Source organism: Prosopis cineraria, unplaced genomic scaffold, assembly GCF_029017545.1.
Source record: "Prosopis cineraria cultivar Desert tree isolate PC_DT_omini unplaced genomic scaffold, ASM2901754v1 PC4, whole genome shotgun sequence".
NCBI classification, from domain to species: domain Eukaryota; kingdom Viridiplantae; phylum Streptophyta; class Magnoliopsida; order Fabales; family Fabaceae; genus Prosopis; species Prosopis cineraria.
The window spans coordinates 38,840,850-38,912,938 of NW_026555335.1; the positions used below are offsets into that span (position 1 = coordinate 38,840,850).

Consider the following 72,089-nt stretch of genomic DNA (forward strand, 5'->3'; position numbering starts at 1 on the left):
GCGCAATATCTAAAAGTTGAACAAAGTTATTACTTTGCTGCACTGCTTTTGCAAATGGAATCTGCTCAACGAGGAAGCTTCTCGCACTCGTGAATGAGGAATCAATTAGGTAGGGATTTAATTAATGGATTTGAGATTAAATTTTAAATTTTCTACTTTTTCTAGAATCCCCTCGTCATTCAAAAATATAAAATATTAAGACATATATATATATATATTAATTATAACTTTATTATATTTCACTTAATAATTAATAGAGTGTTTTGAGTAAGTTAAATATTATATTTATTTTAAGATTAATGAGCACTAGACTCTAAATTATTGCATAAATAGTATCCTAAATTTAAAATTTTTAAAATGTGTAAGAAAATTTTTCAACTTCTAAATTTTGAACACTTAAAGTCTTACCGTTAAATTAAAAAAAATAGTCATTACTTTTAAAGTTATGAGCCATAAGGCATTTATTTTAACCCTTAAAAAATGATAGTTTTCTCTAATATAAAGGTTGGGTTTATGATGCTCATTAATTCCTTATTTTATTCAAAGATATGCAAAATTTTTAGAAAATTAATTTATTAATCATCTTTATTTGAAAAATGTAAATTAATTAATAATTATTTATATTTTGGTTTGGAGAAAATATTTAAAGTTTCATGTTTAAAATTCATGCATTTAAGTTTTTTTAATAGTACTAAAAATTATAAAAGAAAACTAAAGAAAAGTCTAGATTAAAAATAAAAATAAAAGATAGGAAATAATGAGTTTAATTCAGTTTTTAAATTTGTAAAAGAATAGATTGAGAGTTAAGAAAAGAGATGAGAGTAATTAAAAAATAAAAAAATTAGAATAACTACAACGTTGAACAAAAAAATATATGCAAAATCTACAAAGTAGGACAAAGTGACTTTGTTGCTCTGCTTTTGCAAATGGAATCTGCTCGACGAGGAAGTTGCTCCGGCGGACACTCGTTAATCATAGATCAATTATATAAGTTAAGTTTGCCAATGGCAACAACAAATCTCATTTCATTAATTGGTAAGGCTATTGCACAACGCTAATATAGTAATCATAGATTTAAATTTGGATTTAAAATTTAAATTTAAAATCTATATATTTAGAATTATTTATTTGGATAGTTTAAAAATTTTAAATAAAGAAAAGAGAAGAACATATATTCAAAATGAAAATAAAAAAATTAAAAATGATGATTTTATTTTTATTTTTTAATTAATAAGAGATAAAAAAAATACGAAAGTTATAAAAGTATTAATAATAACAAAACGAAGAGATGAAAATATTAAAAGTAATTAAGATTTTAAATAATTAGGACGTGGAAAAAATTTAAAATTAAAAAAGAATTATAATTTAAAATGAATTAGAATTAAATTTAAATTTATAAAAAAATTTTTATGCAGATGAAACATTTGATTCAAATTCAAATATAAATTTAGATCCTCGTTAATCAAAATACGCCATTAAATTATACTATTCATATGCATGTGAAATTGGATAAAATTCTATGTTGCCGAGAACCCAACATCATCTTCTTTTTTGACTTGAGATTAGCTATGACATATAGACGGAGTTAATTATAGAAGTTATTCAACATGACAAATACTAATTTAATTTATATTAATTCGTTAAAAAAAAAAAAAGAGGGAAGACACGAAAGAGAGGGTGAAATTGTAATAGTAGTAATTTGTTAAGTAGTCATTATACCATTAAGCCGTTAACAATGCTGACTCTTCTTTTTCCACCGGCAACTGTGTTAACCTCCGTATCACTACACTTTCCAAATTCTTAATTATACGAAGCTGTCACGTTTTAGATGGCTAAGTTCAAGCCTCCTCTGCCTGAGGACTCTCGCAATGAACTCATCGGCCCTTTTGTTCAGTTCGTCAGAAGCTGCAACCACACTTTGCGCTTCACCTCCTTCCCTTTTCATCTTCTTCACCTTTTCTGCAACACATTTCTCTTCTTTCTTTGATCTCTTGAAATGAGAAGCTGGAGCCTGAGGCCATTGATTCTGGCTGCTATTGACGTATTCGTCACAGAAGTACACATGAGTGGTCGAAGAGGCATGATGCGGAGAGAAGATTCTGGAGTCTACCAGTAGGGCCAGAATGATGAGGTTGCTTATGATAAACAACATCTTTGAGCTTAACAAGATCGAAGCAAAACCAGGAATTAACACGAAGATGACGAGCTTCACAAGTGAAGAAAGATAAGGGAGGCAAGAAGTGATGCAATAGAAGACGCTGCAGGTTAAAATTGTCAAGAAATATAAATACAGATGATCCATGGTGTGAATCTTCTTCATTTGAATAAGATCCTTTGAGCTCAAGTCTTGGAGACCTCAGAGAATATGTGAGATGCTGAGTTCTGTGACTGTACGCAGAGCAAAAATGAATCTCATGGTAATTATATAGATCAAGGCAGGGGTTGATTGGTAAAATCACCGGCATGTTAGTTTATGCTTCTTTGTCAGGAATTAACGACTTTAGGTAAAGTAATGGGACACGGTGACGTGGCTTTTTGTTGGCAATTTTCCTTTTTGATATTATCTATATCTCTGATTGAGTCTGGAGTAGCTTTTTTCATCTCATCATTTCTGTCTGGTATGAAACATCGTGTACAATTAATTTCAGCTAAGTGCATGTGTTTGTGATAAATTAGCTTAGAACACATTATCATTATCTTTAAGGGTGGCTACTAAGTAAGTCCAAGATTATGAAAAATAATACGGCCAATCGGTTCTTCTCTGATTGAGAATCCACGTCAAAGTGATGAACTTGGGGATTATTGGGTGACAAACAACATTGTCCTTTTATCATCTGCAATTCTTTTAGACTTTTAGTACAGAAACTTTGTTGACAAATGAATATATTGTGTGGACGAATCCCAAGCACTTTACAAAGAATTTGTGGATCACTATCTTTTGATTGTCGGGCCTCGTTGCTGGATGAGAAGTGGGAAAGATTTTGTTTCAATATCTTCGAAGTTCCCTTCATTAATCTTGTTGAATGAAGATAACTTATCATTGAGAAAAAGCAAATATGGGGATGTTTACAGAAATATGTATTCCTCATGTGGGCATAAAATAACTAGCATTTTAAATAAAACCTAATAATTTAAGACATCCTTTATAATTGAGGTCTTAGACTAAGAATCAAAATCAACACTCAAGTTGAAGCACATTTAACGCAGTGAGGCTCCTCAATTATGAGAACGTTAAGTTCAAACCCATAGTTATTCATACATTTTAGGCACAATAATGGTTAAAGCAACGCATCTAAGAGATTGACACGTGTTTATTTGGATAAGCAACGTTGTGAGTTGTAAGTTGTAACGTTAAATGACAATTTGAGATGTGGTTTGCTTGGCAAAGAAATTATTACTAATTAGGCACAAGTATTTTTAATAATAAAAGTAAAAAATAGTTATTCATACATTTTAGGCACGGACAAGCATGTTGTAAAGGGGAGAGGAGTCTCTCCTTTTCCCTCCACTTTCCCAATCTTTATCATTCATTATTGGTTTATTAAATAATTTTTTAAAATTATAAAATGAATGAAAGGTAGAGATTAGAGAAATGGAGGAAAAATGGGAGAAAGAAGAGGAGAAACTCCTCTCCCATTGTAAAGTCTTCCATTTTATCGTCATTGCAGGGCAGGGTGTACTGTTCAGGTGTGTATATATGGGAGAATCCAATCACACAAACGCCTGCATTGGTGACTAGAGACAGCTCTGACGCATATTGGAAACAATAAATTAAGCGCATTGAGAGACTACGGCACAGTCTTCTTATTGGCCTCTTCCTTTCTTATTTCTTTGTACAACATCAAAATTCAAAAATTTATGTGAGTCCTGTTATAGGAGCTCACTAACAATTTCCACTACCAAAATTTTTATATTGACAGTAAAATTTAAACTCATAATCTTATAAATTATGATTAAATACTTACTAACTAGGCCAATTCATTGATCATTCTTACGGTGCACCCCATTCTTGGAGGAACAAAATAGAACTGGGCATGCTGCTCGCTACTGTCTTGTCTTTGAACTTGTCTTGGCATCCCCAATCCATTGATTACCACACAAAAAAAAGGGGGGGGGGCCTTTCTTGTTAGTACTTAGTACTATATTTTCATTCCCTTTTGTGGAAAAAACAAGGCTAAAAGACAAAAATACTTTGAAACTTTTTCTGCAAAAACATCTGATATTTTAAACTTTTTTTAAAGTATTTTTGTCTTAAAAGTTTTAAAAACAGAACATTTTCGCCCTACCGTTAAAAATAGCAAACATTGACTGTTAGACTAAAATTTGACCAAAGATATTTTTGTATTTTTCCCCTTATTCCTTCCATATTTAATCTCTAATTTTGTTCTCCAGTGAATTCTTTAAGTTTTCTTCTTCTAATAAACAAAAAGATCAAAAAATATAGACAAATGAGGGCAAAATCATAAAATATTGTAGTCAAACTTTAATTAACGGTCAACGTTTGTGATTTTTAACGATGGAAATACTTTGTTTTTGAAACTTTTAAAATAAAAATGTTCTAAAAAAAGTTTAAAATGCCAGACACCCTTAAAGAAAAAGTTTCAAAATATTTTTGCCATTTATTGAAGTTATGTGAGGGATATTTTTGTATTTGTCTTTATTTTACCTTCAGTTTTGTGTATAAATAGTGGCTGTGCAGAACTTTTTGGTTCAATGCAATCAGATTATTTGTTTTTGCATTCCTCATTCATTACTTAATGTCTGCGGGCTCATAGTCTCAACATGATATCAGAGCCAGGTCACCATCCGAAACTTCAAGAAGTGGACCGGGTAATCAAGAAACTCGATCCATTAAGGTGTCTCCACTGGCGCAGAACGCTGCGTTTCAGCACATTAGTTAGAGTGCTGAGTTTCGTCGATCTCACAGATACGCTTCTGTGCATTTCGTCCTTGCCCTAAATCCTCTCTGATCTCTCACCGACTCTCGATTCGCCCTGGGTAAACCTTAAGGATCTTGATAGTCGAAGATCCAGCCATGGCCGAAGAGCAGAGGAACACCGGCAACGTTATCGATTTCACCCACCATCTTTACCTGCACCCTTCAGACACACAAGCAGTGTCGCTCGTCCCATATATCCTCACCGAACCAGAAAATTACGCTATATGGAGTAGATCTATGGGGATCGCGTTGCTTGGGAAGAACAAAATAGGGTTTATTGACGGATCTTGCACAAAAGAGTCGCAGGATGCGTCACTTCGCCCACAATAGGAGAGATGTAATGCTGTGGTGTTATCTTGGTTGCTCAACTCTGTGTCAAAAGATCTGGGAAATGGGCTTGCATATACACAAAATGCATTTCATGTCTGGACAGATCTAAAAGAAAGATTCGACAAAGTCACTGGTTCAAGAATCTTTGTGATATATCGTGAAATTAATTCACTGGTTCAAGGTTCTTTGACAGTTTCAAGCTATTATACGAAGCTAAAAGAATTGTAGGAGGAGCAATCTGCGTTAATTGCCATCCCAACATGCAAATGTGAAGTCTCAAAGGTGTATGCTGACTTAATCCAGTAACAACATCTGCAACAATTCCTTATGGGGCTTAATGAATCGTATGGACAAGTAAGAAGTCAGATTCTCTTAATGTCACCTTTCCCCTCTATGAATCAAGCTTATAATATGATCATGGAGGATGAGACACAGAAGACTATTACTGGATCTAATAAACCATCTTCTATAGAAGAAAGTGCAATGGCAATAGGAAGAGGACAAGGATGTGGAAGAGGTCGTGGCTGTGGTAACTCATCTCTGGAGTGCTCTCACTGTCACAAACGAGGACACCTTAAGGAGAGCTACTATGAAATTATCGAATTTCCAGATAATTTCAAAGGAATAAGGAGTAAACGATCTTAAAAAGGCAAATCAACTCAAGAGAAAAGTGAAGCTACTAACAGTGTCAATGAGACAGAACAGACTGTGGCACCTATATTTACACAAGAGTAGTATGAGCAGATTCTACAATTGTTAAGGAAGGACTCTGAGACTACTGTGCATGCTCTTACGAGTACAGGTTTGCATAATTCTTTCAATTTTAAATCTAAAATTCGTTGGATTTTGGATTCTAGAGCCACCACTCATATGGTGAGCTATTTGAATTATTTAGATTCTTATAAAGAATATACTGGTCCTGTGAGAAATATTAAGATTACTAATGGTCAAAGAGTCCCAATTACTCACATAGAAACTACATCATTAGGAAGAATAAAATTAAAGGATGTATTATATGCTCCTGAATTATGTTTTAATTTGATATCTGTACCTAGGCTGACCAAAGAACAAAACTGTATGATAGCTTTTTATCCTGACATGTGTTTAGTGTAGGGCCTTCCGGATGGCAAGATGAAGGCGACTAGTAAATTGTTGGAAGGATTATACATTTTGACTGTTAACAATTTTGCTGTTAATGCTATTGAAAACAATATAGACAATGAATTCAGTGATGAATGGTTATGGCATTGTAGATTAGGCCATCTTTCTTTCCCTGTTATGAAACATTTACACTTGTTAAAGGATACTGTTTATGGGAATAGTAAAATTTATGAGACATGTATTCAGTCAAAGCAAACAAAGATGCCTTTTTCTTCTAGTTCTATTAAGACTCAGTGTTATTTTGAATTATTGCATATGGATGTATGGGGACCATATAGAGAGCCCACACATCAAGGTTATCAATATTTTCTTACTGTTGTTGATGATTTTTCTAGGGCTACTTGGATTTTCTTGATGAAATATAAAAGTGAGGTTGTTTCTCATATTAAGCATTTTGTGGCATATGTTCTAAACCAATTTTCTGTCTCTGTTAAGAAAATCAGGATAGATAACGGTAAGGAATTTTTGAATAATGAACTAAAAATTTTCTTAAAAAATAAAGGGATTTTACATGAGACAACTTATCCTTATACTCCAAAGCAAAATGAAGTGGTTGAGAGAAAACACAGAACAATTTTACAAGTGTCCAGATGCCTTGCCTCACAATCTAGAGTTCCTATTAGTTACTGGGGTGAATGTATTCAAACAGCTACATACTTGATAAATAAAACTCCATCAAGAATCCTGTAATTCAAAACACCATATGAACTGGTTTATAATAAGTTGCCTGACTTCAGTACACTAAAGATTTTTGGCTCACTTGCTTTTGCCACTGATTTAAATATTACTAATAAATTTAAATCTAGATCTTTTCCTTGTGTCTTTCTAGGGTATCCCAAGAATCAAAAGGGATTTATTCTACTTGATTTGAGAACTAACCATTTATTTGTATCTAGACATGTTAGATTTATTGAAACTAAGTTCTCTTTTAAGGATGTCAAGGATTCTAAACAAAATAAGGCTCAACAGTCTTTTGAGGAAATACTATGGTATGGTTCTGATTTTCTCCAGTTTGAAAATAAAGAAGATAACCGTGGTATCTCTGATCCTATACCTGAACTACGTGCAGAATTAAATGAATTAGGAGAGCCATATTTTGTTGAGAGTAATGACATAACTGAATCTAATAATTAAGAGGGACAAAGGATAAGACCCATTAGGGATAAAAGGCCCCCTGTTTGGTCCAAGGACTATGTTTGTTCTACTTATGATGCTCCCAATATTAAGTACCCTTTACAGAAGTAAATATCCTATAATGCTGTATCTAACTCCCATAAGTGCTTTCCTTCATCTATTGACTCTAACCCAGAACCTAAAAGCTACCAAAAAGCTATTAAAGATAAAAAGTGGGTAGAAGCAATGAATATAGAGTTACAAGCGCTAGAACAAAATAAGACCTGGAATATAGTGAAATTACCAAAAGGTAAGAAACTAATAGGATCAAAATGGGTATATAAGATCAAATATAGAGCAGATGGAAGCATTGAGCGCTATAAGGCTAGATTGGTAGCCAAGGGGTATAGTCAAAAGGAAGGGGTAGATTTTCAAGAGACATTTTCACCAGTGATAAAAATGGTTACTGTTAAAACTGTGCTCTCCTTAGCTGCCCAACATAACTGGATTTTGCATCAGATGGATGTCTATAATGCATTCTTACAAGGAGATCTTGATGAAGATGTTTATATGACTATCCCACAAGGACTTAATAGTAAGGGGGAGAATGTAGTCTGTAAACTGAATAAATCTGTATATGGATTAAAACAGGCATCGAGGCAATAGAATTTTAAACTAACACAAGAACTTAAATCTAGTGGTTTTAATCAAAGTTTGCATGATTATTCATTATTTGTGAAACATTTTAGTGATGGAATTGTATTAATCCTTGTATATGTGGATGATTTATTAATTACTGGAAGTTCTGAAATGGGTATTAAACAAACCAAAAACTTTTTGCACAGCAAATTTAGAATAAAAGACCTGGGTGTTTTGAAATATTTTTTTAGGAATAGAAGTAGCTCGTTCTAGAAAAGGAATAATGATGAATCAGAGAAAATATGTGTTAGATTTATTGTTTGAGACAGGTATGAGCAGATGTAAACCATTAAAAGTACCCATGGCTCCCAACTTGAGACTCACAGCATATGAAGAAGGAAGAAATAAAAGGGAAAAACTTTTAAAAGATCCTGGAGAATATAGAAGACTAATAGGTAAGCTGATATATTTGACTATGACTCGCCTTGATTTATCTTTTTCTGTGCAGAACCTGAGTCAGTTCATGCAAAATCCTACAAAGGCACACATGGCAGCAGCTAAAAATGTGCTGAGGTATCTGAAGCATAAATCGAGATTAGGAATACTGATTAGTTCCAAAACTAATTTGACACTGAGATGTTTCTGTGATTCTAATTGGGTTACGTGCCACACTACAAGAAGATCAGTTTTTGGCTATCTTTTGAAGTTAGGAGATTCCTCAATCTCCTGGAAGACAAAGAAGCAAGGAACTGTGTCAAAATTCTCAGCGAAGGCTAAGTACAAAGCATTGAGCGTGGCTGTATCAAAAATAGTGTGGGTGTTGGGATTAATGAAGGACTTAGATCTGCACAGCATTGAACCTGTTATGGTGTATTGTGATAGTAGGGTAGCCATACATATAGCAAACAATCCTGTATTTCATGAACGTACAAAACATATAGAGATTGATTGCCATTTTGTTAGAGAAAAGCTTCAGCAAAAATTAATCTCCCTACAGTATGTTCGTTCAGAGGATCAAGAGGCTGATGTATTTACCAAAGCCTTAGGACATAAGCTTCATGAAAAATTGCTCAGCAAGTTGCAAACTATAGATGTACATAGTTTGAACTTGAGGGGGAGTATTGAAGTTATGTGGGGGATATTTTTGTATTTGTCTTTATTTTACCTTCAGTTTTGTATATAAATAGTGGCTGTATAGAACTTTTTGGTTCAATGCAATCAGATTATTTGTTTTTGCATTCCTCATTCATTACTTGATGTCTGCGAGCCCATAGTCTCAACACCATTTTCAAAAAAATATAAGTATGATTCATTAATTTTAAAATTTTAAGAATACATCGAGAATATTATAGGGAAAAACTTATAGTACTCATACTTACATCTAATTTACAATTTGTTCTATGTGTTTCAATCTATATTAATTAGCATAATTACATCTAATTTACAATTTGGTCTATGTGTTTCAATCTATATTAATTAGGATTTTATGGAGTCATAACATCAAATAAATGGTTCACGTTCTTTGAACATTATATGCATACTGAATAAAATATCATCCAAAATGCAATATTCTTTTATTAACTATCACTCTTCATTTTGATTGTATCAAGGGTTCCCTCCTCATAGAGAAGAATTCAGAGGTTCAATGGTTGATTTTTCTCAGAGAGTATTTTTCAGGAACAAAGAAAATCAAATTTGTTTCTTAATGAGGCAGATTTGATGGTGATGTTCTGTTAAAGTTCAAATTACTCCATCTGGTATGATCTTCTTCAGCCCCTTTATACGAACTTGTGTTGTAATTTGGTTGATGATAAGTTTTTTGAGGCTAATGAAAGTATGGGGTGTGGTGATAATTATCATCCTAGACTCGATGGATTTTGCATGGGATTATTGGAGTATTTGGTATATAATTTGTTGTTTGTTGATGGTTCGAATATTATAGATGATAGTGTTATACCTTTATGCTGGTGAATCTTTTAGAGAGATGATTTGACTGCAAACAATGGCAAAATGTTAAAAAGTTAATAGATGACAAGAGATGGGTTCCACCAAGATGTCATACTAGTATTGATATTTTGTTTGCTGCATGCAAGTGAGGAGGCTATGCCAAGATTGTGGCTAAACGAGGGATTGCCTTCTGGTTTAATATTGGAGGACTAAATTCTACATTGCTTCATGTCTCTTGGGAGGTTTGCATGAGCTTCTGGAGATGTTTGTTCCTCTCTTGATTCAAGGGAGTGTTTTAAAGCTGTAAGTGTAAAACCAGCATTAGCTTCAAAGGGGTTAGGCTTTATTGTAGAAAAAATCTTAAGATTACTACCCCTATAGTTGGTTATCTGGTTCTTGGAGCATTAGATTTTGGTTTTTATGATGTTAAGCTAAAGGATGTCCTTATGAGCTTTTCTCTGACTGTATTAGTTACTCCTCTTGCTGTTGTTTTAAATTTGCATGATTTTGGTTTGTATGGTTTGGTGGATATTAGTTGTGGCTTGTTCTTGTGGATCATTTGGTATCGCTATGGGTGTTTTTGGCTCAGTCCTATGGTGATCCTGGTTGACTTGAGAGTTGATTTTGGCTTTCAGTGTTTTGTTTCCCTTCTTGCTTCAAGAGGGGTTGTTGGAGCTGCTATTGTTTTTGCAATCTTGGCATACAAAGGCGTGGGCTCATTATTTGAGCTAGTTTTTATGCTACCACCCCTTCCAGCTATTATTGTGGCTTTGCATAATAGGACTCATGGGACTGACCATTGCATCTTAACGTGCTTTTGGTTTGCAAGGAGATGGCTTTTACTTTTTGTTTCTGTTGATTTCCTTTTGTTTTGTTGTCTTAAGTCTTATTAAAGTGAGTTGTACTTGTTTATTGGGTCACTGTTTTTTGTCGCATGTAATTTCATTTTTTAAGTAATATGAAGTGTCTTTTCTAGCCCAATAAAAACTATTACTCTTCAAATTGACAACAATCCTGTGATAAAATTTATTTGATGTTTTGAAATCATTTATTTAAGATTGATTTGAATGTATTAAAGTATTTTTGGCCAAAAAAATGTATTAAAATATGAGAAATATTTTTTTAATATTTTAAAATCATGGCTTGATTGGTTTTGAGTAAGATTAAGGGTGTATTTGGATTTTAATTGAGAAAAATTAATTATGAAAAAAATTAATTATTAAAATGTGATAATGTTTGGATAAATTTTTAGAAATTGACTTTGATAAATTGAATATGTTTGGATGATTTTTTAAGAATTAATTTTAAATATACAAATAAACAATACAAAGAAAAGGAATTAAATGAAGTTTTGCAAACTGATGAAATTTCAGCTTTTCTAAAATAAAATTTTCAAAGTTAGACAGAGTTTTGCAAACTGAGAGTGTTTAGATAAATTTTTTTTGCAAAACCATGATTTGGGTCCTAAAATTGATTCCCAATGATCAAAACAGGGCCTAAGCCACACATAAATCCTCACATCAATCATAAAATAAAGGGGAAGTGACAATTAGGGACGCTAGAAGAATATCAATCACAGCTACAAACCTTAAATTATTAAAATTTTAATAACATATCATGATACTTATTTATAATAAATTATTTTTTGTTAATTAACTTAAGATTCACAATGAATTTTAATAAATTCTCAACTAATACTACAAAGATTTTTAACTATCTTTTGTTGGGAAATTAACAAAATATAGTTGGAAATTTTTGTAATACTAATCAGGAATTTATTAAAGTTTATTGTGAATTTGAAGCCAATAAACAAAAAATAATTTATTACAAGTAAAGATAATGGTCTGTTATTAAATTTTAATAATTCAATATTTATAATTTTCATTCATGATCTGCCATTAATGTTCTGTGGTTTTTAATTATCACTTTTCCTAAAATAAACTAGTGACATGGGCTTCCTACAACTATGAGATAATATATGGATATATAAATTCAAAAAAAATAAGTATATAAAATCTTCGGATCATCCCATTCTCATAGGATAATGTAGCGTTAAGCAGCTGCCATCAGGCCCAAACGAAAAGCGGGCCGGGCTTTTATCTTGCAGGTCTTGCTGATTTAGTTGTAACACATTGGAAATTTCATTTTATAAATACATGAATATGATAAAATACACATGAGGTGTGAAAGATACAAAGTACAAACAGAAAAGTGGCGAAGGAATCCAAAGTCCAAACAGAAAAGCAAGACCGTAACTAAGCATTTCCGTCGTGATCACCCTGCATAGCACGCTCCAACATGACATTTATTAGCAAATAAATATTATACAAACAATTACCATTAACTGAAAATGGACAATGAATGGAAGAACTGACTTTCTTGGGGAGGATGAAATCCACGAACTTTTTCTTGCCCTTTGCGTTGGTAGGAGACTTTTGTTTCTTCTCTTTAAGGATGGACGAAGAAGCCTTCTGCTGCTGCTGAGCCTCTCTTCCTGTCACGTATCTCCTGATTTGTTCTCTCACGAATCTCTCGTACAAGAAGGCTGCCCCGTTGAACTGTGGCAACACCAGCCACGCCACCACCACCAACTTCACATCGTACCATATCGGAATCCTTCACGTTGTTCACCCATCAAACACAGCCCGCTTTAATAATATTCGTTGCAGAGATTTCATCCAGACACAGAGAGACTCACCACTCTAGAATTGATTGCAGAACCATTTCTGTGAGCGTCAGGAAGGAGTACAGGATCCAGTAAGATAGCCACTGCTCGTCGTCCACCTTCGACGGAGACTCTATAGCCACCACTGACGCATACCTATTGTCATATATTCAATTACACGCTTCGCCACCTAATTAAATCCACAAACACAGCAACACAAATAAGGTAGGTCTACTCACAAGGGGTACAACAACGTCAGCACCGGCCTGCGAAAAACAATAACAGCATGTACGTTATTCATCACTTGCCAATCGAGAGTTTGAATGATACACAAGAATAGAACAAACAAGACTGGATGAGCATACCCGGCGAGAGAATGAAGATGGGTGGTCAAGGTCCACAGTTTGCCCATGTTCTTACAGGAAGAAACCTGATTGGATTGCGCTAACAAAGAGGGGTTAAAATTGATAGGATCACTCGTATGACGGAGAAGACAAGAGAGGAAGGATCGGATTCTGCCTTCGGTCTGCGATGTTGTCACTTTCCGCATTACTTCTCTTGTCTGTTTGTGTAGTGAAGGCTCTTCTTTGTCCACGTGTACACGTTTCATGTCACCATAAGGGTCGGTGACGCGTGGTCAAATAAGAGTCGTCGATGGTTTTTAATGTTGCGGATTATCCAAAGATGACGACTTCACACTTACTCCGCGCTTTGATTAGTGACTTGACCAAACCGCCCAAGGTCCCACGCTCCCTCCAAGTAATTCTCTTTCTTGTAGGCCCATCTTGGTTAGCAGATAAACTGGCCCAATTTAGTTGCCCAGGAAAGGATTGGGACTTTTGGAATTATATTCTAATCAACCATCCCTTTTATTTTTTTTGGGTAATACTCGACCATCCCTTTTAGTTTACAACCCTGTCTCTTTTGATGCTCAACAATGTAGAACGGTTTGGGCTGAGTTGTTAGCCCATCCTGGTTTGATCTCTTAGTAAAAAGATGAGGGCCGACAAGAAACCCAACAGGTGAGAATTTTGATGCTGTATAGATTGTTTCGCAGTGTAGTTCTGTAGCTTTTACTTTTTAAGATCCATAAATTGATTAATTGGGCTCGCCTTCTAGGCCCTTGGCCATTCAACAATCCTACATGCTCTTAACTGCATGCAAATAAATAACGAAGAGTTAACCATATGAGTATGGCGTAGTGATTATCTCGCTTTGTCCCTTAAGCATGTGGTGGGGGGTTCGATTTCTCACTCATACGAATGGAGAGCACTCTATGGCCAGCCATTTGTCCCCTTCTAGAAGACCCCACAGTGAAGGGATTAGTCACCATTACAGGTGGTGGATACCCTGAGCAATTGAAAAAAAAAAACTAACAAAGAGCTGAATTTAACCCCCAAAAAAAAATTAATCCCTTATAACATGATGGATTAAAGTTTGAATTTTCATTGAGAGATGTACCTATATTTACTGCTTGACAGTACCTCAAACTGGAATGTTTCCAATAAAAGAATTTATATAAGAAAAAAAATATGTAAATAAAAAAAAATTAAAGACACCAGTATGCATTAAAAAAAAAAAAAAACTAGTGCTACCGGGCACCTATCAATTGTGTTTTAAGAAACAGTAAACATTGAAACAGATAGATGGAGAGAAAAACATGGAAACACATACGCGTATTAGAGTGTGCGCGTGATTGGGGGATGGTGTAAGAAAAGATAAGAAAGAGAGGTATAACAAAATATAGCGGCATGAAAGGTTTATTGGCCTAATAGCACACAAGGCCTCTTCAAATAAGAAAGATTGCGAGTTGGAATCAGATTAAGGATTTCTTCTGTGTGAACTTTTGTAAGAAAAGTGGAGGGCTTTGGGAAAAAAAAAAAAGTGGTAGACAAGAGGCGTGGGGAAGAAAGATAGGAAGGGATGGGTGGAAGAGGATAATGAAGAGACGCGAGGGAAGCTTGGACATGTACGTGAGTGATTAAGGTTAATGTTGAGGATGTGACTAAAAAGATGGGGTGTTGATTGTTGTTGGACTAAAACAACGTTTTGATGAGACACGAGACACGGCTAAATGAATAATGTTGAGAGTAATGATGTGTTGCGATAGGGAAGGGAATATAATCAAAGTTCATAATTCACCCCCCTGCAATTATTGGCCTCCACAGTCCTTGTTATTTACTGGTACTGGCCTTCACATCCTTTAAGGTTTCTTCTTCTTTTCTTACAGTTTGATTAAAAAAGTTTCTCACGTGCCAACAGATCAACATTGCCATATCTTGTAACTGAGCCCCTATCACTTCACCTTCAGCATCCCATCATGCAGGTTACATGGCGTTCTCTATCAACCACAAAATTCACGCATACAGCCCTTTCTTTCTTTGTTTTTTTTTATCTGTACTATTACTGGTCAAATTTTGTGGAGGAAAAACAACTCCAATTCACTCGCTTAATAAAGGACGAATAACAAAAAAAATTTTAAAAAAATCAATTAATTCATGTTAAATTTTAAATATCAAATTTTAAGAATTCACTCAATCTTTTAATTTTATAATTTTATTATGATGAATTTAAAATTTGTATTTTAATTTTTTTTATAAAATTTTTTTATTCTTTAACTATGTTAAAATTTAAAAAAAATTACAAATTTATCACAAAACAATTACAAAATTAAAAAATTAAATTATAAATTTTTAAAATTTAATACTTAAAACCTAACTTAAATTAATTAATTCTTTTAAAATCTCTTTGTCATTTTTTCTAATAAATATCTCACATAATATACTAACAATAATTTTTTTCAACCAAACAATTATTAAATATTTTACTAAAAAATACTTTAAAAAATGTCAAATCTTGACTTTTTTAAAAAGGATATCGTATATAGAGTGTGGCCCCCATCGAATCCAAGTCTTCCGATTTTCTTCGACTACATACAGATGCTCCTGCTTCCTATGGATGGCCTTTTATTTCTTTGCCCCTCCTTATACATTTGCTATACATAAATCACTCCACCATCTTTTCTTCCAAATCAACATCACCACTATTTTATCAAGTCATGAATTTGATTGGCTTAATTATTTAATTAATTAATTCTACATATTATTTTATTCTATAAATATTATGTTATTACCATAATTCCATATATCATACATGCACAGGATAGCAATCAGAAAATGGTACTCGCGGGATTAAATTTAAAACGGCTTTATTTGTGAAGTTGAACATGAAAAACTTGGCCAAGAAAGAAAGAAAGAAAGAAAGAAAGAATATGACAAACATCTGGCCAAGAAGAATGAGTGGATCTATGGAGGTAATTTTCCGCGACAAACATGAAAGGTAATCATTATCGAAGAAATAATGCCGTATCGTCTATCCACGAAGGCTTCTTTGCATTGTAATAGAAAAATGCAATCATCTGAACCAACTCATCCGCCGTCCTGTGTTCTGCAAAGATAATAATAACAGTGCATCTTGGGTGAAAAAAAGCCCCAAACAAAGAGACCAACTAAACAACAGTGAAGAGCAAGATCCCAATTATTCTCACCTTTCTCCCTATACACGATCTTGTTCCCTCGTAAAAATAATATTTGCGGGCATTCTCTGGCTTTAAGGGCATATGCCAAGTCTCTCTCTATATTAATGTCTACCTTAACCGCCTAACACCACGCAGTTCAATGCATTATGATCACAGATGACAAAAATAGTTGACAATCAAACAATAAATTGGTGCTAGATGAATGGCATTTGATCATACCCGTGGAGGCAACCGATCCTTGGCACCCCAGTATACCTTAATCGCTTTCTCCAGCTCTTTCAAAATTTTCCAGTTATCCATCGCCCTTTAGAATAATAAAAAATAAAGATCAAGTAACCATTAGCTATCATGTGCTCCTGCATGAATAACTATTCTCCTGATCATATTAACATCATTAGAGAAACCAGGAAGAAAAGCTTTCACAAAGAGTAACCTTTTCCAGGCAAGAGCAAGAACATCTTGGCAAAAATCTTTTTTGGCATATTATAGCAGAAAGCCAATTTATCTAAATTGGGACCCAAAATATTATTTCAGGTTCTCAAACTTATCCTTATTATACAAAATTATAGTCAATGCTAACCAACTGACATTTCTTTGCCATAGCCTTTCTTTTAAAAGTGTTTAGAGAAGTTTAGATATGCATCTCAAGCTTATCCTTCCTCTGGTGTTTCACCCTCAACCAATCCCACACCCAAAAAAAAAAAAAAACAAAGAAAGAAAAGAAAAAAATCACAGAAGAATAAACCAGGAGGGATAGAGGATATAACCTGTTATATCTTTCAAAGACAAGTACAACTAGGGGACTGGGATGGAAAGCAAAACTCTCCCATTCCAAACAGTTGATCTCCTGCACCCAGTTATCATCAATCTCCCCTTCCCAGTCAATTTCAACACCATCATCCCCAATAACATTCTTAATTGGATGCTGTTCAAAATAATCAGAAGCTCTTATTCCCCAACCAACATCAGCATCCAGAGGCCAATTCTTACTTTCTTCCTCAATCACCATCTTCTTCTCTCTAGTATCGCTGGCACCTTCCTCATGCTCCACCTCATCCCCCTCCTCTTTCTCATCATCATCATCACTGCTTTCAGATTTAGACTTCTCACAAACTCTTTCCTTCATTATGTTTTCCTTATTCTCCAAAACATCTGAACTTTGTTGCTGAATTGAATCAAATGTCCTATCAAGCGAATCACGTATGAAATCTTCAACTGCCATAGCTTCGCTTCTACGCCCATGCCTGGGCTTCCTTGGAATTGTGAGGGAGACCTTGGCAGAATTTTTATCATTGGCATCAGTTACCTCATCTTTTGGGTTGCGGCTTCTGGTCTTACGTCCCTCTCTGAAAGAGGAACTGGAGCTAGCTTCAGGCTCTGGTTCCGGAACAGAATTTTTTAAAGCAGCAGAGAGAGGTACAGATTGTATGGTACGACGACAATGTACGGGAGAATGCAAGAAAAATCTCAAATGAGAAGTACCGTCAGTAGAGTGAAAATATAAATTCTGAGTATTAAATGATGAAGGATAAAAAAAAGGATCTCTTTCTGTAGCACAAAAAGGTGAGAAGCATCTAGGCAGGGCTGAAGCTTGGAGAAATAGCATTTTTCAACTTCACCAAGAAGATGCCAGCCTTCCCAAAAAAAAGTTATAAGGGGAATGGGACAATTACTTCAACCAATGAATGGACAGTGGGTACGCTCCGATCTGCTTCTCTTCACCTGGTTTTATTGATAAATATAGTTTTAAAAAAATAAATAAATAAAGAGTACCATGATCGATGTTCAGCACAAAATACATAGAGAATGTAAAAAACAATAAAACTGAAATTTGACCACATAAACTGAATTCAAAATCATAAATCAACATGAACAAAGCAAGTTCACAACTCATGATGAATACCCTCCCTACTGTAGGGACTAGGGTACTAAATTCCAATCCCTGCCTGAGCATATGGATCATTGTCTAGCTAAATTCTGTAAGAAATATATTGTTATCAAATGCAAGACACTTGGATTCAATTAAATCAGCTACTTTCCCTTGTTAAGTTGGAAAGTACAAGCTATGAGTGAGAGATCTCACTCTCCATCCTGCCCCCCAATGGCAAAGTGAACATAGTCCCATTGAAGTCCTTGCTCAACCAATGCACTCACGTTACCATCCTCACTTCCCTTTTTTGCATATAAAGGCAAAACATTCCCCCATAATAGTAGGGAATCCATTTGTCAATTTCCCATCCCCACTCCTTGAAAATATTATCGCCTACCAGTTGATTTTTCCAATGCTTTCAATAAAAGCTTCCTATTAACAACCTTTTGGTCATCTCATCTCTTTCTGCACTTTCAATACTGCTTATTAGTCTTTGCTCTGCAAAAGAAAGGGACTCACAGAGTCCCTATGAGGATGCTTCTGTATCTGATACAGAAGACACTGTAATAACTAATGAGTCATCCCAGTGTATGTTAGCTTCCCATAAAATATTTCAACCTCTACAAGTTGAAGTTTACTTCTTTGTTTCAACCCAAGAACACCAAAAAGTCAGATAATAAGTGTTTATATCCCAATACAACTTAATGGGCATATGCATACGCATACTGGATGACAAAACAATAGAATTTCTCGTTATAGTCAGTGACATATATAGAACTCACAGCAAAATAATGATAATCATAATGGATAAATTAAAAATACAATACACCAGTGTCCCAATGACATATTGAGGTGAGTTTGATGCCAAAAACTTGTAAAAACAGTAAAGATCATGTCGAAATCTTGCCAAAACTTTCTTCTTTATGTGGCTGCAACTACATAAAACGCAGCCAAATATTATATAGGAGATACTATAATCAGCAGGTCCGATGCATATTTCTTCTTTGCAATTGTGGTTCCATGGGTTTGTTTCCTCTTCTTTAGTTTGTTTGTTTTTATGAATGTTCTGGAAGCTTTTAATGCAACAGAATCAAACAACAACCAGAATCAAACAGAGCAAAAAAAAAAAACAAAGAAAGAAAGAGCAAGAAGCAAAAAAAATCTAGCGAAGAAACAGAGTCAAAAAGCAGGAAAATGAAGAAACTGAAGCGAAGCAGTGAACAAAATCAAACGAACAGAATCAAACAAGAGCAGAACAAAGAACCGTAAGGAAACAAAAAGAACGCACCTGTTCATTAAGCAGAGTCGCGAGCAGCTGGTTCACGAAGTACAGTGACGAGTTCTCGAGCACCCGGTTAATCGAGGCATGGTGAAGAATGAAGGAAGATAATAGACGAAGAGGCACGGTGATTCATCTCGAACTAAAGCTCGATGAAGAGAGGAAGCGCACGAAGAAAACGGTAGATAGGGTTGGGAAAATAATTTTATTATCTAGAGAGAACAGTAGGTGGGTTTTAAAATAATAAATTGATACTATTTAAATTCCTAACAATTTTTTTTAAATATAAGTTAAAAAAATCAATACAAGTTTTAATTATAAAAAAGTATTTAAATATTATATGTAACTTTTAAATTGTAATAAAAAATTTTATTTGTAACTAATTAAATTAATATTTATAATTTATTTTGTAAAAAATTTTGTCAAGAATTTAATTAGTATTAATTTAATGTCTTGAAACCTAACTGTCATTCTTTCTATTGTTTACCACTTTGCTAGTGATGAAAATGGAATGTTCTCCTAATGTGATTTGTTAATGAAAAGATGATAATAAAATTTTTTTAAATTATATAAATGACATTTTGATTTTTGAAAATGTCATAATTTCTTTGAAACTCTTAAAAACTTTTCTATCATTAAAAATTAATATAAATTATTAAATTATCCTTAATTCAAATGTCAATTATCATTCATAAATTTTATTTTAAGATTTATAATTTTTTCTTAAAATTACAAAAATTTAATAGCAATTTGTAAGTTTACACTTAAAATCTTGATATTCTTCAAGTGTTACAAATATCAATTATCATTCAAAAGTTTTGTTATAAGATTCACAATTTTTTTTTAAAATATTAAAAATTAACAACAATTCGTAAGTTTGAATGAAGCATAAGTTAATAAGTGTAGTAAAAAAAAATTAACGACTAATAATCCTATAAAATAAATGAAAGATATTTTAATCTTTTTACTATCAAAATTCTTTTAACTTTTTTTTCCTGAATTATACTGAAATTTAAAAAAAAATTAAGCTCACATAAAATTAAGTCTTTACAGCAATCCTTAATTGCAATTCTCCTTTTTCTTTTTGAGAAGTTTATAATTATTAACATGACATAATTTTTTCTTTTTTCCTTACCATACGGTTTTCCGTGAACTTTGCTCAACACACACACACACAGCAATTAAGAATTCAAAACTATACATATAGATATAGATATAGATATAGATATAGATATAGATATATATATATATATATATATAACACTTTTTTTGCTATTCTTAGCGTCTTAAAATGACATCTTTCCGCTTTCACACTTGCAACTAAAAAATTAATGAGAAAATCACAATCAAGGAACCCTAAAATAACATATTTATCATTGATGACTAATAAATTTTGATTTAACACTATAGGTCTTAAGTGAAATTAATTCTAATGGTAAAAATACATACCTTGATGTTTAAAATTAAAAAAAAAAGTATTAGCCCTCTTTGGATACACATTTTCACTATCAATATCCACACCTATCATCTTCAACCTCACCCCATTCTTCACTTCTTCAATCCCACACTTGTTGTTGGGTTATTAGAGAGAGTATGAATCAATTCGCCTTGCTTTGCTTTTCTTCTGTTCCCCCCTTTTCTTAGTCCCATCTTCTAGATTTTATTCATATATTTCAAGTGAATCCAAATGATTTGTATGGCTTTTAGCTCTACGTTTTGTTTTTTAATGTCATTGTTGAAATATTTTCTTATCTTAGTGTCACAAATTGTAATAACTAGGAGACGTCCTACTTACTCTCTCTACCTTTAATCTTTAACATTGATCTTTTATTAACTATAAAAAAAAATCCTTGCTACAAGTGTTGCATTAAGCTATAAATTGACTTTTTCCTCTCTTTCTTTTTTTTTTTAACTAAATCACATCAATCCTTGTGCTCGAACTTCCTATTTTACTTATTTAGACTCTATTAGAAAATAATATAATACAAGATTATGTATTTTGAGCCTTCTAGATTTTAGTAATAAGCAATTGACAAGGATATAGCCTCCGTTTGATTTTAACAAGACTAAATTATCTAATTAACAAGTTCAAAAAATGAAAATGTTCATGGAGAGCAGTAAGGGTTTTAATCTGGTGAATAAGTGACCATTTGTGTAAAAAAAAAGACTCCATTCGATTTTAGTAAAAACAAATTTCCTAATTAATTAATGCAAAACATTAAAATGTTCATGGGGAATAACAAAAACAAGCGATCATTTGAGAAAAACAAGACTCCATTTGATTTTAACAAGAATAAAGTCTCTAATTAATAAGTCTGAAAAATTAAAATGTTCATGAAAAGCAACAACTATTTTTGTATGGTGAAAAAGTGATCATTCGTGAAAAACAAAACTCCATTCTATTTTAACAACAAATAATTCCCTAATTAATAAGTGGGGAGAATTATGGAGATCAAGAAGTGTTTTGATATAATGAACAAGTGACCATTTGCAAAAAAGCAAGACTCCATTTGATTTTAATAAGAATAAATCACCTAATTAACTAGTGTAAAAAATTAAAATGTTCATGACAAGCAACAATTGTCATTGTATGGTGAACCACCACTTGAGAAAAAACAAGGCTCTATTTAAATTTAATAAGAATAAATTCCTTAATTAACACATGCATAAAATTAAAATGTTCATAGAGTGTAACAACTATTATTGTCTGGTAAACAAGTGATTATTCACAAAAGATAAAACTTCATTCTATTTTAACAACAGATAATACCCTAATTAATAAGTGCAGAAAATTATGGAGATCAACAAGTGTTCTGATATTGTGAACAAGTAACCATTTGTGAAAAAAAAAACAAGACTCCATTTGATTTTAATGAGAATAAATTTCCTAATTAATTAGTGCAGAAAATTAAAATGTTCATGGAAAACAACAAAGAACAAGTGACTATTTGAAAAAAAAAAACAAGACTTTGTTTGATTTCAACATGAATAAAGTCGCTAATTAATAAGTGTAAAAAATTAAAATGTTCGTGGAGAGCAACAACTATTTTTGTCTGATGAACAAGTGATCATTTGCAAAAAAACAAAACTCCATTCTATTTTAACAACAAATGATTTCTTAATTAATAAGTGCATAAAATTATGGAAATAAATAAGAGTTTTAGTGTGATGAACAAATGATCATTTGTAAAACAACAAGACTCTATTTGAAGTTAACAAGAATAAATTTTTTAATTAACTAGTGCACAAAATTAAAATGCTCATGGGGAGCAACAATTGTCATTGTCTAGTGAACAAGTGACCATTTGAGAAAAGCAAGACTTTGTTCAATTTTAATAAGAATAAATTCCCTAATTAACTAGTGCAAAAAATTAAAATGTTTATAGGAGAGCAATAGCTGTCACTATCTGGTAAACAAGTGACCATTTGATGGAGAGTAAACAATGTCTTAGTCTAATGAACACGTCATTATTTGGGAAATCACAAGTCATCCTTCCGTTTTAATAACAATTAACTTCTTAATGAAAAAGTCTAAAACATTAATCATTTGAAAGAGAGCAACAACTGTCTTGGTTTAGTGAACAAGTCATCACTTAGAAAATAACAAGTCATCATTCCCTTTTAGCAACAATCAATTTATTAATTAATAAGTTCAAAAAATAGTCATTTTCATTAATAAAACCAAGTGTTGAAATCCAAAGAACAAATTACCTTTCGAGAAAAAACAATTGCCTTTCCCATTTTAACAACAAATCATTCCTGAATTAACAAATATTGCCATTATATTGTAGCAACTAATACATGCACAACATTAATTTCACCTAATTTCATACTAATACTTGTTATTGCAGCAATAAGTACTCTTATCAAATTTTACATCTGTTTGCATCATATCGTTGCATGTTTCCCTACTTTTTCAGCTTGAATTTTGATTCTTGCAAGTCTTGCAAGTGTGAGAAGCCTTGACATATCTAGAACAATGATAAACTTTTTAGTTTTGAAATTCTGATTCTATTCTCCTGCTTCATGGCCTCCCTGGAGGACAGCTAGTCAATGACGGATGGAGGAAGATTGATGTGGAAAAATCTATTATCTATTACTTGTCATCTATCATATCAACCTGCAACCATTTAAAATAATTTTTATTCTTAATTTTAAATTCATAATTACAATTATAATATCAATAATATATCATTACTATTCTAACAACAAAAAGTTCAATATTTCTAGATTTCAACTAAATTTTGCACCATTTTCTAATTTATAATTAAAATTATAATATCAACAATATATCATTACTGTTTTAACAATAAACAATTCAATAGTTATAGACTTTCATTCCCAATAACCAAACTAAATTACTGTCAAGCAATAAAATAAACTATCTCAAATCAATCATTTAGTAGCTTTAACCAAAAAAAAAAAAAGACTAACCATATTAAATTCTTACTTGACAATAAAATTTACACAAAGAGGAAAGAAATAGAGAGTAAAGTTTTAATCTTCAACAACAAAGTTTCATTTTCAATGAAAATCAAGAAATTTAAAAGGTGTCATCCATCTTCAATCTATAACAGTAATGAGTGTTCGATAATAAGGTATTGCTGCCTAGCAAATAAAAATCTCCTAGCAGACTTCACCCTTATGAGGAAAAATGGGTGCTTGCAGCCTTGTGTAGAGAATCTATCAAAGTGTCACAAGCTATATAGAAAGCGTATTAAGCTTTTTCTTGGAGAAGACATGCCTAAAATTAAGAAAACCTTGTCATCTAAATGAGAAATATTCATCAACAACTTAAATATTTTAATGATTGGACACAATTTTTTTCAAACATGCTTTCCTTTTAGATTTGGAAGGCAGAGAATGATGGAAGATCGTGACCCTTAAAAAATTAATTTCTTTTTAAGATAATAAGTCTAGTAAATGATAATAATTATAGGATTTTAACAGGAAAAAAGAGGAAAACAAAAGACAATAATAGCAAGGTGATATGAAATTAATAAAGGGAACCTGGATGGTTAATAGTGGCTGACGGAGCTTCACAATGTCTATTATTGTTGAATATGAGGATAACGATAAAAGGAAGTCTTTGATATTTCCTAATGTGGTGATCGAATTGGGTGTAGGGGACTAAAGAAGTGAAGAGTGGGGTGAAGTTCAAAAAGATAAGTACAAGTGTTGAAATATTTTCTTTATCTAATCACAATTAAAATCATAATCCAAAATAATTAAAGGATTAACCTATAAAGAGATTGCCAAGTTTGTAATTTAAAAAATGAGATCTCGAGTTTTCATAGTTTAAAAATACTTTGAAAATCATTTATTAACTTCTAATCAGAGTAACACAATGTTACCAAAGTATGAAATACTTCAAAGGAGTGAAAGGAGTTGAAAACAGTTAAAAAATCTCTAAATTTTGAAAACAAAGTAGTGTGCTGCGGCTCGTGCATAGTGCACAGCGGCTTGTTACTCTCTATATCATGCACCACAGTATGTTACACACTCATGATAGCAATTTTGTTGTCATTTGATAATAGATCCAGGTAACTTCTAGAGTGCCTTATTTCTTCTCTAATGTCCGAATGAGATGATATATGTATTTACGGAAAGCTTTTCTCATAAACTACTGATGGCATAGGTTTTACTTTTAAATTAAGTCACACAAGGAAGTTGGACGCTCAAATATATTTTTACAACATTTCTCACTTTTCATAACTAAAGAATGTCCAAAATTCTATAGAAATGCTGAAAGCCATTCCTAGCACCTAATGTAACAGTACGGAGCCACCCCTTGGGCCTCGACTCGGTACTGGACTCTGGCCCATCACTGGACCAAAGCCGACTTTCCCACAGGTGGTACTGTGGTTATTCCTCACCACTGCCTCTCCAGGGTCTTTTGGAACCTCCCCAGACTCGAACCTCCAACCTCTACCACCTTAACAAAGTTAAGGCTAAGTCTGGTACCATTGAGTCACTTGACTCAATGGTACCAGACTTAGCCTTAACTTTGTTAAGGTGGTAGAGGTTGGAGGTTCGAGTCTGGGGAGGTTCCAAAAGACCCTGGAGAGGCAGTGGTGAGGAATAACCACAGTACCACCTGTGGGAAAGTCGGCTTTGGTCCAGTGATGGGCCAGAGTCCAGTACCGAGTCGAGGCCCAAGGGGTGGCTCCGTACTGTTACATAAAAGGCGCCTTTTAATGTAACAGCCCTCCGCTCACCCCGCCTCCCCGAGGTCTTTTGCGGCGCTGGACACTCTCCCCCTAGGCCCCACAACAGGCGACCCCACCCCTTACGGTGAGCATCAGGAGACAAAGGCTTCCCCGCAGTAGTGTACGGATTATTCTCCTTGCGGAGAGCCTCCCCAGGTTCGATCCTCCAACCTCTCCTACATAACAAAGTTGAGGTTGAACCTGGTACCATTGAACCATATGTAACACCCTCAAATTTACAAACTGATTTTTCGCAAATTATTAATTCAACAAATCATTTTTTTTTCATTGAACCCTTATCATACCCTTATCATGGTAGAAAAATTTCTACCATGATACATCCAAGACAATATACCACAGGTCTTAAAATATCTCAAAAAGCAATTAGAACCATGAGGGACAGACATGATCCTCATAGTATGTTATTTAAATTAGGTCATGAATCAAAAGGGACAGACATAATCCTCTTGGACATATAAATGCATTTAATAAAAAGGATTAGAGTTTACATGCTCCATAGACAAGATATGTCCTAAGTTGGCACAAGATACATTGTATAATCCAAAATAAGAGGCAACGTAAAAGATGGTGTCTCATACACCATAATTACACCTCTGGTGCTTTCTCAGCCGGATTCGCTCCTGTAAAAATATTAACCACGGGGAATGAGACTTAAAAGTCCCAGTAACCAAAAATTAATATGTAATGATGCATGCGGATGTAACTAATCATGCGATTGCTAAGTGGGCACACAAAACATTTAACCAAACAATATTTTCAAACAAACCGAACAAGTATTTAATTGCATGACTGCACCTTATCTCCTCCTTTCACCATGCTCGGACGCCAAATCACCCGGCCAAAGGTGAGTTGGACCAAGCGACACGCCACTCATTGGGTCCAATGAGGGCTTACCACGTGGTAATAATTAACCGAACAGAAATTCTCATTAACACCATACATTAAAATACCCTGACAAGTCATGCATCATTCAAATATCCAAACAGGAATATATCCGAACAATAATATCTCATCATGATAAATAAAAAATAAATTTTTAACCCACTTGGCAATAATTTCAAACAAGTATATACAGTATTTATTTTCAATAATTCATAATTTTTCCAAACAACAAAACAACACATAACCATTCACAAACACACTCATCACAACACATTAATAATGGTTACCTTGTGTCTTGAATAACAAGTTCCCCTTCACAACTCCTTTTTCACCACTATCTTTGTCAATATAATCTACATAATTATTTCACAATACTATATATTAATTTTACATTAAAATAAATAACTCTAATTTAAAGAGTTAGAAAGTCTTAGATCTATAATCCATATTAATACTAATTTAAGATTTATGCCTCATTTAACTTTCTAAATTCTTTTCTAAAATTCTCGTACCCTAATAAACTATTTTTTTATCCTCAAATCACTTCTAGTATCACAATTTCATCATTCTATATTCTAAAAATTCGTTCAAAAATAAATTAAAAATTTAGAATTATCCTGAAACCTCAAATCACCTTTCTATAACCTCAAAAATACCTATTCATACTTAAATAAATATTTAATAATCAGATATTTATCCCTACATCTCAGATTCCACATAAATTCAACCATATAGATCTAGATTTTAACTCAAAAATTCTTAAACATGAGTTTCAACCTCAAGAAAATATTCTATAATATTTATTATATCCCTAAGAGTTTTAACCTATATTTTAATCTATCATATCATCAGATTAACTATCCTATAAAAAAATCCTAATCAAAATATTTACTCTATCCTACAAAATAATCATATCACTAGAAAGCTAATATTATTTAGAAAATAACTATAAAATTAATCTTGTAATTAAATAAATTTTTAAATGCTAATCTAAACAGGAAAGTTAGAACATACCTGAAGAAAAAGAAAATAATCCTCCCTTGCGAGAAAACGCCGAGCAACGTGAGAGGAAGAGAGAAAAATAATATAAAAATGAGATTGTGAAGTCCCAAAATTATATTAAAAAAAAACTATAGGTTTGAATTTAATTATTCAAACCTTTGGGCCCAAAGTTGCAATTTTTTCTAAATTGCATCTTAGCCTCTCATGCTTCCTAATGCACACACCCCCTCCTTTTTATACATGAAGGCACCTCTTCTCTTCCCTCATCTAACCAATGTGGGACTTAGAAACAACAACCTTCCACCCCCCCTTTTTTTTTGTTCCTTCTACCTTCTCTTTTTTTTTTAACACACACATAAAAAAAATTATTTATGTATTATATCTTAACTAAATATTGCTTATGTGGTTTTAAATTTAAATTTTTAAATTCATAATTAAATACCTAATCATAATATTATTTCTAAATAACCTCAAATAATATAAATTCCTATTATTATCATTTTTTTTCCTCAAAACCTAAATTTCACAATTTCTTTATTATATAAAAATCAGGATGTTACAATTCTCCCCTCCTTTTAGAAATTTTGTCCTCAAAATTTAATAGATAAGCTTAGAAACTATGTACCTAAGCAAATAAATGTGGATAATCTCGCCTCATACTCTCCTCGGTCTCCCAAGTAGCATCACCTAGGGCTCCACCCTTCCAAATCACCTTCACGAGTCGGATGGTCTTATTGCGTAGTTGTTTGTCCTTAAAGTCCTCAATTCGCTTCGGTTCGGATCTAAAGGTCAAATTCTCCCTCAATTCTACTTCTTCAGGTTCAATAACATGGGAGGGATCCGGGTTGTACTTCTTCAACTGTGATACGTGGAACACATTATGGATACCTGCAATCTGTGGAGGTAATGCAACTCTATATGCAGTAGATCCAATTCGCTCCAAGATCTCATACGGGCCCATAAATCTAGGTGTCAATTTCTTTGCCTTAATGGATCTACCAATGCCTGTCACTGGAGAAACCTTCAAAAATACATGATCTCCTACTTCAAACTCTAACGGCCGTCTCCTCTTATCAGCATAGCTCTTCTGTCGGCTCTGAGCGTTAGCAATTTTTGCTTAATCATTGCAATCTTCTGGGTGGTCTGCTCTACAATTTCTGGACCAATGATACTCCTCTCACTTAATTCTGTCCAACATAAAGGCGATCTACACTTCCTTCCATACAAGGCCTCATAAGGCGCCATCCCAATACTAGAATGATAGCTGTTATTATAAGCAAATTCAGCTAATGGCAAATGATTATCCCAACTACCTGGTAGTTCAATGGCACAAGCTCTCAACATGTCCTCCAAAGTCTGGATCGTCCTCTCTGTTTGTCCATCTGTTTGGGGGTGGTATGCGGTGCTAAAACTCAGTCTGGTACCCATAGCCTTCTGTAGCGCACCCCAAAAGTTTGAAGTGAACCTTGGGTCACGATCTGACACAATTCTAGAGGGTATACCATGAAGTCTAACTATCTCCTTAATGTATATCTCAGCAAATTTCTCTAATGTAGAGGTAAACTTGATCGCCAAAAAGTGAGCTGATTTGGTGAGTCGGTCTACTATCACCCAAATAGCATCCTTACTCGAGGGTGTTCTTGGCAGTCCAGTGATGAAATCCATAGAAATATCATCCCATTTCCACTTTGGAATATCTAACGGTTGCAGTGTTCCAGCTGGCTTCTGATGTTCTATCTTTATCTTCTGACACGTTAAACATCTAGAAACAAATTCAGTTACATCTTTCTTCATTCCTGGCCACCACCAACCTCGCTTCAAATCATGGTACATTTTAGTTATACCGGGATGAATTGTATATTTGCTCCTATGAGCTTCTTCTAAAAGGATATTCCTCAATCTTGGATCATTAGGTACACAAACTCTACCTTTATACTTCATCACTGTGTCCTCAGAGATGGTAAAATTTGGGGCTTACCTACCACTATCTCCTTCCTTATATTCCTTAAGTAGTCATCACTCTGCTGTGAGACTCTGAGATCTTCCCAGAATTTGCTCTCAAAGTCTGCTACCTGGAGTGCGGCCATTTGATGTTCAATCACATCTACTGGAACATCATGAAAACTGTTCCATAAATGATATTCATGAACCATCAAATGTGCAGCATGAATAGTCTTTCTACTTAAGGCATCAGCTACCACGTTAGCCTTACCCGGATGGTAATGTAATTCAAAGTCATAATCCTTTAGAAATTCCATCCATCGTCGCTGCCTCATATTAAGCTCTTTTTGATCAAATAAATACTTCAGGCTCTTATGGTCACTGAAGATTTGAAACTTAGATCCATACAAGTGTCTCCATATCTTCAGAGCAAACACAACTGCAGCTAACTCCAAATCATGAGTAGGGTAATTTTCCTCGTGTAGTCTCAACTGTCTGGAGGAATAGGCAACCACTCGGTCATTTTGCATCAAAACACATCCTAAACCCTTTAAAGAAGCATCAGTGTACAGAGTGTACGGCACCACAGGGTTAGGAATAGTCAATACTGGAGTAGTGGTTAACCTCTTTTTCAATTCTTGGAAAGCAGCTTCACATTTGTCAGTCCAAATAAATGGGGCATCCTTCTTAGTCAGCTTAGTTAAGGGCATCGCAATTTGCGAAAATCCCTTAATAAAGCGACGATAATAACCTGCTAAACCTAAAAAGCTTCGTATCTCTGTAACAGATTTTGGCTGTTCCCACTTCATCACTGCATCAATCTTGCTAGGATCCACCGCAACTCCGTCTCTGGACACAACATGGCCCAAAAACTTTACTTCTTGGAGCCAAAATTTACACTTGTTTAATTTGGCATAAAGCTTATGTTCCCTCAAAACTTGCAAGACGATTCTTAAATGTTCACCATGAGCCTCCTCATCCTTTGAATAAATAAGAATGTCATCAATAAACACTACTACAAACTTATCTAAATAGGGTCGAAAGATCCTATTCATGTAATCCATGAATACCGCAGGAGCATTCGTAAGTCCAAATGGCATCACCATGAATTCATAATGCCCATATCTCGTCCGAAATGCTGTCTTAGGTATATCCTCTGCTCTCACTCTCAATTGGTGGTACCCTGACCTTAAGTCAATCTTTGAGAAAACTGCGGATCCCACAAGCTGATCCAGCAAATCATCGATTCTCGGAAGTGGATATTTGTTCTTGATGGTTACTTTGTTCAATTGTCTATAATCAATGCACAATCGGAGGCTTCCGTCCTTCTTCTTTACAAAAAGGACTGGAGATCCCCAAGGTGAAACACTCGGTCTGATGAAACCCTTCTCAAGTAGCTCTTTAATTTGCTTTTTCAGTTCCGCTAACTCTGAAGGGGACATCCGATAAGGAGCCTTAGAAATTGGCCCTGTACCGGGTACCAATTCAATTGAGAACTCTACCTCGCGCTTTGGGGGTAAACCGGAGACTTCGTCTGGAAATACATCCGTAAATTCTTTGACAATTGGGATATTCTTCACGCCTTCATCAATCTCAGCTTGGATAGAGAAGAAAACCATGTAGGCCTGGCAACCCTTCTTCATACATCTATCAACTTGCGCCGCCGACAAGAAAACATGATCTTGAGTCTCGACTGGGGTCACCGATAAAGAAGATAAAGACACACTCCTCTCTCTACAATCTAGGATAGCACCATTTGCAGCCATCCAATTCATTCCCACAATTACATCCATACCTCTCAGTGGTAGGATAATTAAGTCCATAGTTGTTTTCCTATTTTTAAACTCGACTACTAGGTTAAGGCATGCCTTAGCAGTCCTTACAGATTCTCCCGCAGGAGTAGACACATTCATATCAAAAGGTAAAATACACACAGGCAAATCAAGGTCCTTTACACAAGTTTCAGAAATAAAAGAGTGTGTAGCACCCGAATCAAATAGTGCAACAATATCATGATGAAGGATTTTGATGTTACCTCTAATGGCATCTGGGGAGTTCATGGTGTCCTGAGTAAGAGCAAACACACGGCCAGAGACAGCAGGATGTTGGGAAGGGTTCTTCATATTTAAGCCCTGGTTGTCCCCACAAAACTTTGCAATGTGACCGGGTTTCCCACAAATGTAACAGACCCAACACTGTCCGAAATGACGACGCCCGCATTTAGTGCACTGTTGAGAGCTCGCTGTACTCAGGGCAGGTGTAGATACTGTTGGGCTCCTCTGTGACCCGTGATAACTACTATGATAGCTCCTCTGTTCTTGGCCCCTTTGAAATGGACCCTTCTGCCTTCCTTGGTTCCATGAGCTACTCGAACCCTGATGGTTTTTCTTCATAATGCCTCCGGTGGGTCGAGGGTAGGTTGGGGGTCTACTATATGAATAACCCCTCTTCTCTCTCTCGACCTCCTTCTTACTGCGAGCTACTACTTGTAGTTTTATGCACATTTTATCATAATCTCGGATATCTAGATGAGCTAATTGCTCCCTCAATTCTGGTCTAGCCTTCTCCAATAAGCGCTTAGCCTTCCATTCGGAATCATCCTTATACTGCAGGTACGTGGAGTATCTAGATAACTCCTGAAACTTAGCAATGAATGTGTCCTCATCGAGGTTCCCTTGCTTAAAAGCATGGAATTCCGTTTCCTTCTCAGACCTTAACTCTGATGGAAAGTAATGCCTGAATAATTTTTCCTTGAATTCCTCCCAGGAGAGTGTAGAATCATCCCTGGGCCCTGCTGTCTCCCACCAATCTCTTGCTCCTTTCACTAGGAGCACTAATGCTACTTGTACTTTTTGATTGCTGGTGCATGTGACTACTCGAAAGATGGATTCGAGTCTCTTTACCCATTCCTCTACCACGGATGGTTTAAGGTTACCATCAAACGTAGGAGGGTTAAACTTCCTAACAGTTTTCCACACATCAGTAATGGTCGGTGGGGCTCTCTGTTCCTCCTGCCTAATTTCCTTCCTTCTAGACTCATGATCTCTCGGAGTGGCAGGATGTGAGGAACTGCCTTCCTCCACATGACTCTCAACATGAGCCCTATCTCCATTTTCAGTTACCTTTTGCCTCTTTAGCTCCGTCAACTCTTGTTCGTATCCTTGAACCTTGTCTGTTAATGTTTTTACAAGCATTCTTAATTCCGCCAAGTCAGGCTCCTCATTTGGCAGTGGCGGTGGTAGGTGCTCAAGTTGGAATCCTGAGTTACCACGAGTAACAGGCATTTTCTCTCCCCTCCTAAAGGATACAAGATATAAATAATAAAATTAGCCTAGCTATATCATGGCCATACAATGAGAAGCACCATAACAATGTATATTGCCAACCGACTATATGCTCTGATACCAATATGTAACACCCTCAAATTTACAAACCGATTTTTCACAAATTATTAATTCAACAAATCATTTTTTTTTCATTGAACCCTTATCATACCCTTATCATAGTAGAAAAATTTCTACCATGATACATCCAAGACAATATACCACAGGTCTTAAAATATCTCAAAAAGCAATTAGAACCATGAGGGACAGACATGATCCTCATAGCATGTTATTTAAATTAGGTCATGAATCAAAAGGGACAGACATAATCCTCTTGGACATATAAATGCATTTAATAAAAAGGATTAGAGTTTACATGCTCCATAGACAAGATATGTCCTAAGTTGGCACAAGATACATTGTATAATCCAAAATAAGAGGCAACGTAAAAGATGGTGTCTCATACACCATAATTACACCTCTAGTGCTTTCTCGGCCGGATTCGCTCCTGTAAAAATATTAACCACGGGGAATGAGACTTAAAAGTCCCAGTAACCAAAAATTAATATGTAATGATGCATGCGGATGTAACTAATCATGCGATTGCTAAGTGGGCACACAAAACATTTAACCAAACAATATTTCAAACAAACCGAACAAGTATTTAATTGCATGACTGCACCTTATCTCCTCCTTTCACCATGCTCGGACGCCAAATCACCCAGCCAAAGGTGAGTTGGACCAAGCGACACGCCACTCATTGGGTCCAATGAGGGCTTACCACGTGGTAATAATTAACCGAACAGAAATTCCCATTAACACCATACATTAAAATACCCTGACAAGTCATGCATCATTCAAATATCCAAACAGGAATATATCCGAACAATAATATCTCATCATGATAAATAAAAAATAAATTTTTAACCCACTTGGCAATAATTTCAAACAAGTATATACAGTATTTATTTTCAATAATTCATAATTTTTCCAAACAACAAAACAACACATAACCATTCACAAACACACTCATCACAACACATTAATAATGGTTACCTTGTGTCTTGAATAACAAGTTCCCCTTCACAACTCCTTTTTCACCACTATCTTTGTCAATATAATCTACATAATTATTTCACAATACTATATATTAATTTTACATTAAAATAAATAACTCTAATTTAAAGAGTTAGAAAGTCTTAGATCTATAATCCATATTAATACTAATTTAAGATTTATGCCTCATTTAACTTTCTAAATTCTTTTCTAAAATTCTCGTACCCTAATAAACTATTTTTTTTATCCTCAAATCACTTCTAGTATCACAATTTCATCATTCTATATTCTAAAAATTCGTTCAAAAATAAATTAAAAATTTTAGAATTATCCTGAAACCTCAAATCACCTTTCTATAACCTCAAAAATACCTATTCATACTTAAATAAATATTTAATAATCAGATATTTATCCCTACATCTCAGATTCCACATAAATTCAACCATATAGATCTAGATTTTAACTCAAAAATTCTTAAACATGAGTTTCAACCTCAAGAAAATATTCTATAATATTTATTATATCCCTAAGAGTTTTAACCTATATTTTAATCTATCATATCATCAGATTAACTATCCTATAAAAAAATCCTAATCAAAATATTTACTCTATCCTACAAAATAATCATATCACTAGAAAGCTAATATTATTTAGAAAATAACTATAAAATTAATCTTGTAATTAAATAAATTTTTAAATGCTAATCTAAACAGGAAAGTTAGAACATACCTGAAGAAAAAGAAAATAATCCTCCCTTGCGAGAAAACGCCGAGCAACGTGAGAGGAAGAGAGAAAAATAATATAAAAATAGGATTGTGAATCCCAAAATTATATTAAAAAAAACTATAGGTTTGAATTTAATTATTCAAACCTTTGGGCCCAAAGTTGCAATTTTCTCTAAATTGCATCTTAGCCTCTCATGCTTCCTAATGCACACACCCCCTCCTTTTTATACATGAAGGCACCTCTTCTCTTCCCTCATCTAACCAATGTGGGACTTAGAAACAACAACCTTCCACCCCCCCTTTTTTTTTGTTCCTTCTACCTTCTCTTTTTTTTTTAACACACACATAAAAAAAATTATTTATGTATTATATCTTAACTAAATATTGCTTATGTGGTTTTAAATTTAAATTTTTAAATTCATAATTAAATACCTAATCATAATATTATTTCTAAATAACCTCAAATAATATAAATTCCTATTATTATCATTTTTTTCCTCAAAACCTAAATTCCACAATTTCTTTATTATATAAAAATCAGGATGTTACACCTAAACCATATTTATTAGACTAAAGACTAACAATACAACACAACATATACACATATATACACCATTATTTCACATTTTATCCCTTAACCCTTTTAGTATGAAAAATAGAAGGGAGGGATTTTAGCATTATATTTTATCAAAAATCATCCATATCATGTTTAAAACAATCTTATTACACTTGCACCAATATTTTGACACTATCAATATTTATAACTTATCATAAACAACATCTCAGGGCCCAAAATACATTTCAGACATCACAAGCAACTATATAGTGCAAGTATAAATAAAATGCATCTTAATTAGCAATATTCAAACTTTAACATGCAATAAATGAATTAAAGAGGCATTGCAATAGGAATACTCATATTCTTAAGCCTCCAGAGCCTTTTTGCTTTCTGTACCAGAGCTAAAGCTTGTGAAATGTTAAAATAAAAGGGTAAGTCTAACCACTCAATAACCACGGTAAGCCTACCCTATGTAGTTACATATCAAACTTAAATAACTATGTGACACGTTATATAAACATAGCATGATCAAACAATCCTTATACCTTTCTTATTTTATCCAACTAAAACTGTGGGTTATACTATTAAATAGGGCTCCGTCTATATGATTGAACTATCCAAACTCACCCATTATGAGATGTGATCCAACCAAAGATTATAAGACTTACTCTTGAACCACAGCTTCCCCCACTCTAAAATCTCTAAGGTGTCGTTTGCCCTAAGTTAACGTCTTCGATAAACAGGTGAAGATAGCAAGGTTTTGGTCCCTCGACAAATTATGGGACAGCTTCTCGACAAACTATGGGACACGATTATACCCTCGCGTACTGAAAGGCAATCAAAAATACCATATGGATGTTAATTAATCCTATCTCTAGGCAAACTTCTATCAAATGATTATGCTATGTATGATGCTCACTCATTTTCACAATTTCATTTATTCATTATTATTTTATTGAGTTCACGATAATACGCTATCCAAATAAACATCCATATTTTTTTCACAACCATTTTTCACTTTATCAAATCATCAATTTCTTCATCATTACACAATTATCACATTACATACATCACCTTTCTTATCCCAAAACCAACACCTATTCATAGTTTTAAAAATCATTTAGACATCAATTGTATATTTTAATTTTGAAAAAAACATTACATATTCACAATTCAATCAATCATCAAGGTTTATGACATGATTCGTGTTCACAATTAAGTCATACATGTCAATACACACATTTTCACAATAAACCTTCAATTCACAAACAACTACCCAAGAAAGGGTTCTCCTGATTATCTTAAACGTTGAGAGGTCAAAGGTTTATCCTTAATAATTAGCTTCTAAGTTTGATTCCCAAGTCAAATATAGTGCCCAAACGCTTAATCCACAATTAATAAATTTTAAGCTCATTAACATTGTCAAGAACACATTTTTACTTTTAAAATACCTAACACTCTTATTGCTCAACAATAGGCTTACCCATTAGGTCTATTAACTCTATTTAACTCTTGATATCATTAACGAGCTATTAAACTATCATTAATGCATTACAACTCCTCCAACACTCTCATTAATGCCATTTTTAGATATTTGTGATATTTACCTACCAACAACTTTTAAAATCATTAACACTAGGTTTAAATACTCTTTAAAATCATTAATACTATATTTAAATACTCTAAACCACTCCCATTAACTCCATCTAACTCAATAAATTTGGACCCATAACTTATATGGATCAAAAATCATCTCCCATTATGGAGAAGAAAGGGAGATTAGGGCTTATGAAACTTACCTCAAGTAGTTACTAACTCCAAAATGCTCTAAAACTATCAATGTGGCAAACCCTAAAAAAGGACTGTCGCTTACTCTTCATTTCTTCCCTTTCTCCTTCTGATTTTCTATTTATTTATAAGGCTGTTTATCAAAAATTTTGGCAGTACGCCATGGGCAAGGCACAGAGAAGCTCTTCCTTCTTCATTGCTACCTGTGTGCCATGGCAGATGTGCTACACGCTGTGGCATATGGCACAGAGAAAATCCTTCACGTTTTTCTCCTTCTCTAATATCAGGGTGGCCCGTCTTCACTTTAAACTCCATAATTAGAGTTGAAATCACAACTGATTACATTTATTAGACCTCTCTAGCCACACACCACATCAAATCACTCAATTATCATAATTAAACTTGATTAATTTCTTAGTAATTTAAGGATTAAAATTTGGGATGTTATAGGTGTCAGCTCAAATATTGAGCAATTACGTAGTTTCATAATTAAAATTAATTACAGTTAGGACCCTAGGGATTATAGTGTTAAATTAAAATTCGTTGGTTCTCAACTACAAATATATTTCTCTTAGGGTCCTTAGTTGTGATTTTTCCAAAATTAATTGTTAGTGTAGCTGTTATCCTGCACCACTTATTCACTTGATCCATTTAATATGATAAATTTTTTTTTGTTAAAGTTACCATGTAATTTAAAAATAAAAATAAAATAAAGGACATTTGTGATTTTAAACTTTTTTTTTGGCTCAATCTTCCTTTTCAACATGTCAAAATGATATAATATAGTCTCTATCTTGAACGAATGTTAACTTTGATCGTAAGCTGATCAAAATATTACTTAAAAGGACCTAAAAAATTATAGAAAAGGACTAAAAAATTATAGCAAAGTTATTGATTTTATGATAGGATCATGTTTTGTAATTTTTAATCCTTTGTTATAATCTTTGATATCATTTTCTATAATTTTTTAAATTGTGGAGACAATATTGCTTCATTTTAAAATTTTAAAGGGAAACATTGCACAAAAAATGATTTTAAAATTCCAGATACTTATAGATTTTAAAAGATAAATTTGCTATTTAACCCTAACATCAAACAATAAAAATGTACTAAATTCATTTTCTTTATTTTTTAACCTTTTAGTTTATTTTAAAAAAAATGTAAAAAAGGAAAGAGAACATTATTTCTTATAGTTTTATCAGGTTTTGCTCTTAGTCTCTATAATTTTTTCAATATTTTTAGTTCTTATAGGGATTAAAAGTACTAAAAAATTAAAACTATAGAGACTTGAAAAATAAATATCATCCAATCTTTTTAAAATTATAAGAATTAAAAATACTTAAAAAATTTTAAAAATTAAAAACATAATTCAAAAAAATATAGAAACCAATAATTATATTTTCTTAAAAAAATAGAGAAAGAGAAAAGAAATGGGAACAAACAATTTTTGGTATCGTAAGGTGTTACTCGAGAGAATCATGGAAGGCGGAGGAGAATAAGGGTAAAAATAGAGTAGATAGAGGTAAGTTTTGTTGAAATAGGCATGAATTTGTGTGGTAAGTCAGAGACCTAAGCCTGACATAAATTCTTTATAAGATTTTTCTCATAACTTAGACTTAAGCCTATCTAAAGCCTGACTTGATTTAAAAGTCTACTTAAAAGTAAAACTTTTTAAATAATTTTATATTTTAATTTTAAATGTTTCAAATATATGGAGTGTAGAGAATTTTTTATGGTTAAGGTAAGAAGGAAAAGATGACACATTAAATTAGGATGTGAGTTAAAAAAAGAGTAATTAAAGACAAATTAAAGGAAAATAGGCTTGAAATCAAGAGTGCAGTGTGCAGGATAAAGTAGTAGAAAGGAGACTGAAGAAATTAATTAGAAGAATGTTACAATTAAAGAGGTGATTAATGAAGGTGAATGACAGGGGAATAATGAGGTTAATAAAGTGGGGTGGCGAATGACTGTAGTACTCTTTCAGGTTGAGATGGGAACAAAAATAGAGAAACGTACAGTGAGGAAAACGACGCAGCTCATGGATGCAAAATGGCTTTATTATGATGCATTAATAAGCATCCCAACCAACCCTTATCCCTTTACTCTCCTATTTATTTTTGCATTTATTCCTAATTTTAATTCCCCACTCTCCTCCATCATATCGCTTCTTTATACGTTCCACCAACTTCATTCTCACTACTTCATTTGTTCCTAATTTTAATGCATTTTTTTATAAAAAATAGTGAAATTATTTATAAATTAGTGAAAAAACAATATCTCCCCACCTTACAAGAACGACATCTTTACTCCTTAATATATTTGGAATGAAAATATTTCTTTTAAATTATATGTCGTGTTCTTGTTGAATTTGATTTTAAATAACTTACTCCTTTGATCCTATTTATAAAATATAAAAAGAAAAAAAAATTAATTCTATTTATAGAACACTTGTTAATTTTCAAGGCTTCTTTTTGTATTTTTACTTTTATTAAATGCCTTAAATAAAAATATTAATAATGAGATTTAAGAATATTATTAAGAGTAAAGATAGAAACTTGTTAAATTTTTAGACAAAATTAATAAAATTTAAGATTTCTTTGATTTCAGTAAAATATGCTAGAAGTAGTTTATAAATAAAATTAAAGAGAACATTTTACTAGAGATTCTCTAAAATAAATTGAATACAAGAGAACGTGGCTCAACTCCTTGTGTTAATTTTGTGCCTAAACATGCTTTCAAATTTTTTTATTGCATATATCCTTTTATTATAGACAATATCATTTCTTTTTTGATTCAGTGCCTCATTATCAAATGAAATTTAAGAATATTACTACCTCTCATTTAAACTAATCTAAACTCTCACTGTGTGGAACCATTATTATCAATGATGATTTTACAAGTACTGCAAGAATGCTTTTGCGTATTTATTTAATGCAACCACTTATCTTAAAACTCAAATTCAAGATTACAAGATAAGTTGATCCAACTATGTCAATCAGTTGAACTAAACTTCCCTTATTTAGACAATCTCATTTCAAACAGGATTGGGATATTGAATGTAAATATTTATTTTAACAAGGAACATTCACATATTTTAATAGCTATATGTGTGTGTATCTCACATTTTTAATTTGTCTAAATTACAGTATTTTCTTCGTCTCTATATATAAGATGTTCTTAATTAAATCTTGCATATTAATAAAAGTTTGTTATTTAGTTAAAATTACATTAAATCACAATCATTTTTCAATTTTACCCCTAATAATATCAATTAATATCATAGAAGTGGTGTGTAAAGCACACAATTAATATCTCTTTTCCTTTTGAAAATAAGGATAAAATTGTCTAATTATTTAAAAATACCATGACACCTCTTATATTTAAGAATAAAATAAGTTTATAAAAAAAATTTATATATAGGAATTGAGGGAGTATCTCAATCGATACAGTCCACTATATCACAAAAAATGAATTAATTTATCTGTTTCGTGTCACATTAGAATTCCATCTCAAGATTACAAGATAACTACAATTCCATTCCTTCATTGCTATGATAGATCGATAGATCGATAGATCATCCACATTGGAATAAGTAAAAGTTTTTTTAAAAAAAGTTTTTTTTTTAAATTATTATTGTTTATGCCCAGCAAAGAACGTGGAAGATGGGATAGGCTGTGGTGACATGCTTGAGAAATCCTGAAAGCGGCTTCAAAAAATCCAAACCAGTTGCATATTTTAAGATGGGTATACTTCCCTTATTGAGCATTTATGTTATTTATATAATGACACATGCACAGACACACACACACACAGTGTGTGTGTAAAGAGAATTTAGAAAAATGACAAAAAGCATGTTGAAAGTTTGTCCGAGCAAATGAGCTTTGATATAAAATTCAAAAGGATTTGAATTTGATTCTTTCGTTTTGGCCAACCAAGGAGCAAGATCCAAACTAAAAGAGGAAAGTACATGGACTCTTATAAAAAAAAAAAAATCCGATTGTTGACACACATGCATGAACTGAACACTAAATAAACAAGAGACGATGATGAAACTTAAAAGCTTGAATATTCCCAACAACATTAGAATAATCAAAGTAAATAATTAAGAAAGAATAAGCGGAGTAAGGTGGAATGATGAAATTAGCATGTGACATCGAATCTTTGAGGCACAAAACAGTCACAACAACTTTTGAAGAAAATGTATGTTGTGACTTTGAGGCTTGACACACCTCTCCCATTATCTAATATTTGTTGCCATCATCATTAACTTGTGTGTTTACCCTGTGGCTGGCACTACTCTCGAGTCCACAAATTCCCCTCATATTCTTTTTAAATTTTAACCCCCTTGTCTTTTTAGCCTAAAATATAATTTTTTAATAATAATTCACATGTACTATTTATAAGTAATTTTTAACATGCTTTATAAATATCAAGGAAAACTTTTAAAACTCATTAATTCTATATTAAAATTTAATAAGTTCTCAACTTTACTCATATTAAATATACATATTTCAATAACATGTTTTGTCTCTCCAAAATTCAATAGAGGGTAAAAGAGAAAATTTGTAAAGAAAATTTAATGACGTGACTTATAAATAAGATTAAAATTTTTTTCTCTCTACTTTATAAATGAGACTAAAAGGAGTATCAATAAAATTCATATTCTAATAAAAATAAGTATATATTAGGCTTTTAATTTATGATGAGTGAAAAAAATCATAAATATATAGACACAAGAATTCAAATTAATAAATATAAGAGATAAAATAAAAAAATTTATAAATACTAAGTTACTCATATTTTAAATAAAGATTAGTGAAGAAAAATGCTTATATTTTGAACCTAATGGAGTACTAATCTAATCTGTCTTTTTTGTAAATAATTAATTTCTTAAAATAATATTCATTCTCAAATCAATTTGATGGCAAGCATTTGAAAATATGATAAAAAAGTGATAATGTTATATTGGGATTAATGAAAGATTTTTATTTGAATCAATTCCTCAAGGTAAATATAGAAAAATCTATAGATTTAAATTTGAATCTATTTCTTCTTATTAATTTTTTATAATTTTAATTTTTTTATACGTTAATTATTTAAAATTTTAAATGCCTCTACCACTCTATCACTCTCTCCTCTCTTTCTTTTTCTTGTTCTTGTCTCCCGTCAATCCAAACAACATAAATAAGTTTGTTATTGTTAATTTTTTGTTTTTACTTTGAATCAAAATTCATTTTTTCTTTCTTTTGAATTTTTTATATTATTTAAATAAATAATTTTAAATATAGAAAATAAAATTTAAAAATTAAAATTAAAATCCATGGATCCAGAGTTCACTTACAAGAAATATAGATGTATGTCAACTACAGAGGCATGCTCAAGAACTTTGGGTCTAGTCGTGCTCTTATCATCGACGCAAATGAACCCACCATGTTATGCGAACAATCCTTTAAATATTAAAACCGCACAGTTCACTGACTTTTTTTATGACTAATGAAATGTATCCACTGCTTCCCACTTTTACTGACACCAACTTTGTCAGAGTTTAAGGGTCTTTTTTATTTTATTTTATTTTATTTTAAAAAAAGAAATTCCTTTTGGAAAGCAATCGATCAAAAATTGGGCCTCCAATTTTAACTTTTGCTTTAGTTTCCTCACACCAATTCATGCAGCACAAAGCAAATTCTCTGTTAAATGATAAATCCACTCGACTGATATTGCTTGTCATGATTTTAGAGTCAGTTGTACAGTTGGGGAATAAATAACCATTGGGCATTGGCTATCTTAAAAAAAAAATTGTTTATTCATGTGGCCCCACTGAAGCAAAAAGTACAGTGTTTAATGCAGAATCTGCTAAATGAAAACATATCCAATTGCAACATGATTCATTGAATTAAATCATGTCAAATAATTTTAAACTTTTTGAAAAAGTTATTACAGATGATTTATTTGAGATATATTTCAAAGTGAGTCAAAATTTGTTGTCTTTGGTCTCTGGATATGTGAGAAAGTTATTTAAAAGTGAATCCTAATATTATTTCAGGATGAGGGGTCGTTTAATTCATGGCAGGGATTGACCTGTATTATAACTAATACACATTCATATCATAGGTTATTGCGTTGGTAAAGTTTCCAAAAAAAGTCTCAAGTCAAATTCTCATTTTCCTTTTCTTAATTTTAATTTCCAATTTCTGTTTTGATGTAAATCATGTGGTTCAGCCGCTGGCCGGTATTATTATTGGGTGATTTTCTAATCAACCTGGGGAAAAGAGAAATTCCACTTTGGTTTGTCAATCATGTTGAGTCGTTCATCAATCTTAGCTGGAGGGAAAGTGCTTGTACTTGTACTTTTTCCCAAATGGAAAAAAACTGAAGTGGCATTTTCAAGAAATTTTAGGTGAAAACCATGTGTTTTGAGTAAACTAAGATGCGTTCTGAGTAACGCAGAAAGTCGGAGGAGGGCAGGCGCTAGCAGAAGATGATGGGGCGAATTCAAAGCAGTGTTTGAAAGTATTTTTGTGGTTTTTTGTAGAAATTGCTTTTTAAAACAAATAATAATAAAAATAATTATTTTTTTCATTTCCTCTTGTTTTTTAAAATAATAATCTCATAACACCTAAAAAATATTTTTATTTATCTATTTTTTTAAAATAATATTTTATCTTTTTTTAAAATATTTTTTAAAAACACATTGTCAAACAAGTTTTTTATTTTGAAGAATAGAAAAATGTTTCTAAAATAAGTTGTCAAACTGGTCCAAATTACCATACTAATCCCCTTTCTATATTTTCTCATTAAATAAAAATACTCACACATGTGCCTCTCAAGTTTCCCCACACACACACACATTAAAATGCTTAAATTTACTGATAACGAATTACTTGGACATTGGTTCAGATACTGGTGGACAAGAAAAAAAAAATGCTAAGTTTCGCTTGTTGCTATTGTGTTTGTGCCTCCTGTATAGAATCCAGATGGCAGCATCATGTAAATTTTGAGTAAATGTGTGGTTTAATTATATTCATTACTGTATTGTAAGGTGTGTTTATCATGTATAATAATCACTCCCTCTGATTATAATTAATGAACAATTTTAATCACCTTGGGGGTTATTATAAAATAGTAATTATATCGTTAAACCGGAGGTAGTAAATTAGAAGGAAACCCAAGGTGTGTTGGATCTCATGTCAAATATTGAGATATCAATAATTGCCCGCAACTTTCACCGTTCATAATTTCCCAAAAGTACACTGAAAAAAGAGAGAGCTGAATCATTCCCACAAAATCAGTTGATCGATCTTGGATCTTCATTCACAATGCCCATCGAATGCCACCGATCTTCTCCCTTTCATTCTCTAATTATTGTGTCCCTTTATCTTCACTCCTAAACATCATTTATCATCACTTCGTTTTTTAATCAATTTTTAATTTAATACTATCCATTACTTCAAATTACAAGATACTAGTAGTGTTTTTATACACACACACTCCAAATCAAAAGCTTCAAAGTTCAAAAGCTATATAATATACAAAAGTATATTAATAAAATCGAGATATGTTACTAAAGTTATTATGTGACCAGAATCAAAACAAAATTCTACAGTTTATCTGAAGATTATGCAAATATGGAGAAGGAGAAGGAAAAGGTAGACAGAGAGATCAGTCTCCCAAGCTTCGGAGGCCCTGATTCCCATGGCACCCCCGACATTCCGCAGATTTCTCTCATCTACCTACATGACAGAGCAAGCATTCGGGTTCTCATCGCTGAAGATCTGGGGCGGGTAAGCGTACATCTCCATGATGTACCTCGGAGGGTAGTATTGGTATTCGCTCTTCTTCATCTCCACCACCTTCGTCTCTTCCGTCACAGCTTCCTCCTCTGCTTTCTCCGCCGCCGCTTCCCCCTCTCCAGCTCCTTTCCTCTCCTCCTCCTCCTTCTTCTCTTCTCCTTTTCCTTTTCCCTCCTTCTTCTCTTTCTCTCCTCTGCCTCCTTCCTCTGCTTTCTTCTCCTCCTCCTCTTTGCTTTCCTCTGCTTTCTCTTTCTTCTCCGCCGCCTCTTGCTTCACTATCACAGCCTGCTTCCCCATTCGCTTAGACACGAACTCCACCAACTTCGCCGGATCGAACACTCCCTTCACGCTCACCTCTGACTTCTTCAGATCAGGTTCCGCCGATTCCACTCCTGCGAATTATTTATTTCACTCCATTAGAATGCACCATTGAAGTTGAGGTTGAGGATGAATCGGATTTTTTTTTTTAATGCCGTATTAAATAACTTAAAAACAAAAGAAATGGTCAGAATCAAAATTATTATATTTTAATGCGAGAAAAGAAACGGTAAAGAAGGCTTGAATTGCATGAAGCCGGAGTGTCTGTATTTGGAGGGAGTTGCAGAAAACGTGTAACGCACCCTTCATTTTCTGTATGCGTCTCTTGATTTCCTCAGCGCAAGCCTCGCAATGCATGTGAACTTTCAGAATCACCGTGATGATCTGGGGCTGTAGAATAAAAAAAAAAAAACCAAGAAATCAGAATAAATATTATGAAATTCACTTCATAATTAATATGACAAAAATAAAAACAAAAACAAAATCCGGTTCAACCTCTTCTTTCTTCTCCTCAGGAGCGGGCTTCTCTTTCTCCTCTGGTTTTTTCTCCTCCTCCGTAGGTGGTTTCGGGATCGGAGAAATGAGCTCAACCTGTCTATGGCTCTTCCTCTGTACTCTCTCTAGAACCTTCTGTGGATCTGCCTTCTCTCCTCTGACGACAACCTTGTGACTCTTGCAATCTGTGATCACTTCCTCAACCCCTGAATCCAACAATACATATATCCAGACCAGAACACCAGATAAGCATCCGCTTCACTTGATCAAACAAAAGTTGCAGGAATAATTGATTCAGCTCACCTGGGAATCTTTTCAGGCAGCGACGAACCTTACGGGCACAGCCTTCGCAATGCATGAAAACTTTCAGCACAATCTCCGGCGGCGGTGGAGTCTTGTCTTTCGATTCCTCCGGTTTTTTCTGGTCTTTCTTATCTTCAGCCTGGTTTTCGGGCTTTTTGGCTTCCTCTTTCGCCTCTGGTTTTTTCTCCTCCGTCTTTTGTTCCCCTGACTTCTTCTTATCCTGCACACAGAAAAACAAGAAAAAAAAAAGTAAAAACTAAATCACAGCCCCATAGACAGAATGACTGACAAGAAGAAAGGTATTGAGAGAAGAGAAGAATGTATTGACCTCCCCCATGAGTGGACTTGAGGTTACAGTGGAGATACAGAAACAGAGACGTTGGTATAGATATAGATATATAGCTAGGGAGGCTGATGTATCTGTGAGAAATTAGGCTTCAAGGTGATGATTTAGGGGCGATTCAACTGAGGAAGAAGAATCAGATCTGGAGGGGAGTAGCTGAGTGGGTATGAATCCAATGTATGAGAGTAGCGTCGAGGGTCGTGATGCCTCTTGAGAGAGAGGGGATCTTATAGGAGGCACGTGCAGTGCTGGAGGGACGTTGTTGGGACACATGGTGCCCGCAGGTTACACTGTGTCTTTGCAATTTCCAGGGGCGCTTTCGACATTTCACAGATATCCCGGTAAACTCTTGTCAGTTTTACTATGTGGCCCACTTCCCCCATCAGCACCCACTAATGCGTCATTCATTTCATTCCAGCTTCGCTCATATTCTTCGGGGTAAAAAAACTATACGCATATTCCTCACAACTGCATATAATACCAATGTTTTCGTAAAGTTTATTGACAATTATTGTGAATGTATCCTATAAAATTTAATTGTATTGTGAGATATTTGAGTGCAAGCATTCCTTTGTTCATTTTTTAAACAAAAGAGTATGTAATTATTAACATGGAAAACCTTTTTCATTTTTAAATATTCTCAATCTCAATTTTTGATTCCATATTTATGTGCTATAGTATATGGTGATATATATATGTACAATTTTTTTTTAAAACAACACCATGCATTACAATAAACTTATTTTAAAAAACTTCGCTTATTTTCTTTTGGAGAGAATGACAATAAAGGATCAAAGGAGCATGATAATACCAATAAAAGACCAACAAACTTCAATATGCCAAGGAAGGACAATACGATTCTTAAGTGATCGGAGCTTCAGAGCAAAAATAATAAATTAATCTGACCCCAAATTATTAGTTAATGTATTCAAACTCGCACTAACAATCCAGGAAACAGTTGATGATAGATGCATGCATTTTTTTTTTCTGTTTTTGTGTGTGGCTAAATTCATTGGTTTTAATTAATTAAAGTGAACTTGATTAAATACTGAAACAATTCGAGCAGCTTTTAGTGTTGCGGTAGTTCCTGCTCCTGAAAGGAGAAGAAAGTGTGCCAGAAAATATGTAAATGGCTTTGGTGTTTTGAATCGATCTTGAAAGTCCAATTTGTATCATATTATTGTAGAAACGAGATTTATTTAATACATTCTCAACGCGTGTTTGATTTCTGTTATCAAAAACCTTGTTTCCTTAAAAATAAAAAATAAATAAGTCTTTTGAATTTAAATATTTTTAAAATAGATCTCATTTTTTATTTTTTTTAAATTGAAATCATCTTATAATTACTTTTTTTTAGTATATTACATTTGATAATTAAAAATTGTCGTATGCTATGATCAACCACTATTATAAGTCATCAAATAATACTATTGATGACCGCTAGAATTGGCCCATTTTTTAACTATAAATTTATTTTCAAATGAGCATAATAAAATTTTTTTATTTTGTTTAAAAAATAAATTTTAAAAAGTGATTTACAAAATAACTTTTAGGGAAAAAAATGGAACAAAAATCAGACAAGCCCATACTGTGGAAGTTTTTGTATTATTCACTGATTGACTGAAAGTTAACTTCAATTTCGAATAAATAGTGTATTGGAAACCCATGTTTTTTCTTGATATATTTGGTCATTACCATTTATCCCTCTAGGCAAAGTCATATGTCTCAAGATTTGCAACTGGAAATGTGAAGCTCTTACAATTAATCCCAAGTAAATTTGTATAGCTACTACATTGACAATATAGTATTCCTTTTATTTATTATATGCAACTGTAATAATTTCACATTGAACTTCCAAGTTTTGCAACTGATTATCACGTTTGTACAACTTACCTTTTAAGTTTTGATATGGAACATGGGAAATAAAATTGTAAGTTTAATGATATCTGACTTCCACAAAAAAAAAAAATACAGTCATTTTGTTTGGCCAGTAAATATAAGTCATATGCTCCCAAGTCTAAAATATGATTTTTTTTTTTTTTACATCTTACTTTCCCAGGTTTTAAGTTGCAACATTGAAATTACACTAGTAACAAGGTTACGTTGATTGTAAATTTTGGAAGATAAGCTGAAAATAACTCCTTGCAGTTGCAGATGAGGTGCAAATTACTGAAAGCTAAGACAAGTTGCAATTCAATTCTTGGAAGATGCGTTGTAATTCTACAGCAGATTCGTTGTAAGCTCTTGGAAAATGAGTTATACTCCTAGAAAATGTAAAATTCCTTGCAAATTCTTGAATGTTATAATGTAAATTCCTAAAAGACGAGTTATGTTTTTAAGAAATAAATTATCAATTACTATAAATTAATGAATTACAAGTTCTTGAGAGTTGATTTGTAAATCTCTAAAAGGTAAATGCATGACAGCAGAGTCATATAGGTTACATTGTAACCAAGCAACACGCATGATGTGTGTTTCCTGGTATATTCGTATTCAAATATATTAAGTCTGTTTCCTTGAAAAAATTAAAGTCTTGCAGTATTTTATCAGCAACATAGAAAGTGATATAAGATAATAAATTCCCTCATACCCTACTCTTGACATTCTACAAATCACAGGTGCAAAATATATTTAAGGCTTCATCTTTTCATATAAAGTGACTTATAAAAAAATTATAAATTAATTTTTTCTAGAACGTGACTTACTCCTTCCGTTTTTAAATATAAGAGAAAATATTAAATTTACATAATTTAAAAAAATTAATTAAGTATAATAATTATGCTTAAATTAAAAAATTTAGATTAAATTATTTTTATAATTAATAAAATGAATTTGTCCGATAAAAATAAATATTGACTACTAATTGTTAAAGTTATAATAGTTTCTTCCTTATTAAAAAAAAGGGATGGAATACACATTAAGGGTCGGCGGAAGGACAATTGAGTTACTAGGACAAGAAGCAAATGAGGGCAAAAGAGTCAAAAAGAGAAGTGGAGGAGAAGGGAAGATACATTCCCGGGAAAGAGAAAAGCAGAGGAGATTGGGTTGATCCATGATTGGGTGGGTCCAAAGCAGTAATGAAATTGGAGTTTAGGTGGGGGAATTGTAAATGCGAGGAGATTCATAATTCATTCATTTTTTATTTTTCAACTTTTTTTTTCTTTTTTTCTTTTTTTTGCCAGAATTTATTTTTCAACTGTGTAAGCTAAGTTCTGGCAAAAAAAAAAAAAAAGGAAACTGTGTAAGCTAAGAATCGCTAAAGGAGTGCTCCGGGGGTCCCAATTAACATTGACCGTAGGATTCTTCCTCGGATCAGGAGGCCCCACCCTCAGGGAGGAGGGCCCACTTACCGCCTTATCTCATTCGTTATCATTTGATCGCATCATATCACATCCCTCATCCCGTGACTCCACTCCACATCTTTCCCTCCACACCCTTCTACACCATTCCCCTTCCAGTCCTATTTAATATTTATTAGGTACGAGGAGATGTTTTTTAGTTTTATTTATGAGCTAATTATTAATTTTTTATCATAAATTTTTTATTTTATTCCTATTAAATATTGATGAAAAAAAATATTTTTTAATTTTATTTATAAGACAAATAAAAAAATTAATTTTGATCCTATTTATTTAGTACTTCACTGTTTTTTTATTTTTATCTCTACCTTCTTGCCCTTTTTAAATGCTAAAAGAATTATTAAAAATAATTCCTTATGTTATTATTTGGGGTAAAGATGAAAATTTATTAAATTTTAAGATAAAATTAATGATGTTTAAGGTTTTTTTAAGTGAAATATGTTAAAAATGACTTACAAATAGTATCAGAGAGAATATGTTATTAAAGTATGTATTCCATTCATTTAAAATATAAGATATTTTTAATTGAATTATATTCTCAATAAGTTAATTAATTATCTTTAAATTGACACTGTCTTTCCATGTCTGACCTTATTTAATAAAATGTTTCCCTTAAAGATAAAATGTTGAGTGATTTATTTATTAGGGAGAATTTTAGTTAAAGACCATAGTAGAAACTTAATTTCAGGTGTTTTCAAAAATATTCTAAAATTTTAATTTAGTGTAGGAAAAAAGAGTCAAAAGAATTTTGACAATTAAAAGATCAAAATATCCTTTATTTTTTATGCATAATCACTAGTAATTAATTTTCTTAATTTACTTGTTAATTTACAAATATGAGTTATAAATTACATGAGTTGACATATCAATAATTATATAAGTCTTGACATTAATTGTTCAATCTTAAATAGCAATATCAATTGTTAAATTATCAATTTTATTTATTAATTTTTTTAATATAAGTTATAAATTATTGACATGTCTTGTAATTTATTAATATTAATTGTAAATTATCACAAGTCTTGTAATTTACAACTGATGTTAGTAAATTAATAATAAAGCTAATAAATTAATAACTAATGTTACTGATTGTCTGACAAACGAATATAATTTATAACTGATGTTGATAAATTAATAAGTACAGTAAAAAAATTAATAATTAGTGATTCTATATAACAAGTAAAGGATATTTTAATCTATTTACCATCAAAATTCTTTTAACTTTTCTCCTTTGCATTGAAGTAAAATTTAAAAAAAAAATTTGACCTACTTGAAAGTAAGTCTATACAATGGTCCTTAACTAAAATTCTCCCTATTTATTAAGAATATTTAAAAAAACAAACTTATTAATTACACAAAGAAAAACTAAAAGAAGCCTTCTATTTTTTAATATCAAACCTAAAAAAAAATGGCTTATATTTTTAATGAATGAATATATTTAATAAAGGTAAATTTAAAATTTATTAAATTCTTTAACAGAGTTAACATATTTTAAGGTCTTTCTTTATTTCAATGAGACATGTTGAAAATGCTTTATAAATACTTCTTTCGTCTCAAATTATATAACACTTTTAAAATAGTTTTTTCATTTCAAAATATAAGATATTTTAGATAAATTAATATTTAATTAAATGCACAAGTTTCAATATTACCCGTTCTTTTTTATAATTAATTTTCATCTTTTCTCTTTTTAGTACATTAAATGATAGATATTTTTAAAATTTTATATTTTTATTTTGAAAATATAACATTGTTAGGTATATTTAATGAGATTTATTGTTATATAAAATTTTATTTAAAAGTGTCTTATAATTTGGGACAGAGGGAGTAAGATTAAAGGATTATTTCATTTTTCTCCACTATTATTTCTTTTTATTACTCTATTTTGTATCACAATATAAAGCATCTTTTATAAGCTTTAATTGGTCCAAAATTTGAGGTATCAATTAATTTTTATAATTATTTTTTCAAGTATACTCATACTTCATAATTTTTTTAAAACAAATTATGCATTAGAGTTTTAATCATTATTATTAAGGTACTTATATAGAGTATTTTATAAGGGTATGATTGGACAGATTTAATTTGTTTAGTAAATTAAGGTGTCACCTAATTTTTTTTTAGAATCATGAATTAGTTACCAATATCTTATGTTATGGTTCAAAAAGAGTATGTTTTTATGAAAAATTTGAATAGTTTAAATCAAATTTTAATTGTACATTAATTTTTCATAGGCATTTTTAAATGAATCACATCTCTCAATAAGTTAATTAATTATAATTATTTTTAAAATTACATACTCTTTTGATATTTATTAGTTAATTATAATTATTTTTAAAATTACATACTCTTTTGATATTTATTTTATTGAATATAGTATTTCAATTAAAAAAATCTTATTAATTATATTCCCTAATTAAGACATTTTGTAGGGGGAAAACTCATTAGTTGCACCCTAAATATTGAAGATGCTTTATTTTTTTAACAATGCCTCATATTTTTAAATATATTAATTTGTACTTTTAAAAGTTTACAAATTTAAATTATTAAGTTCAATTTGACAACAGATTTGCAGTGGATTTTTTTCACACAACGAAGGAAAATCACATCTCTTCCTTCCACCCATTCTTACTCCATTTTTTTTTCCTTCTCCTTTTCCTTTTTGGTCTGAATTTCTTGTCTTTTTCCAGACCAACGTACACTTCCCTCAAGTATTTCTTTTTCATCTTGTCAACTGCAAATTTACGTAAATAATGGACTATTCAATGATCTGCTTCATTTTACATTCGCAAAAATTCACGCGTCACCTTGTTATCATGAGGGCATATTTGTAACCTTTGGATCTTATCAATTAAAAAATGTTTTTGGTCTTAATTCAATACAAAATAAGACAAGTTAACTGATCACTTTATTTGTGCCTTTTCCTTAAACCTATATTTGATCCGAATGTACTGATACGATGTTTAAATGTGAAAGCTGTTCGAGGGGGTTGTTGACGCACACTTGTGGTTGAGATTTAGGGTTAACGATTTTTTTTTTTTTCTTCTGGAATGAAAGCACAACATTATACCAAATAATCAGACATTAGGGAAAGCGTCAGCCTATATTGTAACACACCAAATTTTTTTTTAAATAATTTAACTCAATTATAGTTGAGTTACAGCCACCCAACATATTTTTATATTAATAATTTTAATATAAAATATTTTATAATTGGCTTCAACTCACACACTATAACATTTCAGATAAATTTTTACCTCCTACATGTCATTAGGCTAAATCACATTTGTCCATCCTTATACTCCCAACAAGTAAACTAAATCACATTTGTCCATCCTTATACTCCCAACAAGTAAAATAAGCAATTTAGTCAATTTTCAACACAAGCCAATTATTTAACCTTATAATCATGCCATTTTAATCAATTCAAAGTAAACCTAATATTAAAATTACAGTCATCCAAATTGTACCAAAAATAGAAATAGTTTAAAAGGCATGATTACATTTATATATTCATATAATTGACAATAAACAAAAAGCCCTAATATTAGCAATATAACACATTATAAATCATAAATTAAATACCCAAAAGAGACAGTGGATTTATACCACTAAGCCTCTGGAACTCCTCCACGTGTCACTCGTGACTCTTCTCCTAAAAATTGTTAACCACATAATGAGACTCAAAAGTCCTAGTAACCAAAGCCAATTTATGATAGTGTATACAAACAGTTAAGTGTGTGCTTACTAAGTGAGAATTAAAAATAATATAATTCCAACAAATATAAGAAATATTACAATACACACAAACAACCATCCTTATATCCCTCCATTGACCTCGAGCCGTAGCCCTCACTCGGTGCTAAATTACCCGGCCAAAGGTAGATTAGCCTGAGCCCTTACAAGTCACCTATTGAGCTCTAATAGGAGCGTACCACGTGGCACATAAATACAACAACAATAGCAAGTCTCCCAACACCTCCCACAATAATCAAATAAATTCATAATAATATTGCACAATTATATAATATTACAAAATTTAGAATTTTCTCAATAATCAACCAATTAACATGAAGTAACACAAATCATAAATTAAAAGCATGGTTACCTTGTGGCTTTTTCAATAAATTATTCCTTAAAATTTTTCTCTCACCACAATCTTCACCAGTAATACAATCTACAAATAAAATATTATTTATAAATATTAGTTTCAATTTTTGAAACTAATAAAATAATTCTAATAATAGAATTAAAAATATAACATAATTCCTAATCTCAATCTTAATACAGATCTATAGTTAATACTATTAAGTAAAATTTTTAACTCCTCTTTTAATTATCAATAAACATTAATAATCTAAAAATCAACTTCTAAACTAATTTCTATTATCAAAATTTTCTTTTTATTTCAAAATTCGTACCTAAAATATCCAAAAATTAAAAATTGAGTCTCTAGTTTAGAATCATAATCCTATAACCATAATAATTCATTTCTCATCCCAAATAATCATCTAAACCTCAATAAATTAACATATATTTTCAGATCTAATTTAGAATTTGATCCATAAGCCACAGATTCAAAGATCATCAATAAATTTATACTCTAGAACATTTATTATACTACTGACAACCTCAAAGATCATATTTATTTAACATAAATTCATCCCTCTTTCAGATCTTAAATTTTCTACCACTACAAACTCAGAAACTAAAGAAGAAGGATGACTAAGAAAAAATTTTAGAACACTTACTTAGTCTTGAAAAGTTTAAAATCACACCCTAAATATCTTATTAAAAACTCTTACCTTAAAACCCAGCACCGGTGAACTTGGCTCACAGATGCTCTCTCTGCCTTAGCTCACGCACGAAAGAAAGAATAAAAAATGAAGGAATAGGTGAGTTTTTATAAAAATTCAGTGGGTCCCACACATTTTTTTATTATTTCTTCTTTTCTCTCTCCCCCTTTTTTTATATTATTATTATATACAATGATTGTTGTGGGCGGTCGAAAGTAATTTTGTTCTTCTTCTTCTCTTCTTTTTTTTTTTTGCATACCTTTTCCCTTTTTTTATTATAATAATAATTTAATAATATTTTTATTTATTTATTTTTTTAATTATTATTTTTTTTTAATTTTTTTTAGAATTATATCCTAAGTTAGATTTAATAATCATCTCTTACTAATTTTCTTACCTCTAAATATTATTTTTTTTAAATTTATATTAACTCAAATTAACTATTAAATTTTAAATTGAGATGTTACATATATGAATTATCTTTCAAAATTTTTAAAAATAATAATTGAATTATTTCTCATAATCTTCTATCCTTAAATTAATAAAAAAAAGTTCCAACATTTCATTTTTACTCTTATTAATTAAAAGAATGAAAACTTCATCAAGGATGCATAGAGATTTAGATATATACAAGTCTATAGATTTGGATTTAATCATCCAAATCCAAATTCATGTTTTATTATAACTTATTTGTAATTTTAAATTTTATCTAGGTTCTATTTATTCCAACTACTTCAATCCTCACATTTTCTTCACATTTTTACTATTGGTGGTTTTGTTATTCTCTTTTATAGTTGTTAAACTCTTGAATTGATTTTATGAGTTTAATATTTTTATATTTTCAGCTTATAGAATCGCGTCAACTTACTTATAAGCTCAGATTATATACAAATTCAGTTAAACTCATAAGTTTACCTCCAAGTTTATCATTTTTACGTTTGTAACTTACAAAATCATGTCAACTAATTCATAAACTCGTATTAAATGTAAGCTTGGTTAAATTTGTTAAGCTCGTCAATTTTTTTTTGAGTTGATTGAATTAAGTATATACTATAAAAAATTTAATTCAAAAAATTATAAGATTTGGTTCAAAGCAAAAAAAAAACTTGAAATGCAAAAACTAATATTAATAAAAAAGAAAATAAAAATACCAAAAATAAATTTTCTTATTTTAAAATTTTTATATTTTGTATATGATAATTTATCAATGTAGATGGATTCACTTTCAATGATTTATATTTTTAATATATTTAAATTAAATTAAATTTATATTTTAATGGTTATTTATTAATAAAGATAAACTCTTATAAATTTACAATTTAAGTTTGTGATGTAAGTTTATATTTCTATTATGAATTTATTTAAACTCGCAAGTTTAATAACCTTGTTCTCTCTACTATTTTTATATCCCATTCTTGTCTCTTACCAATTAAAGAATAGATGTAAGCTTTTCATTTTCAATCTTTTATTTCTAATTCAAATTTTAACTCATCTGCATTCAACTTTTAAAATTTTGTGCATTATCTAAACAAATAATTCTAAATATATAAATTTTAAATGTAAGATTTTAAATCTAAAATTTAAATTTAAATCCATCAATATAAATACTACCTTAGTATAAAAACAATAAACCCAACCAATTAAAGAATGATTTCAGGAGTTTATTAACTAGAAGTAAAAAAAAAAAAAGACAAATCATTACATAATACTCCCTTCCTCCTAGTTCCCAAAATATTTTTTGACAGTACGCATGTAAATAAAGTTTGTTAAATATACTTCATAATCTTATTTTTAAAAAAATATAAATATAAATTTTTAAAAATATCATTCATTTAATATAACTTTGTTTGTTAAATATTAAATAAAAAAATATAATAAGAAGGGAAGGGTGATGTTGGAATAAGTATAATTAATGAAATCTTATTTTTATTAAAGTATATTACATTTTAATATATCAAATCACTTTTAAAAATACCTTATAAACTGACACGTAGGGGTATTACATCGTACTTTATATTATAGAGCAACCGATTAACGTTATAAAAGAGATGGGGTATATATATAATGTATAGAAAGGGATCGTCGAGGTACAATGATTTTGTATTTTTTGATATTTATCAATAATAACTTTAGTGTACATATTGCTTGTCTTTTGCAATTGGCATACAGTGACGACTAGAGAAAATAATGAAATAGTTATTAAAAATTTACAAGAAAAGACTTATAATCAGCCTAAAGCTCCAAAGTATTTATTTCTTATTTCTTTCTTTCTTTTTCTTTTTAACCAACGCAAGTTTTTATTTCAAGACTATATATATATATATAAGCTATACATAAACATGTGGGAAGGGAAAAAGAACAAGTGCCTTTATGAGAAGAAAGAAAAAAAGGGGAAAAAAACGGGTAAGGGTCGTCGTTTGTCATTGTTGGGAGGAATAATGATGGTGGGTGAATTTTTTTTTTAAAAAATTCATCATAGTAATGATAGCTAGATGTACTAAATATTAATTAGAATAGAAACTGACAAATAATTTACAATTTATGTCAGGTGATATACCAAGCTCCAACGAATTAACCCTTCACCTTTATCATCAATATCATCGCCTAGGTGTGAAGTATTTTAGCAAATCTTTCTCTTTTCTAGTAACTAGTTAACAATATTATATTGTCAAAGCTACATTATGAAAATTGAAAAATCATGCAAATTCGCCATTTTATCGACTAATTAGTACGATTGTTATTCAGTGGATTGTTTCAGTCTATGGCAAAGATAGCGACTTACGGGAACCACATTTTTCTTGGTGCTAAAGATAAGGCTGCTTATTTTTGTGAAAGGAAAATTATATAATATCAATAATATATATTTTATTCAAAATCAGTTACTCTATTTTAGCATATACGCATCTATATATACACAAATAACCATATTGAGGGTGGCATATTTCCAAGCTTAACAAACCCAATGTGCTATCCCAATGATTGTCTTGCATCTAATTGAGCTTATCATTGCGTCCTCGATCGAATTGAATTAAAATATTTATAGCTAGACATATTGGTTAATGGGTTTCACAGATTTTAGTTTAAATGTAGAATTAATTATTTAACTTATTCATAAGATAGCATCAGCCAGAAGTTAACCCAATCCTTTATATTATATTCTAAATCAAGTGTTTGTTGTAAAAGTATTAGTGTTTAATTCATTAATTGGACTATTCACAAGTATTCTCTGCTTGTTTGAATCACGACTAACTATTAAATAAAGAGGGATTAGAATGGTCAAAAATTTATTCCCTCAATACGAGCTCACTTCCAATTCTTGTTACAACTTATAAGCCTAAATGGTACATAAGATGATTAATTTATAAATAATTATATTAATCATTATTAATATCATTATAATCACACTTTCAACTCTCATGTTCAACACTTTAAATACCCAAACTCCCAACTCTTGAATTCAATTACAATAATTGATTTATTAGCTTCTATTAATTTCAACTAACTTTATTGTCCTTGTTAAAGACCATTAATGGCTGCCAATCTTACCCAACATCCATATTAAATGTTATTTTCCTTCATTAATAGAGACTAGCATTAAATCATCAAACATAGGTTTACATAGCTCAATTTAACTCCCATTAATTTTGTTTAATTAAATGGGTTTAGACTCATAACTTCAAAGATTTAAAAATTACTGTATTAAAACCAAACCCTAACTTAAAAATGGTACAGAGGGAAAGAGGAGAAGTTAGTTGAAGCTTACCTTAGTGTTGTATACAAACTTGAATTACTTCAATAAGCTCCAACCACTATACCCTAGCAGACCTAACCTTAAGCTCCTCATCCCTCTCTCTTAAACTCTAATTTTTCTCCTCTAGTTTTTTGAATGTAGGCATGTTCTTTATTAGCAAAATTGACCATGTATTGAGGTGCACGCAACCTGTGCCACAACAAATGATATAGAAAGGGAAAGCTTCAGTTTCTTCTCCATTTTAGGGCCCAGGTGGTCCAATTCCATTTTAAATCATATTCAAAGTCTGTAATTACAACTCAATAGGTTCATTAGCCCTTTTTAATTATCCTTTAACCTAATATCACTTAGTCACCCATTACATCCTACCTTCTCAACTTCCTCTTCTAATCAAGACCCCACCTCAAGTTCATCATTTCAATCAAACCACATCGCCGACTTTACTCAACTCAATTGGTCAAAAGAAAACTAAGGACTTCAATGCAATTTCACAAACCCTTAAAAAAACCAACAATGTCAAACATTCATTGCCTAACCTATTAATGGATCACATATTGTTACAATTTAGACCGCTTTCAAGTGACAGAAGATTCTTCACCCATATGCAAAGCACTACCTTCATTGTCCGAGTCTCAACCCTACTCAACCTCGTCATATGCTGTTCTCTCATCTCATTTTTGAGATTCTTTATAACTCCTAGTGAGCCTAAGGTTGCCTTTTAAGTTTATCTCACATGTGTAACCCTAAACACAAATCAAATGCTAAGTCGGATCACATCTGGCACGCTAGAGTGGCATTTCAAGGTCAAAACATGTGCTTTAAGAGTCAATATCAAGAGATCGTCTCATTTGGGTGACATTGCACTCATTTAGAAAACATAGGGGGCATTGCACTTTTTTAAACTTTTTTTATACCAATTGCACTTTGAGAAAAAATTTAGGGATAGATTTGCCTTTTAACTCTAATGCTTTTATTAATAAAAACATGCAGGATTTCAAAGAAAGTCAAATTTCAAAATTATTTCTTGAAGAAAAAATAAAAGGAAGAATGACAAAAAATACGTGAATGACAATTAAGCACCACAAAATGCAATAATTATTATTTAATTTTTAAGAAATTGTCTAACATTTTAATTTTTAATGAAATGATATAATTACCGTCAATGACTATTGTATGTTGGGGAATAACTATTTAATTTGAGTCATTGACCATAATGGTAAAGAAAATTATTTTCTTTACGCAAACTTGTTTATCATTTAAATTTCACTACTACAAAATAAATTTACAAAAGCGTTTTTTTTTTACCTTAAGGAGCGCTTAAAAAAAGCACTTTTGTATGTAGGCTATACAGGAGCGCTTTACAAAAAACACTCCCATAACACATTGCCATACTGGAGCACTCTTATAAAGAGCGCTCCCGTATGATCTATATAGGAGCGCTCTCTATAAGAGCGCTCTTGTATATGGCACTTTACAGGAACGCTCATTTGAAGAGCGCTCCCGTATATTACTTTTATTTTTTTAAAATCAGATTTTTTATAATTTCTCCTTTTACGTCTATTTAATAATGGCAAATCATAATATTAAAAACTAATTTAAAAATAATATCAACATAAAAATTTATATATAAGAAAAGAATTTGAAACTAATACAACAATTTCAATTTCCTAACTAACCTAGTTTAATTTTTAACAAGCCTAACAAATGAAACTATTGTTATTTTTCTAACATTGAAATTTAACTTCCTATCACAAATAGCCAATAATATATTCTGACCACTCTTCAACTAAATCTTCTATTTGCTCTATAGTGAAATGTGAATATTTTGCTCCAACAAAATACTACACAAAATATAAAAGCAATATATAAGTAATTAACATTATAAATAACTTCAATTCATATATTATCTATAATATTGATTATTAAAAAAATATATATGAAATTTATTCTCAAATATATATCAATATATTACATTATAAATTAATTATTAAAAAAATACCTTCACAGTGTAGTCTTTACAACAAAAAACAGCGGTCTTCACTGCAGCAGCAACGCACAGCGGCAATGGAGATTTTCACGACGCACAGCGGCAACAGAGGTCTTCACGACGTCACTTCCTCCGATGTACAGCAGCGGTGTAGATCTAAAGCAGAGATGCAGATCTAGAACAGCGACGGCGGGGGATGACTTTCTGGAACAGCGAACAGCGGCAGCGGCGGTGCAGAAACAGCGAACAACGACGGAGCAAACAGCGACGGCGCGAACAGCGAACAGCAGCGGCGGTGCAGAAACAGCGAACAGCGACGGCACGAACAGCGGCAGCGGCGCAGAAACAGTGAACAGAGACAGCGCTAACAGCGAACAGCAGCGGCGGCATAGAAACAGCGAACAGCAACGACGCGACTGACAAAACAGCGAGGCATGACGGATGAGAACAGCGACGGATGAAACAGGAGGCCTCAGCAAATGAGAGAGGTTTTGAAAGAAACTCATGTATGAGGAAAAAAAAACTGACAGAAATAAAAAAAATAAAAGTGTGAGACTACTCTTCCGGAGCGTTCTTTAGTGTTCTTTAATGAGCGCTCCGGAAGGTCTGCTCTTCCGGAGTGCTCACCCAAAAGTGCTCCGGAAGAGCTCCTTCTTCCGGAGCACTCCGAAAGAGCGCCCTCTTTCGAAGCGCTCTTGGGTGAGCACTCCGAAGGCCAATCTTCCGGAGTGCTCGTTTGAAGAGCGCTCCGGAAGAGCGCCTTCTTCCTGAGCGCTTACCTACAAGCGCTTCTGAAGGTCTTTTTAAATTTTTGATATTTTACTTATATTAATGAGGAGCGTTATCTTACTGAAAAGCCCTAACATAAAAGTGTTTCGGTAAATTTCACATTTGCATTTTAGAGCACTTATTTAAAAAATGCTCCTAAATACTCGCTCCTAAAGATATATTTTATAATAGTGTTTGCGAGTGAAACTCTGTTAAATAACACTTTCATTTTTAAAGAGACGCCTGAAACAAGAAAGGAGGAAGCTAGCAAGGCGACACTGCCTGTCTAGGATTCTTTTTATTAGCAGACTCGAATGTTTACCCAACTCAAACAGGGTCGCCTCGTCTCTCACGTACTCCCTTCCCCCACTTTCAATCATGTCATCTTTTAAATAAAAAAATTATCCTTTTTGTGTAATTTTTTTTCTGGATAAAATTTCATATCAATCTCCCTTTATCCTTATCATCACATTATTAATCAATTGTAATATGTCATATATTTATCATTATATTAATCAAATATTGATATATCATCTAAAATTTATAATGAGCTATAATTATAATGTTCACGGACTATATCGACAATGCAACTTATTTCATAAGATTAGACTTTGCACGAGGTTCACTTACGCAAGTAAGTAATTACCAAATTAATTTGATCAGTAAATTTACAAAGCGTTATCAATACAGTGCGGAATGCCTTCATGGATCATTAAAAAAAAAAAAAGTTACTTTTAGGCGCCACACAATGATGATGCCAGGACCCTAAGTCATGCAATGTAACATTTTTAAAATTAATAATTTTAAAAAATATATTATACCTTATATGATTTTATATTATGAAATCGTTAAGCAATCGTCTTATTATCGATGTTAAAAAAAATATCTTTTGATATAAGTTATTAGATAATTATCCATCAATGGAAGATATTTTCTAATTAATTTTTAACAAATTTTACAGTAAAAAAGGCTTTTTTCATTGTTCTTGTGGCAACCGATAATATCATTCATAACTTCAAGATAACATAAAGTTTTTTAGAATATAAACATCTTTAAAATTAGATTAAGGAGCGCAAAATATTGAAATATATAAAGCCTTTTTATAATTTTTTTCTAAATCTAAAGAGTGAATTTGCTCCCCTTGACTATGTGGCACCGCCTATGGTGCCACATAAACAATCTAAAAATAAAAAAAAAATTCATGAAAATTATAAAATTATTCTGAAGTTTTATGTGGGTTATTATTAAATAATTATTAATTATTAATGCTGCATAGTTGTCAACCGAACAATTTTACTAACAACTATATAATAATAATTAACACTTTTAATATAATAAATTGACAATTTCATAAACCTCACCTCAGAATAATTTTATAAAAATGTTTATATATTCAGATTGCTTATACAGGTCAAGAGTGACGAGAAAGGAGAAGTAAATCCACCTTTTATGGGTCTCAAGGGGGAAAAAAAAAGGAAGCCAAATAATGATGTATATAATTTTTGGGGGAATATTGAACAGGCTAGTTGAGTGATGGGCCAGGATAATGCAAGAGTCATACATGACATGATAATGTTGTCTTTAGATAACAGTAAGGGCCTATATCACAGGTGAGTGCCTTCCACCAACAAAGCTAAGCGTTGTGATGCGTTGATCGGAGTGAGCATAAGGAAGAGATTATAAGAAGACGACGATATTATAGGCTTTTTATGTGAATGAATTGTGGTCACTGTCATCAGGCGCTGCAGACATCCAACGTGTTGCTTCTATGCCTCTCAATTTTATTCCACTCCACACGGAATCTCTCATCCAATTCATCAGTCTCCTCCTGTCTTTGCCGTGTTACCTTCTTCATGTGCCCATGTCTCTCATTATCTTCTCTATTTGCCTTCAACCCATGTGTTATTTCTTTATTTTTCTAATTTCACTCACGTTTAATTATCTAAAATATATATGGTTTCTCTACATAATATACGTCCACACTAATAGTATCGTCTTTATATATAGTATAAAATTTGATCGATAAATGAGTAGTATTGTTTATATATAATCAACTTACTAACCGTGTGTATATGGCTAGTTAAATGGAAATTTAATATTTTATATTGAATTGAATTTTCTCCTCTTAACTTTTTTTAAAAATATATATATAAAGGAAGGCCGAGCTTTAAAGAGGAAAGGAACAAGATTAACTCATAAGAACAAATACATTCTTAATCATTTCAAGATGTTCTTATGATGTTCACGTTGGCTAAGGAAGTTTTTTTTTTTTTTGGAATAAAAGATGATTCATTCATATATCAAGAAACAAGATCAAGACACATCTAATAGGTTATTTCTCTTTCCTTTCTCCTCTTTCTGGATAAACAGAGGAGGATGGTTAAAGAAATAGTCCTCCGTGAGAAGTGTCTGAGCAAACTTCACTAAAGCGTCAGCATGATAAACTTTACAAACCAATTTCTTTCCAGAATCAATAGCTTATTGTATAATATCCCACTAGAGATGGTTTTATGAAGAGTCTCTCAGAATCATACTTATCGCATTCGCACCGTCTGAGATTACATTAACTTTGTTAAGGAAGCATTTCAAGAGGACACATAAGTATGATATCACATTTTAATCTAAAATTTTAAGGCATTGAATTTATGATTCTTGTTCACTCATGTACCTCCTTTTTATTTTAATTCCGTATGATGTGAAACTTTTTTTCATATCAAGTCAAGCTACTTGACTTCTCAATAGTTCATGCGTTGTGACAGTGGTTCTCTAATGATAATCACCTCATGGTTCACGTTATGAGCTTCTTTACTAATCTATCGATGTACTCGTCAGGTATCACACAGTCTCGCATGATTGATCCTTTTATCTCAGCAGCGCGTGATTTTGAACACACTGTGATTTCGTCTTATATATATATACTTTTTACAAAACTGATATGATATTTTCTGGGTGAAAATGATGCACATGTCATATCTAGTAGTGACTAATTTGCATATTTTGAAAATTGTGATGGATGAATATGCATCTTCAACATATTCGAGGGTTGACGGTGAGGTTGTGTCGTCTTCTCCGTAACTGTTTTGGAGGGAAAAGGGGATTAACTATAATTAATCACGAATTTAATTTCCATGGAACCGAAAGAATTAGATCAGAAGATTCAATCCTGTAGTTATATTAATGAGACGCAATAGTTTTCCTATTCACTTTAGCTTCACAGTCCTGCTGGTAACATGTTATCCTCTTTACATGATTGTTTAGTTTATTGGCTTAAGAAAATTTAAGCTCAATGGTATAACTAATAAAATTTTGGTCAGATGAGCTGGTTATGATGGAATTGTTGCAACCGAAGAAGAAATATTGATTTATAATCCCTAAATTTGAAAAAAGGTCTTGTTAATTTTGAAGAATTTTATTTTCTTCTGGGTTCAGAATTATATCATAATATATGAAAAAAAAATCCGTGAAAAAAAATATATTATTCAAGTTGTATGAATTGAGATACTAATTTTAACAATTTCATGATCATTTTACTGTGCTTGAAAAATTATAAAGGGAAGGACGACAGATCTCCATCATGAACAAATATACCACCGCTACTTTGTCTTGTAGACTGAACTCCCTTAAAGCTCTGGTGATGAGCTTGGTTCGGTAGACAACTTTCTTTTAAAATTCATTATTATAATATATATTTATGCATGTAATTCACAAGGTTGCAAAAGGGTCAACAAAGGTCAATCTAAGATAAAGACTTGACCTATAATTTACAAGATTGTGAATTCAAATCACATTATCAATATGAGGATATCATTGATGAGTGATGACATGAAAATATTTTTACAAGTATTCTTTAAATTTAAGGACATGCTTTAACCTTGTTAAACCTCTGAAGATCAAATAATGCCACGCGTGTGTGCATAGAGACACTAATTAAGAGGAAAAATCATTCCCAGCTGCTTGTGAAATGAAAATGACAAGAACTAATAGCACTGATAGCGTTGAATGTTGATACATCCAGAACTGTAAATGCACAACACATATAGAAAAACACTTTATACATGAGACGTTACGTGCCTACACACAAAACATGCAATGTATCCATGACAAGGGGGCATATAGATACAAGCTAAGCTATTCCTGTTGGTTGGGCAAACGTCAAAATGGACAAATACATCATTCTAGTTGGAATATACGCAAAATCGACATCCACGTACACACGAGACATTGTTGGTGTGTGTCACTTATTGTTCCATTCTCATACTTCAACATTTGGGTCGTCCTGTCCTACTGCGTGTTTGGGGCACCAACACGCCTCAAACCCTCTCTATTCCTATTGCCACCCTATTTTTCTTTTTTAGTTATTCCTATTTTAATAATTCCCTCTCAAAATTTTTCTCATCTTGCAAGTTAAAACACTCAATAAGAGTTAACCTGACTTTTGAGGGCTCAAGCACATAAGTCTATATATCTCAAATTGATAGAAGACTTACATCTAATCTAGATTAGGTAGTAGTTTTTGAAGTTAAATGATTTATTTAGAAAGAAAAATAGAGCTATTAATCCATTACAGTGGAAACGTTACATGATTATTGTTATCATTTTTACTAGACCCACCAAAATGTTGCGATTTCTCGATGTAAGGACCAAGGACCTATTGTTTATAACCTTAGATATTTCTAAATCTTTTTCACATGTGTATATATATTATTTAGATATCTAATGTTAGATTCTCCTTACTTGTATATTTTAATGCTCTATGACTGAAGTTTGAACTTAGACTATTGGGTCTTGGGCTGCGATTGATTATGAGAGTTGCCGCCCATCGTTTCTCTTTTATTTCTTCTTTTGGCAGCCCAACACGCACATATATGAAAGATGGGCCCTCGACAGGATAGAGTCTTTTTTTTGTCAAAAAATTGAGAAACATTTTTAGGAAAAATCACAAAAATGGACCTGTAAAACTCAGCAACAACCATTGAGAACCTTAAAGTTTTGAAATTGAATTTAAGAATCAGGATCTTTTCTGCAGTAAACAACTATTGCTATAAAAAAAAATCTAGAAATGACTAAATGCGTATTTCAGACATGAATGTTTTAGTACAAAAATCAAAACATTAATATTTAAACTGTTAAAAAAAGGACCATGATCCTAAATTTAATTTCAACGTATGTGATCCTAAATGATTATTACTAATTTTTGTAGGTCTTCAGTTCCAATTTTCCCTACTTTTTTAAAAACATGAAAAAGACAAAAAAAAGAAAAGAAAAGAAAAGAAAAGGTGAGAAAACCCTTCTTTATTTTTATTTATTTATTTATTTATTTATTTATTGTTTAGTCTGTGGGTAATAATACGTAGAATGTGATTTTCACTTGGACTAGGGAATTGAAGGGCTGATTAAGGGAGACAATACCGTATTTTGTTCGGAAAGTGAGAGAATGAATTTCACTGTTTCAGCAAGTTTTTCAAGCGATTGCCGACCAGATTCTCTGTTTCGGATATTTATTAGTTAACATTTGGATTGAATCGACATGTGCCTCACAACAGATAGTAAGTTCCAAAACTCATCGTCATAATTGTTAATAAGATACAATCTCCAGAATATACCAAGAAAATTTGTTGACAGTCCAAATCATAAACTGCCAAAAGAAATCAACATCTCAAGGAAGTCGCCAACAAAATCATCACCCTGCTAGTTCAGTAACACAGGTCATGTTGGCACTAAAATCACTTCATGATCTTCAAATCTTCTAACCCAACTTTTGCAAATTGCAAATATAAGCAAAGCAATAGCAATCACATTCACACCCAGAAAAATAATGTACCTTCTTCCATTACCAGGCCTCGTATCAGAAACTCTTGCCTCTGCATTGCAAACATCATGTGACACTTCTTCTTCATTCACCTGTTGGTCTCTGTCCAGAGAATCACATGACAGACGAGGCAAAGAGGATGGTGGTGGTGGTGGTGGTGAAAAAGTTTCATCATCGGAATAATCATAAGACAAGGACCTCACTTCATTCTCGTGGCCCATATCACCACTCAACTCATCGTTGAGAATTGTTCTTCCTCCCTGTATTGGCTCGAAAAGTCGCCGGCCCTTCAACTTTCCAGTCTCAATGGCTTCCCTACGCTCCCGGAGGATCTCTTGCACTGCCATGTCTTTGGTCCTCAGCTTCCATGGTTGTGGGAAAGATGAGTTTTGTTGAAGCAAGGACATGAGGTCTCTGGGAGAGGTGTTCATGAGTTGAATAGCTTTCCCTATGGCTATGGTGGTGTCTGAATGTGTTGAACATCTTGGTGAACAAGTCGTCAACATGATGGATTGCTTTAAGGCGTCGTCCCAGTGTTGCTGCGAATTATTGCAAAGATGGTTTTGTTTTCCATGTCTTACTTTTCCATGGATGTTTTCCATTGTGGGGACGCCTTTCTTTCTTCTTTTTCCACTTTGATCTCATCATGGTGTGGGGTTTTGGAAGGATGAACCAATGAACAGGGATTCTAGGGTTCAAATCGTTTTGAATTATGGCAAGGATCTAGCGGGATAGTAATACAATCACATTCTAACATTTTCAAAAATAGTGTTTTCTTCGTTGGGTTGGATCATGAAGATTTCATCATAAGGATCTTGTTTCGCTGATATAATCATTATGAATTTTCACTGGCGCAAATATTTTGAATTATCATTATTTTTTAGGTGCCTGGACTTTATATTATGTTATCACCGTCCAATCAGGTCAAAGTCATGGGGTCTATGCTGCTATAATTGCGTTCTTCCCTCGTGTCTTTCTATTCACTTTAAGAGACGATTTCGATGCATCGACCCACTGACCACATTATTAATTTCACAAAGCAGTCTATAGTGAAGAGTTCTTTAATTATAATAACCAAAGCATCTTCAAACTTTCTCTTATTGGTTCACTACTTCTACAATTTTGCTTGAAGTGTGTTCGTTTGTTCACAAGAGATTCAAATCCACTATCTGTATGATCGTCAGACATTACACTTAATATCTAGGTAACGCGTGAAGATTACCACAGAAGTCCAAGTGCTTAGTGATGGAGCATAAACAAGAAGCCCAAAGCTTACATGAAAAAAGCCAGATGAATAAAAAGCTAAAGATACAGGCGCGCAGTACGAAATAATTAGCAAAACAATAGGCTTAAGGGGTCAGTTTTGCCAACAGATCAGCTAATATTAACTATACTTCTCTACTTTCAATGGATTGTATAATAATACCCTGCATATTTCCCACAAGGTTGTTCCTTTTACTTGGCCTCGGATGGTTTTGAAATGTCCTCTATAATTCCCTTCCCATCCACGGCATCGAAGAAGAAAAAGTTCTTTAGAGGGTCTCCTTTTCCTGATATTGCTTTGATAACTTCCTACAAGGTTATAACAATCAACTTAATCAGATTAGTGTAACAAGGGTAAATATTTCATACTTAAATGTTGTTGTAAGGAATACCTGTCCAAGGATTCCTCCAATTATGGCACAAACAGGAGGAAATTCTGTTGTATTTGCTACCAATCTTTCTAGAAGACTATCAGGCACGTGAGATTCATTGACAGACTGTGTCAAGAAAATCAGCAAGCTAAGATGATGAACAGTGGATGCAGAAAGTATAAATAGCACAGCAAATTCCAGGTAGCTTACCTGTGCAGTACATAGCTCTTTTTTCAGCTGGAGGACACCAGAAAGATCTGCAATTGAAACCTCGCCTGGACTTCGTCCTTCAGCCTCTTCAAACTTTTCTATAACTGCAAGAGAAATTAGATGCTGAAACTAAATACAAATAATAATAATAATAATAATAATAATTGTGGGTTAAGAAGTAATTTCCCATTTCAAAGGCAGCATTATGTGATAGAGCTTTGTACAAAGGTGTTCTTGAAAATAAATGCCCGGAGATACAAATAAAGGGCATGTAAGCAATATGTTCTCTCCAGTTATCTCTCTTTTCCATCATAACTTTGTAGAGTAAATTTCCAGTCTAAAATTGGGCAATTTATCACACCTCTCATTGCAAAATACAGCTTTGATGTCTTCCTGGGAAGTTCCTTCCATGGTACTGATACTGCATCCTGCAGCAAAAGAAATAAAAATTAGACAAGCTTGTGAAGCATACATGAATACGACACATCATCAGAAGCAAACTATATTATATATACAAACATAACATAGCCCATTGTGTGTTTTAGAACTTGTACATGTTGTAAATTTTCAATTAAATTACTCTGTTGTTTCAGTCATGTTCCCTTGGGAGAAAAAATATGTAAGGTCACTTCAAGGATAATGGAGGACGAGAACTTTGTGGTTCTTCGTCAGGATAGTACTTGGTAGGTTCAGTTCCAAGAAACATACAAACTGATGATCATGTAACACAAGGTCAAGATAGGCATGGATCACTAAGAAATCATGATCAACAAAGACGTACCTCAAAACACGGGTATTGTAACTGGCATTCAATAGTTTCCTCCAATTTTTTCTGCACAAGAAAATAGAAGCATGAACAAATTAAAATAGTACTTTTCTCTAATTTTCTTTCCATCCAAACAAAGGTAAACATTCAGCATTGAGATCCATGCAAAACTATATCTGAGACATACCTTCGAATATCGATAGTCCTGCAGATCAACAAATATTTCCCCACAAGAATCTCTACAGTCAACGGTATAAAAAGATACTCTCTTTGATAGCTTCCGGCATTTGTCATTAGCAAGTTTCTGCAGTGAAAACATAATGCGATAGATAAATGGATAACCATAAAAAAGCAGACAACAATTTATCACTCTGCAAGGGCTTATGTGAAAATGAAGCCACAAATATAGAGGGGGAATTGTTAACATCACACCTTAGCAGCAAGTGAGCAACAACTTATTACTACAACATCAAACTTGTTGAAGAAATCAATACCAAAACCTGACAAATCACCTGTACCCCAGGAAATAACAGAAAATGACAACCCAATATTGATAAGAAAATGAATATAGAGAAGAGGAAAGAGAGAGTGCAAACCTTTCTCCACAGAAACACGGACCATAGGATTGAAATCTTTAAGTGAATCACAAGAAAGCTCAGCAAGGGTTTTCCCTCTATAAACATTCTCGTCAGAAGGGATGAGAAAGTTTGAGGACACTGCCTCCTCAGTCGCCACTCGATCATCAACTAAGGTTAAACTACCAACTCCAGCTAAAACGATATTCTTGCAAAACTAAGACACGAGAAACAGAAGTAATAAAAATAAAAATTAGGCACCTGAACCAATTAGCCCCAAAGAAAGACACCCATTTCGTTAAAGTACTTTTGAATATTCAGTTTGAAATACTTAGGAAAGGAAAATCGCAGGTTTACCTCGGCTACAGTTCCTTTCATTCCATAAACCAGGACATGAGCTTTGCTCAGTCTAAAACAACAGAATCACAAAAGAAAAGTCAAATTGTGGAAATTCAGGCTTCAGTTGTATAACAGATAGGGAAATCAAGCATAAAACAATGAAAGAGATTCAGAAAATTAAGGGGAAAAGTGAATGTACCTCCTTTGAGCATCAGCACCCCATACCCTAATCTGACGATCATACAACGCGGTCTCTTGCTCCGTCAACTCTTCACCATCCATTCCCAGATGCAGCCTGCTCCACAACTCCCGAATTTGACTTTCAAAAACTTACTGTGTCCAGACTCCAAACTAAAGTGCCAAACCAAGTTTGAGCTCTTTGATTGACGTCTGGGGTGAAAACAGACCAAGCCAGGGGCTTCAAGACTAAGCCTACAAGCAGGCCTGAAGAAATTTAAGAGGCCTACTTAATATGTAGGCCATTGAAAAAGCTTCTCGAATCAAGCCTTAAAGGCTTTAAGTAGGCTTTGTTAAAAAAGTAGCCTGTCAGAGGAGAGCTGCACGATAAGTGTGTTTGGTTTTTGGTAAAAATTAATTTGATAAAAGTCAATTATTGCAACGCAGTTTGTATTTGGATAAATTTTAATTTCTTCTTTAGTTACTAAAATTTGCATGTTAATAAAAAGTAGTCAGCGGCCACCTGTTTTGAGCTTTGGGCATGGATTAATGCTAGGTGTTTTCTTCCTCTTTGTCGATGTCCCTCCTCTCCATGTTGATCCAAAAAAACTCTCTATTCAATCTTCATTTTATCCTATTTGTTCAGCGGAATCACGTTGTGCTCGATGAAGACATAGTTTATAGTCGTAAAAAAGTGAACATATTTACTGTCATATCTTCAGGGGAGGAAATAACGATGTCTTTCGAAAAACAAAAACTTATAAAAATGTTAAATTAATCTCTATCACTTTCCAAAATATGTTTCCAACAGTACACAATGTATTGTTGGTTCATATTAGTGTTCTGTTCTTGTCATATTGACTTCTCTGTTTGTTACATACTTACATCGATCTAGTACGAATACCCCTCAGGAAGAAGATTATGCAGCTTGGTTTTGTTAAACAGGATGAAGGTAAAACTCCAAGTAAGTTTCCAATAGGGAACCATTTATAGATCTGAGAGCCCTAGTGCACTCCAGATTCATTAGTTCTTCCGTTCATTCATATTTAAGACTAAATTCTACCAAGATTCAAAATTTCACCGAAGAAGCAGAGAGGTAATGAACCCAGGACAAGAAAGGCAACAAACCAGAAACTCGACGGCAACGACAAGAGCTGAGAGTAAAGAAGCAGACAGCAACCACGAACGGCAGAACGCGCAAAGCACAGGCGAGAACTGAAGAGCTCGAACGGAGTACGACGAGAAGGAAGAGCGGCGGCGGCAAACAGAGCAACGACGACAGCGATATTGTGAAGGAAGAGCAACAGCGACAAGGTTGGATTTCAAGAATCTGGAGGAGGCATGGAGGCGCCGATAGCTCTGCGCAGGTAGTGTTCGGAATCTTTCAGTTTGGAATGGAGTGACAAAAAATTGGTTCGGTCATTCCAAGCTCATTTTTGCCCAAACTCCAATTTGAGGATCAAGAATTTATACAATTATTTCATTTTTCCCACCCCCTTCAATGTTTTATTTTCTCTTTCTCTAAAATTAAAAAACAAAACATAGTTATAACCCATTTCAATTTATTAATTTTTAAATAATAATTATACCAAATAATCATTCCTCCAATGAAACATTCGAGTAATTTTGAGAGGGATATTCTGTTCTACTCTTGGTTCGGCGTGACTAGCTAAACAGGCTTA

At 32.5% G+C, this 72,089-nt stretch overlaps 4 protein-coding genes and 1 long non-coding RNA gene across 9 annotated transcripts; all 5 read right to left on the reverse strand.

The window, feature by feature from the left end:
• Positions 1-12,246: 12,246 nt before the first annotated feature.
• LOC129309993 (HVA22-like protein e) lies at positions 12,247-13,325 on the reverse strand. The gene is made up of 5 exons (XM_054951800.1): positions 13,160-13,325; positions 13,034-13,060; positions 12,828-12,950; positions 12,505-12,745; positions 12,247-12,408 (listed from the first exon to the last, which is right to left on the reverse strand). Exons 1-5 carry the CDS (start codon positions 13,204-13,206, stop codon positions 12,385-12,387), a joined length of 462 nt encoding a protein of 153 aa, XP_054807775.1. The 5' UTR covers positions 13,207-13,325; the 3' UTR covers positions 12,247-12,384.
• A 2,660-nt stretch (positions 13,326-15,985) lies between these two features.
• On the reverse strand, positions 15,986-19,671 carry LOC129309300 (thioredoxin-like fold domain-containing protein MRL7, chloroplastic). Of its 2 annotated transcripts, none has more exons than XM_054950817.1 (5): positions 19,491-19,671; positions 17,100-18,054; positions 16,552-16,636; positions 16,342-16,453; positions 15,986-16,241 (listed from the first exon to the last, which is right to left on the reverse strand). In XM_054950817.1, exons 2-5 carry the CDS (start codon positions 17,936-17,938, stop codon positions 16,141-16,143), a joined length of 1,137 nt encoding a protein of 378 aa, XP_054806792.1. In that variant the 5' UTR covers positions 17,939-18,054; positions 19,491-19,671; the 3' UTR covers positions 15,986-16,140. The 2 variants fall into 2 exon arrangements, with proteins under 2 accessions (XP_054806792.1, XP_054806791.1); XM_054950816.1 differs by having other exon boundaries at positions 17,100-17,709; positions 19,491-19,668.
• Positions 19,672-33,257: 13,586 nt separating this feature from the next.
• On the reverse strand, positions 33,258-34,805 carry LOC129308099 (uncharacterized). Its single transcript, XR_008592538.1, has 3 exons — positions 34,645-34,805; positions 33,916-33,981; positions 33,258-33,367 (listed from the first exon to the last, which is right to left on the reverse strand). It is a non-coding gene; the product is annotated as an uncharacterized LOC129308099 (long non-coding RNA).
• Positions 34,806-44,526: 9,721 nt separating this feature from the next.
• On the reverse strand, positions 44,527-46,432 carry LOC129309560 (heavy metal-associated isoprenylated plant protein 7). The gene is made up of 5 exons (XM_054951171.1): positions 46,222-46,432; positions 45,894-46,113; positions 45,591-45,796; positions 45,398-45,485; positions 44,527-45,169 (listed from the first exon to the last, which is right to left on the reverse strand). The coding sequence occupies exons 1-5, from the start codon at positions 46,228-46,230 to the stop codon at positions 44,718-44,720; spliced, it is 975 nt and encodes a 324-aa protein (XP_054807146.1). The 5' UTR covers positions 46,231-46,432; the 3' UTR covers positions 44,527-44,717.
• Positions 46,433-67,846: 21,414 nt separating this feature from the next.
• LOC129307639 (SUMO-activating enzyme subunit 1A-like) lies at positions 67,847-71,858 on the reverse strand. 4 transcript variants are annotated; one of them, XM_054948490.1, is made up of 12 exons: positions 71,536-71,858; positions 70,931-71,041; positions 70,430-70,525; positions 70,249-70,300; positions 69,913-70,108; positions 69,749-69,828; positions 69,504-69,620; positions 69,332-69,382; positions 68,912-68,978; positions 68,551-68,654; positions 68,362-68,466; positions 67,847-68,278 (listed from the first exon to the last, which is right to left on the reverse strand). In XM_054948490.1, the coding sequence occupies exons 2-12, from the start codon at positions 70,948-70,950 to the stop codon at positions 68,162-68,164; spliced, it is 1,005 nt and encodes a 334-aa protein (XP_054804465.1). In that variant the 5' UTR covers positions 70,951-71,041; positions 71,536-71,858; the 3' UTR covers positions 67,847-68,161. The 4 variants fall into 4 exon arrangements, with proteins under 4 accessions (XP_054804465.1, XP_054804468.1, XP_054804466.1 ...); XM_054948493.1 differs by lacking the exon at positions 70,931-71,041 and having other exon boundaries at positions 70,430-70,674; XM_054948491.1 differs by lacking the exon at positions 70,931-71,041 and having other exon boundaries at positions 71,536-71,857.
• Positions 71,859-72,089: the final 231 nt, after the last annotated feature.

What these genes read in the sequence shown, in the direction of transcription:
- LOC129309993 (XM_054951800.1), bottom strand. Translation starts at nt 13,206, where the DNA reads ATGGGCAAACTGTGGACCTTGACCACCCATCTTCATTCTCTCGCCGG. An exon ending in CTGCAATCAATTCTAGAGTG is followed by an intron (nt 12,746 to 12,827) that starts GTGAGTCTCTCT and finishes AACAACGTGAAG; the next exon opens with GATTCCGATATGGTACGATG. An exon ending in ATTTCATCCTCCCCAAGAAA is followed by an intron (nt 12,409 to 12,504) that starts GTCAGTTCTTCC and finishes CGTGCTATGCAG; the next exon opens with GGTGATCACGACGGAAATGC.
- LOC129309300 (XM_054950817.1), bottom strand. Translation starts at nt 17,938, where the DNA reads ATGCTATTTCTCCAAGCTTCAGCCCTGCCTAGATGCTTCTCACCTTTT. An exon ending in AGGATCGGTTGCCTCCACGG is followed by an intron (nt 16,454 to 16,551) that starts GTATGATCAAAT and finishes GCGTGGTGTTAG; the next exon opens with GCGGTTAAGGTAGACATTAA. An exon ending in GATCGTGTATAGGGAGAAAG is followed by an intron (nt 16,242 to 16,341) that starts GTGAGAATAATT and finishes TTATCTTTGCAG; the next exon opens with AACACAGGACGGCGGATGAG.
- LOC129309560 (XM_054951171.1), bottom strand. An exon ending in CTGCCTGAAAAGATTCCCAG is followed by an intron (nt 45,797 to 45,893) that starts GTGAGCTGAATC and finishes TGTTGGATTCAG; the next exon opens with GGGTTGAGGAAGTGATCACA. An exon ending in CTGAGGAGAAGAAAGAAGAG is followed by an intron (nt 45,486 to 45,590) that starts GTTGAACCGGAT and finishes TTTATTCTACAG; the next exon opens with CCCCAGATCATCACGGTGAT.
- LOC129307639 (XM_054948490.1), bottom strand. Translation starts at nt 70,950, where the DNA reads ATGCCCAAAGCTCAAAACAG. An exon ending in ATGCCCAAAGCTCAAAACAG is followed by an intron (nt 70,526 to 70,930) that starts GTGGCCGCTGAC and finishes GTTGTGGAGCAG; the next exon opens with GCTGCATCTGGGAATGGATG. An exon ending in TACAATACCCGTGTTTTGAG is followed by an intron (nt 68,979 to 69,331) that starts GTACGTCTTTGT and finishes CTTTTGCTGCAG; the next exon opens with GATGCAGTATCAGTACCATG.